Here is a 72,089-nt window from a genome sequence, read left to right as displayed (position 1 = left end):
AAATTTCTTTGTTCTTTCAGTCAGTGCTCTTTTGCTCCTGAGTCTCAGCTCCATAGTAACTCAATAATTACTTCATTACAGTGGTTACTATATAGTAACTATAGTGGCTATTATATATCAACTAGCTTCACCATACAGATAGACTCCAAAGACTGGCTTTGGAGCAATTTTTTTTAACAGATCATTCTGTGTAACTGTTTGTTCTGATATTCCATTTTGACAGCTTTATACAGTAAACAGAATTGAGTATGCATAAAAGAATGTTGGTTACTTATACAATTGATGGGGTGCACACCTAAAGCAATATGTGGCAAATCATTGGCTCTCTGAACTAAGTCTTCTAACTATTACCCAAGCTGATTCTAACACTTGAGCTTTCTAAAAAAAAATGTATTTAGAAGCAAAAAGATGTTATATTTAAATATTAATAAAATATCGATAAATTTCATCATAATAATAATGTAGTTCTTAAATGGAAAAATGCAAGATAATAACTTTACTAAATATGTGTGGATGATTATAACTGAGTTCAGGCTATATTTCTATATTTCTCTACAGTGCAGCAGAAAATAGCTGTTAAACAGACTATAAAGATGGTATTATCATATGGAGTGCACACAAGGCAAGTTACACTTATCCATCAAAGGACTAAATGCAAGAGGTATATGCCAAACCACCCTGTTTTATCCAATCGTCAGCATGTGTGCATGCATGGGTTCTCCTGACTGCTACTCTGTCTTAGTTTAAAGTCACCTCATGGCTCAGAATGTAATTGAATTTGTTAATAATGCAGCAGTGGATTCATACAAAGCTGCTTTCATGACCTTCTTTGTGCCCTTGCTCCCAAATAATGCCAAGAATGTTGGTAACAATAGATTTGAAAAGAGATTGTCCATTATGTCATGAAGGGAGTATGCAATTTTCTAACTGGCGGGTACTCACTTTCAATCTTGAAAGACTTCAATGAATTCATTAGCCAATTCTTAAGTATGGACTGTTTTCAAGCTTAAAAATGATAGTACACAGACATAACTTTCTGATTGAGATGGACTTCAGCACTTTTCTTTCAGTGTTTCCATGCACAAAAACTTCAAGAAGTGTTTGTACTTCGGGTGGAATGTCATTCCTGTCAGTGATGGGTAATATGAAGTCTTTACCTTGGCAATAGCTCACGGGACCTTAGGAACTGGCTGTACCTATCAAGCCAATATCAATGTCAGAATTATCTGGGTTTCAGGGCTGCTAGATATTAATCGTTGGAAGTTTTATGGCTTCATGATTATTTTTTTCATTCTATTTTCTGGAAATGTGTTCTTCTCATTGAAAGTTCTAGGAAACGAAGACACAAGAAAGAAAAACTTGCATTTCTGGAGCATCTTTCGTGACCACAGAATGTATCAAGGCATATTCCAGCCAATGAAGTTTTGAAGTGTAGTCACTATTGTAATAGGAAATGTGGTAGCTAATTTGCACACAGCAAGCTCCCACAAGCAGCAATGTGATAATGACCAGGTATTCTGTTTTTGTTATGTTGGCTGAGGGATAAATATTGGCCGTGACACCAGGGATAACTGCCTTGTCCTTCTTCAGATTAGTCCTATGGGATCTTTCATGTCTACCTAAGAGAGCAGATGGGGCCTCCGTTAATGCCTCATCTGGAAGAAGGCAACTCTGACAGTATGGCCCACCCTCAGTGCTGCACTGAGAATGTCGGCCTTTATTTTTATCTTCAAATCATGGAGTGGAACTTGATGCCACAACCATCTGAGTTAGAGGGAAAAGTGCTATCAACTGAGCCACATCTGACACTTAAGCCTGCATTTTCACTCCCCAGGCAGGTGTGCAGTCGGAAAATATCTTCTAATGACATCTTGGAGCTGTCAATCAAACTGTGAACTTATAGCCCCACCCCCCACTGTGATAACGATAGGTTGTGGAAGCAGTCAAGCAGAAATAATGCCATAATGACAGCATTTAGGGTCATGACAACAGCAGCAAGCACAACTTTTTTAGACAGGCAAGCTATTTTTTCAATCTTAAATAAATTAGCAACTTGACAGTTCCACACACCTTATCTGTCCTTTACAGCCATTTATGTCTACTCTAGAAATTCGTAAGTCACACAATGTGGAATAAGGCTCTCCAGTGAATAGGGGGTCTGTTTAAACTCAGCACTGAAGTCAAATGGCCCTGCTAAGTTTGGGTTTCCCTCATGTGTGAGTCTTGTCCCACCCCTGCTCCCCTACCAGCAAAAATAGGATCTTTTGGAAATTGGGGGCACGGACTTCTGAATCCAGGTACTCATGGCCATTTTGGATATGCCGCAGAGTCTCCATGACTCCACAAGAATCTAGGCATCAAAATCTTATGACTTTCCACTGTCTTTGTCTCATTGTATTCTTGCTATATTTGGATATTATTTTCTCCCCCACTAAAGGAAATAAAACTGACATTTTTATCTGGAGGAAGTGTCCTTCCTTCCCTCCTGCTTCACCAATAGATATGGTTCACGAATTGTGATTTTCTTTGTCTGATTTTTCTCCACACTGACTTATTTTCCTTTCTTGACTGAAAAGAAAAATCATAGTAAAATCAATCATAGAAAATTTACAGAAGGAGGACCAGTCAACCCAACATGTCTATACCAGCTGGAAAAGTGCAATCCAGCCTAATGCCACTTTCCAGTTCTTAATCCATAGCCCTGTATGTTATAGCATTTCAAATGCAGATTCAAGTAGTTTTTGTAAATGTGATGAGGATTTCTGCTTCTACCATCCTTTCAGGCAGTAAATTCCAAACCCCCACTACCCTCTGGGTGAAATTTTTCTCCTCAACTACCCTCTAATTCTTCTACTAATTACTTTAAATCTATATAGTTATTGGGAAGTGAGGGATAAGGGAAATCCACTCTATCTTTGCTTCTCATAGTTTTGTACACCTCAAATCTCCTTTCAGTCTCATTGATTCCAAAGGAAATGACCTCAAACTATGCTATCTGTACTCATAGTTAAAATTCTCCATTCCTGGAAACATCCTCGTAAATCTCTTTAGTGCAATCATATCTTTCCTGTGATGCACTGACCAGAACTGCAGGGAGTACTCTAGCTGTGGCCTAACTAGTGTTCGTACAGTTCATACACAGTTTCATTGCTTTTATATTCTACATCTTGCCTAATAAAGGAAAGCATTCCATATGCCATCTTAACCACCTTATGTACCTGTCCTGCTAACTACAAGAATCCATTACCCGACACCACTCAGTATCCTCCCACTTATTTTGTATTGTGCATTTATATAGCAGCTTTCATACTTTCAGGATGTCCCAAACTGCTTTACAACTTTTTAAAGTGTAGTTATCATTGTTATGAAACAATCACTGCTAGGAACTAAAGATAGAAAGTGAAATACATGACCAATCACTTTATGTTGGGTGTCTTGAGTGACTGTGGCCAGGACATAAGCGAGCTGCTCTGCAAGTCTTGAATAATATCAGAGGATCTTTTATGTCCACTTGAACAAATAATGAAGCCTTGGCAAAAAACATAATCTGAACGACAGTACCTCCAACAATTCTTTTAGTGCTACACTGAAGCATCACAGCAAATACTGTGCTGAAGTTCTGGAGCGGGGCTTGAAACATCAACATTCTCAAAAGCAAGAAGACTACAACAAAACTTGCATTCAAGTAGTGCATTTAATGCAGTAAAGTGCCCTAATGCACCTCAAAGGAGCCTAGGGAGACAAAAATTGATGCTGAGCCTAAAGAAAGAGATGTTAGGATAGCTGACCAAACACTTAGGGCAGAATTTTCTGCTTGACGGGCGGGCGGGGCGGGCGGGCCCCGCACATCCGTGCGTAAAATGACGCACGGTGACATCAGACGAGCGTCCCGGCAACACCGTGCGCCATCACAATATTTCGCTGGGCGAGCACGCGATGATGTCCGACGCGCACCCGCCATTAATTAACGGGCCAGTTAAGGCCCTTTAGTTTTCAATCAACGGAGATTTAGAGACGCCCATGCAATTTCCAGGTCGGCGCTCAGGCGCAATGGGCAGGCGGGTAAGAGACTTTTCTATGAATCTCATCCACGGGCAGGATAAGAGGGCTCAGTGAGGTTGTCAATCTGTTTTGCAAAATATTTATTGGAGAAAGTATCTTAAACTTGCTTGTGTGATCAGCAGTAGTTCAGAATGCAATCCAGCAGCTTTCTGTGTACTTTTAACCTTCAGGTCAGCACTCTGCAGTCAGGAATCTTTTGTGGGCCTGTAGCTTTCAGGAAGCTTCCCCTTAGCCTGGGAATGGGATCTGACATGATCCCTGGAGGCAGCTCCTCTGAGGAGGAAGGGAGGGCTAGAAGAAGGAGAAGGCCAGGAGTGCACATTCAGCATCCAGGGGAGTCACCTTTGGGAGTACAGGCGCAGGCACAAGGGGCACAGGGCCAACAGATAGTCCAAGGTGGAAAGGGTCACAGAAGACGCCACTATCCTGCTGCCAGGGTATACAGGCGGTGAAGCAGCTACCTCAATATGTCTGAGGTGCAATACCAAAGGAGGCTCCGACTGTCAAGGGGGACAGTGAACTATATCTGTCAGATGATTGACCCTGAGATCTCTCCTAACTGTGTGGGCGGACACCCCATGCCAGTGGCTCTGAAGGTTACAGTTAACCTCAACTTCTATGCCTTTGGCTCCTTCCAGGGCTCAGTGTGTGATCTTTGTGGTATCTCCCAATCAGCTGTCCACACTTGTGTCAAGCAGGTCACAGACGCTCTGTTTGGCCGTACATTGACCTTCATCCACTTCCACTGGCAAGCCAGGCACAGCAAGCCAGAGGCTTTGCAGCCATTGCTGGCTTCCCCCGCATCCAGGATGCAATCGACTGTACACATGTGGCCATCAAGGCGCCAGCGGGTGAGCCCAGTGCCTTCGTCAACAGGAAGGGCCTCCACTCCATGAATGTGCAGATAGTGTGTGATCACAGGATGCTGATTCTACAAATCTGTGCAAGGTACCCAGGCAGCTCCCACGATGCCTACATCCTCAGACACTCCCAGGGGCCCGGGCTCTTCAGTGCTCTGGCTCGGCTTGATGGATGGCTGCTAGGTGACAAGGGCTATCCCCTCAGAAGGTAGCTCATGACACCTCTCCGCCATCCAATATCAGAAGCTGAGCAGCGGTACAATAGGAGCCACGCCTCCACAAGGGCTGTGGTGGAGGGAGCCATTGGTCTTCTCAATATGCGCTTCCGATGCCTAGACTGCTCAGGGGGCGCACTCCAGTACCCCCCAGATCATGTCTCGGTGATAGTGGTTACATGCTGCGCTCTGCACAATCTTGCGCTGGAAAGGGGGGACGCAGTGGACAATGAAGCCATCGACACATTGTCTGCGGCTGCACATGATGAGTCCAGCAATGATTCCAAGGATGAGCATGCACAGGGGAATGTTGAGGGGGTAGACGCTGACCCGGGACTACACCAAGGAGGTAGGGACACCCGGGAGGCTTTAATCAACGAACCTTCAGCTAGCACAACACAAATGGATCAGCAGGACCAGCCTTGCCTGGCGCATCCATACTCGGCACCTAAGTGCAAAAGTCACCTATAGACATCAGCAGGAACTAAGGGCCTTATACATAAATTTGAATGCCCAAACAAACACTCATGACAGTTTTCTTAAACATACACATGCAGAACAAACAAGCCGCCCTTAGCCATCTGAATTTTAATTTTCAAATCAGATTTTCTCCCAATTATAAAACAATACTGTAAGCAAGAAAAAAGAAATTCTAAGGACCTAATCTCAGGCCAACACAAAAGCACCAGTGAGAAGCCCATGGTGTGCCTAATGTGACTTACGTTTCCGTTTGCAGGTGCTATGTCTTGGCACTGCCCCATCGCTTGAAGTGGCTTCTGAGACAGCCTGCTGACTCTGCTGATAAAAGCAAAAAACTGCAGATGCTGGAAATCCGAAACAAAAACAAAAATACCTGGAAAAACTCAGCAGGTCTGACAGCATCTGCGGAGAGGAACACAGTTAACGAGTTTTTCCAGGTATTTTTGTTTCTGTTGCTGACTCTGCTGTCCTGTTGGCCTCGATGCCCTTGGCAGTCATCCTCTGGCCCGTGGAGTCTGTGCTGGCCATGCCTGGGAGGGATCTGCCAGTTCCACAGCTGCCATCTACCCAGTCGTCGCAGCCTCACTGGATGATACGGTCACTGGGAGAGGAGCGGAGGAGCTGGTGCCCTCATCCGGAGAGCCGTGAGAGGAGCCCGCAGAGACGACAGGCAGCTGCTACGCCAACGTGAGGTCGCCCCGGACCTCTCTGCTCATTGTCAATGGATGGGCAACGAGCTGGTAGGACCGTGAGAAGTAACGAGGATCAGAGGGACCTTGGTGTGCATGTTGACTGGTCCCTTAAGTTAGTGGGACAGGTACATAAGGTGTTTAAGAAGGCATATGGCACACTTGCCTTTATTAGCCGAGGCATAGAATATAGGAGCAGGGAGGTAATGTTCGAACTGTAGAAAACGCTGCCTAGGCCACGGCTACAGTACTGCATGCAGTTCTGAAATGCACTTTATGGGAGGGATATGATTGGAGTGGAGAGAGTGAAGAAGACATTTACCAGGATGTTGCCTGGCCTGGAGAGTTTCAGTTATGAGGAGGGATAGCATAGACTGGGGTTATTTCCCCTGGAGCAGAGGAGATTGAAGGGGGACATGAATGTGGTGTATAAACTTATGAGGAGCATAGATAGGGTCAACAGAAAGGAACTTTTCCCCTTGGCGGAGGATCAGTAACCAGGTGGCATAGATTTAAGGTAAGAGGCAGAAGGTTTACACTGGATGTGATGAGTAACTTTTGCACACAGCGGGTGGTGGGAATGTGGAGCACACTGCTTGATAGGGTGATAGACGCAGAACCCTCCTAACATGTAGTAAGTATTTGGATGTGCACTTGCAATGCCATGGCATACAAGGCTATGGGCCTAGTACTGGAAATGGGATTAGAATAATTAGGTACATGGTTGACCCGTGCATCCTTGAAGGGCCGAAGGGCCTTTTTCTATGCTGCACACTTCTGACTCTATCACTCTGTGACCGAGCAATGTTGCAACAATAACAAATTTAATAATCATCAGTGCTACGGATGTTGGGAGGACATTGCGGATCTCACTGTTGTCCTCAAATACCTGGCCGTTCCACCCAGCCTCACCGACACCAGTTGACTTGGGCGCATGGCGCCTCTCCATTTCAAGGGCCTCCTGTTCAAAGCAGTTTAAGATGAGGAGGTGAGCCTGGCCGCCTCCAGTCCTCGCACGCTCCAACGCACTATGAGCATTCTTCTCCTGAGAAAGAGAGAGCACCATTCATTACGGCAAATTGCACATGGACTCTGCATGCGCACGCCGCACCCTAACAGTGGCCCATATCAGACCTCCAGTGCCGCCTCTCCCTGCTACTGCTGATCACTCACACAAAGATAGTATGCCTGCCCCGAAAGCCCCCATTGGACACATGCTGCGTACATCACTTTAGGAACCACACGGTATTTGCTCCCATAGCAAGGATGCGTAACTATGTGCAGCGTCGAGGGCAGCTGGTGGTTCTTGGCCACAACACCTTGAGGCTCCCCTTCCATAATCCCATCACTGTGAATAGGACATATGTTGGAGTTCTGAGTATGTGCCTAGCTGAATCTCTTGCAGGTTGCCCCCAGACTAGTCATGTATGACTAAGAGCAACACATTGTGCAGGAGAGAACTCATCTCCTCATGAACCGCTCAGGCTGATCTAAGCATGGGCACTATCTGCTTGCTCACCCAGTGAAGGAAAAATGCCCTACTTGATTCAATGCAGCCATGACAGTAAGACTTGTGGGTGTGTCCTCAAAGGCTAAGGCTACCTGCTGAGTTAAATGCCCAATGCCAACATGGTACTCACCCTTCCAGAGAGCAACACATCATTGAAGCGCTTGCGACACTGGATCCAGGTGCGCCGCACCACGTCGCAGGAGCTCACCACCTCCCCCACCTCCTCCCAGGCACGTTTGGTCATGTGGGGGGGACTCTTCCTCCTGTCCTGAGGTACGAGGACCTCCCGCCATGCTGCCACCTCCTTGAGGAGGGCATCAAGGCATTCATCTGAAAAACAAGGGGCGCCTTGGCCCCCTGCTGGCCTACCCTGCAGCCTGCCCTGATCCTGTGGCAGACCCTGCAGCCTGGCCTGCTCCTCTGCCCTTCCCCCCAGCCTGGCCTGCTCAGCTGACCCCCTGTGGTGTGACCTCAAACTGGCCATTGACAGCAGCCTACAGGAGGGTGCCAGGTCTTCCCTTAAACAGGCTGCCGGGTTGCCATTGGAAAAGTTAGCAGCAAAATCATGGCATAACCATGGCAGGGGTGGAAGCAGACAGCCCTGTAATGAAACACAGTTTAAAAAGATTGAATGTTTCTTCAGTCATTGAAATGGACACCTCATGAGAAATTGTAAAGATAGAATCAGGCAGACTTTCAGACAAAAGCAAAAATTCAATGAGATTAACAGTGTTGAAAAGCCTGAAGTATTAGGTGCTGATATATATCCGTGTATAATTTAAAGGTAGGGTAAATGGAACCTATCTATGTAACCAAGAGAATGAATGAGAAGCCTCTCAGAATGGAGGTGGATACAGGAGCAGCCACCACAGTGATTGATAAACATACTTTCAAATACCTGAATCATGGAGAATGGAAGTTGAATTTAGAAGAAACTGATGAAAAATTAAAAACTTACACAGGAGATGACATACAAGTCAAGGGCCTATGTAAAGCCATAGTAAACTATAAGGGTTAAACAGTGAGATTACCCTTGATGGTAGTAGCAGGCAAGGGACCCAGTCCCCTTGGACGAAACTGGCTGAAAGAAATTAAATTGGAATGGACTGAAATCTTCCAACTGAGAACTAATGGGCTATCACAGCCACTACAAAAATATGCCTCAGTTTTCAAGGAAGAGCTTGGAAAAATTGAAGGGCTACAATCAAAAATTCATGTAGGTCCAGAGGCAACATCAGGAGTCATGAGGGCAAAACCAGTACCTTACGCAATGCTGGAAAAGGTAGACGCAGAACGGGACATATTAGAAAAACTGAGAGTGATACAACCTGTGCAGTTTTCAGAGTGGGCAGCACCAATTGTACTTGTTCTCAAACCTGATTGAAGCATTAGAATATGTGGGGAATGTAAATTAACAATTAATAAAGTGGCAAAATTGGATAGAACCCCCATACCTAAAATTGAAGATTTATAAGCTAAATTGGCAGGTGGATAGGCCTACATGAAGTTAGATATGAGTCACGTCTACCAGCAATTGGAATTAGGGAAGGCATTCTGGAAGTTTGTCACCATAAATACACACAAGGGATTGTACCAATACACCCGTTTACCTTTTGGCATATCTTCAGCTTGCACCGTATTCCAAAGAACCATGGAAAGTTTACTACAGGGATGGCCCCTCGTTGTAGTTTATTTGGATGACATTCTCATGACTGGACTCACTGAAAAGAAACATTTGCTGAACTTGGGAGAAGTCCTGAAATGTTTTCCTCAGGTTGGAGTGAGATTCAAAAAGGAAAATTGTACATTCCAGGCAAAAGAGGTAACTTACCAAGGTCACAAGGTAGATTCACAAGGCCTACATGCAGTTGGAGAAAAAGTGAAAGCCATTGAAGAAGCCCCAGCACCAAACAATATATCCGAACTGAAATCATTCTTGGGGATGATCAATCACTATGGAAGCTTCTTGCCCAATTTGTCAACAGAACTGGCACCACTGTATTACTTGCCCAAGAAAAATCAGAGATGGTCTTGGCAACCACCACAAAAAGAAGCTTTCACAAAAGCGAAACACTTGCTAGTCATCTACACTGCTAGTACATTTTGATCCAAAGAAAGAGTTAACAGTGACGTGTGATGCATCACTTTATGGAATGGGAGCAGTGCTTTCCCATTGAATGGATGATGGGTCAGAACAACCTACAGGGTATGTGTCGAGAACATTTAGCACTGCAGAGAAAAAGTACTCAGAAATTGACAATCATTTTCGGTGTTAAGAAGTTTCATCAATATATACATGGTCGTCATTTTACTAATATAATGGACCACAAGCCATTATTAGGAATATTAAGACCATAAGACATAGGAGCAGAAATTAGGCCATTCGGCCCATCGAGTCTGCTCCGCCATTCAATCATGGCTGATAAGTTTCTCAACCCCATTCTCCCGCCTTCTCCCCGTAACCTTTGATCCCCTTACCAGTCAAGAATCTATCTATCTGTGAATACAGGGCTATACCCCCTATAGCCTCAGCAAGAGTACAAAAATGAGCATTGATCTTGGCAGCGTATGAGTATACTTCTATTCATAGACCCGGAAGTCAAATTGCAAACGCAGGTGCACTCAGTCATTTACCCTTGTAGGTAAAAGATGAGGATGTTCCAATTCCTCAGGGATTCATCTTGTTGTTTAACCCACTGGAATCATCACTGATATGTGCAAAACAAATTAAAGATTGGACAAACCGTGAACCAGTCTTATCCAAAGCGAGAAATCAGGTTCTTTATGGTTGGTCACAACCACAAGAGTCTGATGAAATGAAACCATATTTCCAGAGAAGATACAAGATAATCATCCAAGAAGATATTTTGTTGTGGGGAGCTTGAGTATTTGTTCCTTCAAAAGGACGAAAGCCATGGTTATCTGATCTTCACAGTGCACATCCCAGAATTTCCAAAATGAAGGCAAAAGCGCATGGCTATATGTGTTGGCCAGAAATGGATGGAGAAATAGAAAACTTAGTTAGAAGTTGTATGCAGTATCAACAAGTGTAAAAATTACCTGCAACAGCGCCATTACATCCCTGGAAGGCCATGGGTAAGAGTACACATTGACGATATGGGACCTTTTATTGGAAAAATGTTTCTCCTTATCATTGACGCTCATTCAAAATGGATGGATATATATCAAGTGAGGTCACCCACATCTTAAGAACATTAGAACTAGGAGCAAGAGTAGGCAATTCAACCCCTCGAGCCTGCCCCGCCATTCAATATGATCATGGGTGATCTCATTTCGGCCTCAACTCCAATTTCCCGCCCTCCTTCCATATCCTTTCAACCTATTACTAATTAAAAATCTGTCTAACTCCTCCTTAAATTTTTTCAGCGTCCCGGCATCCACTGCACTCTGAGGTAGTGAATTCCACAGATTCACGACCCTTTGAGAAAAGTAATTCCTCCTCATCTCTGATTTAAATCTAACCACCCCTTAGCCTAAAACTATTGCTTCTCGTTTTAGAATGCCCCACAATGGGAAACATCTGCTCCACATCTACTTTGTCTATCCCCTTTAGCATCTTATATACCTCAATTAGATCTCCTCTCATCCTTCTAAACTCTAGCAAGTATAGGCCTAAACTGCTCAATCTCTCCTCATAAGACAAGCTCCATATCTCTGGAATCAATCTAGTGAATCTCCTCTGAACCACCTCCAAGGCAACTACATCCTTCCTCAAATAAGGGGACCAAAACTGTGCACAGTACTCCAGGTGCGGTCTCACCAATGCCTTGTACAGTTACAACAACACTTCCCTATTTTTATACTATATTCCTTTAGCAATAAATGCCAAAATTCCATTTGCCTTCCTTATTACCTGCTGTACCTGCTTTCAGCGATTCATGCACGAGGACACCCGGATCCCTCTGCTCTGAAGCATTCTGAAGTTTCTCTCCATTTAAATAATAAGTCGCCTTTTTATTCTTCCAACCAAAATGGATAACCTCACACTTACCCACATTAAACTCCATTTGTCAAATTTTGGCCCATTCACCTAACCTGTCCACATCCATTTGTAAATTTCTTATTTCTTCATTGCAACTTACTTTCCCACCTATTTTGGTGTCATCTGCAAATTTAGCTATAGTACCTTCTAACCCTGAATCCAAGTCATTAATATAGATTGTAAATAGTTGGGGCCCAAGGACCGAACCCTGTGGCACCCCACTAGTTACAGCTTGCCATCCAGAAAAAGATCCATTTATCCCGACTTTCTGCTCTCTGTTGGTTAGCCAATCCTCTATCCAAGCTAAGAAATTATCCCTAACTCCGTGTGATCTTATCTTGTGTATTAATCTTTAGTGTGGCACCTTATCAAAGGCCTTCTGGAAGTCCAGATGTACTACATCTACATGATCCCCATTATCCTCTTCACTTGTCACATCTTCAAAGAACTCTAGCAAATTAGTCAAATACGATTTACTCTTCATAAAACCATGCTGACTCTCATGGATTGCATTTTGACTTTCCAAATGCCCATTACTACTTCCTTAATAATGGATTCCAACAATTTCCCAACAACAGATGTTAAACTAACTGATCTATAGCTTCCTACTTTCTGCCTCCCCCACCTTTTTGAATAAGGGCGTTATATTAGCATTTTTCCAATCCACTGGAACTTTTCCAGAATCCAGGGAATTTTGGAATATTATTACCAATGCATCCACTATCTCCGCTGCCATTTCCTTTAAGACCCTGGGATATGGGCCATCAGGGCCTGGGGACTTGTCACCCTTTAATCCCAATAGTTTGTTCAGTACATTTTCTCTAGTGACGGTGATTGTTCTACGTTCCTCCTTATCTATACCCTCTGCACTACCTGTTACTATTGGGGTGGTACTAGTGTCCTCCACCATGAAAACTGAGGCAAAATATTGATTAAGTGTCTTTGCCATTTCTGCATTCCCCACTATTAACTTCCCAGTCTCATCCTCCAAGGGACCAACATTCACTTTAGCTACTCTCTTTCCTTTTATATACTTGTAGAAGCTTTTGCTATCACTTTTTACATTTTGTGCTAGTTTTCTTTCATAATTTACTTTTGCTCTTTTTATTATTTTTTTTAGTAACCCTTTGTTGATCTTTAAAAGTTTCCCAATCTTCCAGCCTGCCACTGACCTTTGCAATTTGGTATGCCTTAGTTTTTGCTTTATGTTATCTTTAACTTGCTTGCTTAGCCACGGATGCTTTTTCCCCCTCTTACCATCTTTCTTCCTCTTTGGAATATATTTTACTTGGGAGGAATTGAATATCTCCTTAAATATCTGCCACTGTTCATCAAATGTTCTACCTTGTAGTCTTCCTGCCCAGTCCACTAGGGTCAAACCTGCCTTCATGCCTGTGTAGTTACCTTTGTTTAACTCCAGAACACTAGTGTGGGACTTGCTGTCAGACTGAACTTGAAGTTCTAGCATGCTATGATCACTCTTCCCTGGAGGATCCTTTGCTCTGAGACCATTAATTAATCCCATCCCATTACACAAAACCTAATACAAAATTGCCTGCTCCCTGGTTGGTTCCACAACATATTGCTCCAAGTAACAATCGCTAATACAGTCCATGAACTCCCCTCAAGGCTACCCTTGCCAATTTGATTAGTCTAGTCTATATGCATATTAAAATCATCCATGATTGTTGCCTTTCTTACATGCTCCCCATACTTCCTGGTTTATACTGTGCCATACTGCTGAACTACTGTTTGGGGACCTATACATTACTCCCACCAGGGATTTCTTTCCCTTGCTATTTCTTATTTCTACCCAGACTGACTCTACGTCTTGCTCTCCAGTGCCTATATCATTCCTCACTGTAGCACTGATCTCTTCCTTTACTAACAAAGCTACACCACCTCCTTTTCCTTCGGGCCTATCCTTCCAAAACAAAATGAGTACCCTTGAATATTCAACTCCCTAACCTGTTCTCCCTGTAACCACGTCTCAGTAATCGCCACCAAATCATACTATTTACCTCTATTTGCGCTGTTAACTCATTAGTTTTATTCCGAATGCTACGCGCATTCAGATACAAAGCCTTTAAGTTTGCCCTATTGTCAATTTTCCCTACTCTTATGTGATTTTTTGGTGCAATATGGCGTTCACACACTCTGTCCCTTCCTTTCACTTTTTGGTAACAATCAGCCTCGTTACTAACCTGCACCCTTACCCTCTCCTTAAACTTTGATTTTTTATATCTCCAAGCAACTGAACCCTCCCCCCCACTATTTAGTTTAAAGCCCTATCTACGACCCTAGTTATGCGATTCGCCAGGACACTGGTCCCAGCATGATTCAAGTGGAGCCCATCTAAACGGAATAGCTCCCTCTTTCCCAAGTACTGGTGCCAATGTCCCATGAATTCGACCCCATTTCTTCCACACCAATCTTTGAGTCACGCATTTACCTCTTTAATCTTATTGACCCTGTGCCAATTAGCTCATGGCTCAGGTAGCAATCCGGAGATTATTACCTTTTTGGTTCTGCTTTTTAATTTAGCCCCTAGCTGCTCGTATTCCCTCAGCAGAACATCTTTCCTCGTTCTATTTATATTGTTGGTACCTACGTGGACCACGACAACTGGATCCTTCCCCTCCCACTCTAAGTTCCTCTCTCACTCCAATCTTCAGCGATAATGGGCAAGCTATGACAAAGCTTCGCTATGAATGGACTACCTAAAGTGCTAGTATCAGAGAATAGAACAGTATTCACAAATGCTGAATTTAACCGGTTTATAAACCTCAGTGGTATTGTTCATGTGAATACACCTCCATACCACCATTCTTCGAATGGACTTGCCGAGAGTGCAGTTCAGACATTCAAATCTAGTATGAAGAAATTATCTGGAGATTTGTTAGTGACTAAATTGACACATTGTCTTTTCCATTATAGAACCACCCCTCATTCAACAACAGGTATCACACCTACGGAATTGTTGATGAATTGCCTCCGGTCGAGACTGAGCCTAATTATGCCAAACTTGGCGGAGAAGGTAGAAAGAAGGCAGGAAAGTCAGAAAATGGGACATGATTGTCACAGTCGGGACAGAACATTTAATGTAGGAGAGAAGGTATGCATGAAAAGTTTTAGAGAAGGACCAGCACAGTTGTTCGGTGAATTAAGTGCTGAAAATGGGATCTCTTTCCTACCACGTGAAAATCAGAGATGGAATAGTGAGGAGACATGTGGATAACATGTGAACTGGAGAAACCAAATATCCAGAGGTGAATCTACCAATGTTCGAGACTGAATCAACATTTTCTGTTGTAAGAACTCAACCGAGTACAAACATATTTGAAGGGCCGACTGTACCTGAAAGAGTCCAAGAAACAAGTTTACAGGTACCTGCTGTATAACCAGATTCTCAGACGACTTCAGCAAGGGAGACTCCAAAGCAAACTTCAGAAGCTGTAGAGTTGAGACGTTCTACACGAATAAGGAAACCCCCAAAGAGACTGGCTTTGTAAATAATTAATCTGTTTAAATAACTTGTTATATTGAAAAATTGTAAAATGCATTTTTCAGTAAAGGGGAGAGATGTAGTAATCTGATATGTAATATACTTTTAAGACAAGTATTGTAAAATAAGGTCACATGATCTTAATACTCAATAGCAGAGTAGCACGGGCTACTACTGTGAGAGGGTCTTGAGTTAGACACTGAAGAGTGAAGACAGAGACATTGTGAGCACACAAGTGTAGCTGCTGAGTTTAGTTTGTAAATAAACAGCATGTGTTTATTCTAACAACGATCTCCTGATGTTATCTGTCTTTGTACCAACTCGGTCACACCGAAACAAGCATGCAACCCAGATCCTTTAGCTCCTACAAGCCAAGGCTACTGGATCCAACGGGATCCCTCTTTCAGCCTCACTGTTTGACTGTGGGCATCTTGGGATGGTGGTGGAAGCTGGGTGTGATGGCAAATTGGACAAAGTATTCATTTGAAAATTACGGGCCATTATCAGACAGAATCTTGTCTGGGATGCCGTGGCTCGCAGTCATCTCTTTCAGCAACTTAATTACTGCCTCTGTTTTATCATATATAACTGCTTCACCTCAACACATCTGGAAAAGTAATCCACCGCTATAAGGAACAATTTGTTGTTGAAGACAAATAAATCGATGCCCAACCTCTCCCACGACCTGATGGGGAACTATGTGGGGATAAAGGGCTCCCTTTGGTCCTGCCTGTGCAGCACACATACCTGACAGTTCACTATCATGTCCTCAATTACCCTGGAAATGCCTGGCAAACAGACAGCAGATTGTGCCCTTGCCCTGCACTTGGTGATGCCCAGGTGGCCCTGGTGTATTTTTTGGAGGATCTCTGGCTGAAGGGAAACTGGGATAACTAGCCAATCATTGTCGACCAGGAGATTGTCAATGACAGTAAAGTGTTTTTGTTGTTTGAACCAAGCCTTCATAATACTACTGCTTGGTTTCTGTTGTGGCCACCCTTGTTGGCTGTAACAGAGGATGCAGGCACTTCTCATCTCACAATTGTTCCTGGTGAATCTGTTGGAGTTTATTTGCGGTAGCTGACAGGTATCTCCTTGTCAATTGGGAGTACGCTTCAAACTCCTCGATCAGATTGACATCCTGTTTTATCAGAAGGTCCACTGTGGCCCTGGAAAGTGTGTCTGCTGTTGTTTTTTACCCCTTCATGAACTTCATGAGGTGCAGGCGGAATCTCTGGATTCTGGGAGGCGCCTTTGCCAGCAGCTTCTCATCTAGCAATGAGAGCAGTGGCTTATGGTCAGTTTCAATTGTGACCCTTAGGCCAATGATGTAGTCCAAAAATTTCTTGAATGCCCAGATGATCTCGAAGGCTTCCTTTTCGATGATGGCGTGCATCATCTCTGTGTCTGACAGATCTCTGGAACTGTAGTACACTGGTCAACCTGTTGCTCCTGAAAGAGGACCATACCAAGGCCTGTGGATGAAGCATCCGAAGCTATGGTGATGGGCAGGGATGGGTCGTGGTGGGCCAGAATGTTGGTTGAGGGCAACACCACTTTGATGTGAGGGAATGCTTGCTCTTGATACATCTCTCAGCTCCAGGCCTGGTTTTTCTTAAGTAAATGCCTCAAAGATTCTGTGACCTGTACCAGACTTGGTAAGAATTTTGCCAACCCATCCCCAGGAATCTCTGGAGGTTGGAGGTCCAGAATCGAGGATGGGGTTGGGAACTCGCCAATAGTTTTTGTTTTCTGTGGGTCCACAGTGATGCCTTTATTGTTAACCATGGGCTGCATTTTCCGGTTGGCGAGGGGGGGAGGGGGCGAGGCCCGCTTGCCGACGTGTAAAATGACGTGGGGTGATGTCAGATGGGCGTCCTGACATCACCCCGCGTCATTTACATTTTCAGGCCGGCGGGCACTTAAGGTCATTAATAAAGTAATTGAACTAATTAATGAACCTGCTCGTCCGATCTTAAGGCTGGCGGGCTTCTGAAAAAACATGAAACCTCATCCATGGGCGGGATGGGGTTTCATGAGGGATTTAAAAATTTTAGAATATTTTAAAATAAAAGCTATGGACATGTCCCAACTCATGTGACAGTGTCACATGAGGAGACATGTTAGTAAAAGTTTTTCTATTCTTTAAACTGGTTTTCACATTTGAGCCAATCACCCTGAAGCAGCACTTTGCCTCAGGGAGACCTTTGCGCTCTTTCACGCATGATTGCGAAAGAGCACACTCCCGGCTCAGGGAATCTCCCCCCCTACTGCCCGCACAGCGAGCGCAAGGTGCTCCCTGGTGGACGTCACGTTGGGCAGGCCTTAATTGGCCCACCCACGGGTGCCGATTGGGAACCCGCCCGCTCACGCCCGCTCTCGCACAACCCCCCAACCCCCGACGGAGGGAAGATCCTGCCCTATGTGTCCCAGGAACTGACTTGATATCTTGGAGAACCTGCATTTCTCAATCAGCATCAGGCCTGCTTCCTGCAGGCATTCTAGGACTGCTGTGAGTCTTTTGTTATGTTCCTCCACTGATGTGCCGTGAACCAAAACATTCTCCACGTGACACCCTGTAGGCCATGAAAAATGGCCGACATTGTACGGTGATACATTTCCGGTGCTGAGGTGATTCTGAATGGCAGTCGGTTGAAGCAGAATCTGCCAAAGGAGGGAATGAATGTGATCAGCAACCTGGAATCTTTGGGCAGAATAGTCCCAGATTTGCACTAAGTGTGGTAGTGGGCGGGAAAAAGAACGTTTTACCTGCTGGATGCAATGGCGGCTTTTCACGCCCTATTATCCCAATCCTGCCACAATCTCATTCGCCCTCCAGGCCATCAACTTGCCGCTTCATCAGACCAGGTGCCATATTTAAAGTGCAGCGCATGCACATCTCTCAGTGCTTCCAGCCCACAATTGCTGCACAGAAGACATGGCCCCGAAAGGCAAGGAGACTGCAGGCCCTATGTTTAATGATGCATCCCTTGAGTGCCTTTTGAAAGCAGAGAAGGCCTAGCGCGATGTCCACTACCCTGCTCTGGCTGCAAGAGGGGCAGCAACATTATTAATCCAGCTTGGGAGGCAGAGGCAGTGGTGGTCAGAGCCAACGTCCTGCAAAAGAGGACAGCCACCCAGTGCTGCAAGAGGATGAATGATCTCCGTCCCACCAGGGTAAGTCACTCTTCCCATCACTCTCAACTCACACACTCACAAACCCATCACACATCCACAGGAATCTCATTCATTGCCAGTTCAAGGGACATCATCATTCATTCTCTCACACACAAGTCATTTTCCTCATCCCATCTCACCACCCACACATGCCAGGCATACTTATCATCTGGCCTGGCAGGCATTCTGCTTATACTTCATCTCTATTCATGCAGGACAAGCTGGCACACAACAAGAGGGAGAGGTCGCAGACCGATGGAGGAATGCCTGAAATCAAGGTCCTCACGGACTTTGAAAACAGAGCCATCCAGCTGGCCGCTGATGATCTGGACCGTTCCTGTGCTGACGGTGAGGATGACGCTGCTCTACCAAGTGAGGGTCCAGCAGTGCAACATACAACAGACAACCATGCTGTGAGTGATGTGTCCTGTTCCGCAATCCACTGCCATGCACTAATTATCTTTCCTTGCTTTCCCAGGCACATCTGGGAAACACGCAACGGAGTCCACGACCCAGGGCCTCCAATCAAGCTCTGAAGAAACCTCTGAAGAGGAATCTGAAGGCACCTTCCCTGAAGTCCCATCACAGCGCTCACCCATACCCTCCACCAGCGCAGAGACACACACGTCGGTGGGACCTAGCTTTAGAGTAGCCTCGGGATCACAACCTAGTGAGCACATCACACTTTCTGATCCACAGCAGGTGGAGGCAGGGACTTCCCAGTTCACTCGGAGGACTGCTGGAGGCCAGAACATTGCTGAGTCTCAGTCAGATGACAAGCCTCTGGACTCAGTCATGTCTCAGTCGCTGGAGCTGCAAAGGCAAGCTAGGGAAGAACAGGAAGAGATGTCCGCTGCACTCCTCAGATTGCAAGGAATGATGGAGGACTCCACCTGCCTTCAAGCTGAGGTGATAGTGCCGGCATGCCAAAGCACCAAGGTCAACACTGGTAGGGTGGCGGCCGCCATGGAGATCTGGGTCCAAGACATTAGTCCTGCACTGCTGTGGGGACCTCCAATACTGTGTACACAACAGGGATGTGGGGCAGCTCAATCTCACTCCAGCTACCCTTTCTCCACAAGGAGTGAGCCAGGGGCCCTCAGGCACCCATAGGAAGGAGGATCAGCAGGTGCACACGGTGGGGCCATCCACCCAGGAGTCTCTGGCTCATCTGAATCCCCTCTTCCTGTGGCCCCAGCAGCACCAGCTCCACGGGCCGGGGCAGTGGGGGGGGGGGAGTCACACTGCCACACAACAGGACTCCGAAAGCAGGCTGGGGCCCTCCAGGTCTTGGCCCTCCAGAGGACGCCCGTCAAGGTCACTACAGACAGTGTATAGCAGTCAGCAGACTGCCTCCACCTCTGCTGTGGATGTCCGGGGAGCACCAAGGCGTAGCAGCAGGGTTAGGAAGGTTAAGAAGATGTAGTTGCACAGCCTGGGCACAGGTGTCAATCACTTGTACATACTGTTCACTATTATAAATAAACTCCCAAGAATGTCTCCCTGCCAATGGCTCCTTGTTCTGATGAGCAATGTTCAAGTCACTCAGGTGTGAAACCTTGGTTCCTGCGCAAGATAAAGGCAGGTGGCTTAGTCCGAGGCCTCTTCCCTGTGCAGTGTGTAACCTTCAGACCACAGTGATGGTCTGGCCTCACACTCATTGGACACGTTAGTGATGCCTGCACCTCAGTGGTGCTTGTTATTATTGGCAGAATTTCGTGGGCAAGTGTCACAGAGTTGTGACATTTTCCCTGTGTGCTCTCAGCTGGGCTGGCCCCCATCTGGTCAGCATCTGTGATCGGTGACGCTGTGCTCCTGAATGGGTCAGGTGCTGAAGGCTGACAAAGGATTAGGTGCATTTAAAATTTTATGGCTGTGCCTCCATGATATGACCCTGATCGCAGAGCACAAACGAACTGCCCTTGGCTGGACAGGAGTCAGACATTCACAGAGGCGATGTGAAGATCTATGGAGTGTCCTCACTGCGTGTCGTCATCACCCTCCTGGAATCGAATGACTATTAGACCCTTCGCTGTGTTTCCATGACAGGAGCCTTATCACAGTGGGTATGTCCTCTGCCATCAGCCAGACTGGATCCAAACGTTCACAGATGCAACGTGAGAGTCTATTGTGTCTCCTCACAGCATGTTGTCATCATCCTCCACAAATCTAGCAGTTTTGAGGGACTCCTGGGAGCACCTGCCTCGTCTGACCGGTGCAATGGCCTCATCGCCATCATTGTCGCCTTCAAGGGTCTCCTCAGCCTCATCGTGTCGCCTGCAGAGCACCTTTCACTGGGAGTTTGATGCCTCCTGTTCTGTTCCAGGACATTGTGTGTCGCCTTAATCGCTAGGTCACCAGCCATGGTTCTTTGTCCGATCGGACTGTAACATTGGCTCCCGTGTCCAACTTAAAGTTTGTGAGATGACCATTTAACCGTTATGTCTACATTCCAGAACGAAAATCCAGGATCTTTGACGTCACCCAAAAAGCATGGTTGTGTGTTCTCTTGGTGTACAGTCTTAACCCCATGAACCCTCTTGGGATCTTCTGAGTATTTTGATGTTTTCGCTTTGCACAGCTTCCCAAAGTGTCCTATTCAGTTACATTGAAAGCATTGGGCTGAAATTACTGGGCATTGATCACACCTTTGGGGGCACTTTGCCCCACAGCGCTGGCATGGTTGCTTACTGGTCATTAAGGTATTACTTCCCTTGGCCTGAAGTGTCCCTCCTTCTGTGCTGTTTCACTAACTAGACAGCGGGGTTTACTTTTGTACCACAGTTTGCTTTCTCCCTTTAATATGGATCTGTGCACAAACGGATTTCAAATTGCCTACCAATCTGAATGGCTTTCTCAAGAGTTAGATCTTCCTTCGCTTGAAGCCTGTCTGAGAGTGTGTCGTCTGCCACTCCTACAACTATTCTATCCCTGATTAGCTCAGCCGTAACCACAGCCTTTGTCCATTCTGTACAGCTCATTATTGAAGGAGTCGACTGGTTCTCCTGGCTGCCGGACATCTTTATTCCATTTAATCCTTTCAAGGATTTTGTTACTTCTGAGATTAAAATAAGTGTCAACCGAAAGCTTCATCAAATTTTGCAGGTGAATCATTGATTCCTTGACTGGCTCTTATATTGTCAGCTATCGGGGCCGCCGAATAAAGCTATGTGTTAACTTGTTCAGCTTCTGTCTTTTTATTGACCTGAAGCAATCACGCATCCAAGTAATCTCTTTCTCTAAAGTCCCCAATTTTGAGATTGAACTGGATGTTGGATGTGTCCAAATTGATCTGGAAGAGTGGATCCATAATTACAATTTTTAAATTGCAGGTACAGCTTTAAGAGGTTTCTGAAAATCCATGATGGCGCGTTGCCCACTTCTGCACAAAGAGTTTTGCCATACTTGCTGGTTTTGGCCCTTTCCCACAATAATGGCATTCGCAATCACAGTGTTTAAGTTTTTTCAACAATGGCTGCCTAGAATGATTGGTTAGAGACTTCCCCGATTTAGCACAAAGTTCTTGGGTCTTGGCAACATTGAATCCCGGCTTTTGTTGGCTTCTTAAAGCTGCCTACCCAGTTACGATTAATTTTTTTCCTTTGTTTGGAGCGAGTTCAGCCGCAACGTCTTCAGGCGCCAACTTGAGAATCAGATTTCTCAGAATGCGATCTATATGGCAACTTCTGACCACTGCAGTATTTGACTTTTTTTCAGGACTTGTGTTGTCCAGGAATTTTAAATTCTTAGCTTACCCCTGCTAGGCCTGCTGACTCTGTACAATCAGGGTATTGAAGCTGGGCTTCCATGGGATTCAGTGGAGTCTTCAGCCACAGTGAGGAATTTAAATTCTGCCTTCAACTTCCAAACCTTTCTTTGAAGCTTTTCTCTGGCGATTTCCTTCTGCATCTTCACTTCTTGAGCTTTTCTTGAAGTCAGAATGCTGCTTTGATTTTTCCTTCAGTTTTACAGAATTTCAATTCTCTTCTGCAGTCTCTACGAGGTTTTGAGTTGTTCCATTAGCTGTCACCATGTTGTAAGGTATTGGGCATTGTTTGGTAGGTTTTATTAAGGCATTCGCAGTCTCAGGTAGTTCAACAGTAAGCATTTAATAACTACTAGAAACTGCATACATAGGTACAGTAAAAGTCCAAGCTAGGAGCTGACTCCATTCTTGCTTCTACACATGGCTCTGTCAAACACTACAATGGTCCCTAGGTGCAGGCCATGTGTTCTCTTACATCATTGTGTGGGAGGTACAGAACTCAGTCTCACATTAACCTTATATGTACCAGTCCCTTACACTACAACTATGGGGAGGGACTTTCCAGCCCCACTCGCTGCTGGGATTTTCCAGTCCCGCCAAAAGTTAATGGACTTTTAGCTGGGCTGCCGAATCTCCTGTGTTGGGTCCCGCGATGATGGAGCTGGAAAATCCTGGCCCTGCTGTCAGTAGCTCAGCTACCAAGCAGTCACTTACCTATTTATCGCAAATGTAACTCAGATAGCTGTAGAAATTTTCTCATCCCAACCAGTGCTATGGCCAGAATTTTACGTGCCATGGGCTGGTGCGTGCCCGACCTGAACAGACATGACACCGTGCGAGACAACGTTGGGCAGGTGTCCCGACATCATTGTGCACTAGCGCGATATTTCGCTTGGTGGGCGTGTGCAAAGTCGGAAGAGCACCCGCTGACAATTAAGTAGGCACTAAGCCCATTAACGTCTCAATTGTCAATGATTTTTCGAAGTCCATCCAACCTTGCGGTTAACGAATGGGCCAGTCGGCCAGGCAGGCTTTGCATTTTTGATGAAACCTCATCCAAGGGTGGGATGAAATCTTCATTAGGATTTAAAATAAGAAGAAATATCTGGAGCAGTATCAGGAAAATATAATAATTTTCCTAATGTTATTGGAATTTACTGTAAAGTAGAGTAATAGTGGGGTCTGTGTCTATGTGTGTGTGTGTGTGTGTATAAGACTTAATTGAAGACTGGTCTGAAGACTTTGATGTAACAGAAGATAAACTAGGTTTGAAATGTTAAGTAGGTAAACATAGGTGTAAAAGGAACATTTGCATTTTTAAATAAACCAGACTAGCTTGAATTCAAAACGGGGGATGAACGTTTCATCTAGGCAGAAGTTAAAAAACAGTGTATTTATTTTTCCCAAAGGTTACTGGTAGAATTGGCGCTTTGATGGATTTTTATTATTAGAGATGTAAAAGTCCAAAGACATAGTGAAACAATGGGAATTTGCATCCAAAGGGGAAAATATATATAAAGGAAAGAAGGCTGTGTGCAAGTTTTATGTTTTTGGCTATTGGGTTCACTTTGTCTGGCGAACTCTGGCTGAACCCTTGATATGAACACATTAGTTGGTCCTTGAAACAATACAGGCAGAGAGATCAATTAGCTGAACAAACACTGGTGGTTTATTGGAACTAAGAACAGAGCACTAACACCATGTGTGCTTCTTCAATCACCTCCAGCTCTAGACTTAAAGTTATCCAAGAAGCCCCTGCTGTACAGCGATTGATCAATACAGTCACATGGTCAACTAATTACATTCTCTTAAAGGTACATAGCACTCCACTTTACCACATCCCTCCCCTTTTACTTGAAAGTACAATTGACAAGCTTCACAGCATCCCAATTATTTATAATGAAGAACTATTTACAAGTCAAGTCTCTCAGGAGGCTTCCTTGGACGTGTCGAGCATTGTAGCTCAACAGCCTCTGCTGGTTTTTCCAAGACTCCCTTCTTAGGGGTCAACTGTCCACCAGGCTCTTCAGTGGAAGTGGGCAAGTTTGTGTATTCGACACTCTCGGGTCCAACATGCCCCACCGGTACTTCCAAATTGTGTGATATTTCTTCCACGTGTGGTGCAGACCCAAACGCAAATGATGACAGCATTCCTTCTTGTGGGACTCTCTCTCTACTCCAGAGATGATCCATGTGTCATCTAATTATTCGGACATTTACCGACACATTACAGGAGAGAGGTCCTGTCACAGCACTCACTTTGTCAAATAGCCAAATGGGCCCATCTCCAAATTTCTACACAAGAACTGTGTCTCTCACTGTGAAATTTCTTTCATGATTATGGCCATCATGTCTAGCCTTCTGGGCCTCTTGGCTTCTCTCCGCAATCCCCACTAAATTTGGCCTGATAAGAGTTAGATGGATGTGGAGACGTCTCTTCATTAGCAATTAAGCAGGGGCAATTCCGGTGGTCGTGTGTGGCATCGTCCGGTATGTGAACAGGAACCGTGACAATCTGGTGCTGATGGAATCCCCATCCAGCTTTTTCATCCCGGACTTAAAAGTTTGGACCGGTAGCTCAGCCAAACCATTAGAGGTGAGTATTAAGGTGAGGTTTTGATATGAGCTTTTCCATTGAGGGTTGTTAACCTGTGGAACTCTCCACTGGTAAATGCAGTCCAATTATCTGATACAAGCACCTCCGGTAACCCGTGCACTGCAAAACTCTATCGCAAATGGTCTATGGTGGCAGCAGACGTGGGTGACTAGACTTTGTAGACATCCATCCACTTGGAGTGGGCGTCTATGAGTAAAAGGAACTTTGTGCCCAAGAAGGGCCCCATGTAGTTGATGTAGAGGCGCACCCAAGGCCACCCCGGCCATTCCCAGGGGTGCAATGGAGCTAAGGGGGGGTAGCTTTTGTACCTGCTGGCATTGAAGGCAACTTTTGACTAGTGTTTCTATGTCCACGTCCAAACCTGTTCACCACACTGGCACACGAGCATCTTCATCCTGCTAATGCCGGGGTGAGCGCCATGTAATTCGGCCAGTAATGGCCTTTGCCCTCTCGGGGGCATGATAACCCTTGCTCCCCAGAGCAATAGGCCGTCCTGGCAAGTGAGCTCATATCTGTGATTGAAATAAGGCTTCATGTCATCAGACTTTGGCTCTCCTGACCGTTCATTCAAAACCTGCTCCCGGACATGAGATAAAAGTGGATCTCGGCTTGTTCACTCGCGGATTTGTGTGGCCTGGACAGGGGAGGAATCCAAAAAATTTAGTACCAAGACAAGTTCCTGCGGAATTGGAACCTTAATATTGTTATCTGACAGGGGGAGACGGCTCAGCACATCAGCATGTGCAATCTGGCTTCCCGATCAGTGAATAAAAGTGTACTCATAAACAGTCAATATCAGTGCCCACCTCTGGATGTGAGCAGATGCAAAGTGGGGTATCACCTTATCCTCCCCAAATAACACCAGCAGAAGCTTGTGGTCGGATATAATGTGAAAATGGCGACCGTGGAAGTATTGATGGAATTTCTGAACATCAAACACAACAGACAAGCCCTCCTTCTCAATTTGAGAATATTGTCGCCCTGTAACACTGAGTGTGCGAGACGTATAACCAATGGGTCGCTTGAAGTCATATGCCATCCGATGTGAAAGTACAGCCCCTACCCATAAGTTAAAATCATTTTTTTCTTTAGGTTAAAATGGACCAGTAGGGCCGAAGATCTTAATAATTGCTTTACCTTCAGAAACGCATCCTGGTCCAGAGCTTGCCAAATCCATTTATGGTTTTTCCTTAAGCAATGTGTATAAAGGAACCAGCACGGTTGATAGATTTGGGAGAAATTTCCCATAATAGTTATCATGCTGAAGAAGGCTTTTAGTTCTGTAGTGTTTCTCAGTGCTGGTGCCTAGCAAATAGCAGGATGCAGGCCCTGTGCGTCAACCTTATGGCCCAAGTAAACTACCTATTTGGTTTGGAAAATAAATTTTTCTCATTTCAAACATACCTCCGCTTGTAAGAAGTGTTTCAGCACTTCCTCCAAATTAGCTAGGTGCTCTTCATCAGTTAATCCAGTGACTAAGACATCATCCAGATAAACAACAACATGGGGCAGTCCCTGAAGCAGATTTTCCATGGTATGTTGGAAAATAGCACATGCCAATCAGACCCCAAAGGGTAGTCGAGTATATTGATACAATCCTGAAGTATATTGATGGTCACAAATTCCCTAGAGCCTTCTTCCAACTCTACCCGCTGGTAGGCATGGCTCATGTTGAGTTTTGAATATGTGATGCCCCCTGTCAATTTCAAATATAATTCGTCAATCTTCGGTGTCAGGTGTCTATCAAGTTTGGCTACTCTGTTTACAGTTAACTTATAGTCACCGCATAAGCGAACACTTTGGTCTGGCTTCAGTACGGGTACTATGGGTGCCACCCACTCAGGTAATTGCACCAGTTGTAAGATACCCGAATTTTCCAGCCTGTTTATCTCGGTCTCAACCTTGTCCCATAGAGTATTAGGGACTGGTCTGACTCTGATAAATCTAAAGGTTGTGTTAGTGTCTAAGTGGATTTTGTCTTGTAGTCCATGAATCCTTCCTAGCTCATCACTGAAAATGGAAGCATACTTTTATAACAATTCCTGTAAGCTTCTCATTCTGATTTGAAAATTCTCGACCCATTGCAATTTAATCTTTTTGAGCCAGTTGCGACCAATTAAACTGGGGCCCACCCCAGCTACTACTATAAGGGGTAAATTTCCAGATTAATCCCCATACTGCACCAGGACTTGACATATTGCTTTCATTCTTATTTCTTCGCCCGTATATGTTTTTAATTTAGTGTCTGGTTGTTCCAAACTTAAAGGATGGACTCCTTTATTCAAGTGTCTGAATGTATGTTCTCCTATGACAGACATTGATGCTCCAGTGTCGACCTCCATCTTGATGGGTTGTTCACTGACTCCAATGACTACCTGGATTTGCTCAGTTCTACCCACTTGCAGGCTGTATAATGAATCAATATCAGATTCTGCTTCCTCTGGTTATTCAACGGGACAGATTTTGTGATTCCTACCTGTGTTTTTAAAATGCTTTCTCAGCCGATCTTTACAATGCCGCATAATGTGACCATTGCGGTGGCAGAAAAAGTATTAGATATTTCTGAACTGTCGATCGCCTGCAGGCCGCCTGGATGCATTTCACTCATTAATGTCATAGGTTTTAACTGTACTACTGTTGTTCTTCAAAGGTCTGTACATAGTTGGTGTTTCTGCAGAGTCTGACATTTTTGCGCCTTTTATTACCAGCCCTTCCCGCCCTACGAGATGGATGGCGCCATTTTGTGTATCTTTTATTGCTCCCGAGTCTCTAACTGCACTCTCCATGGCTGTTGCCAATTCTACTGCCTTACTGAAGTCTAGATTACTTTCAGATAGCAATCGCTTTTGAATAGCATCGTCCCTGATTCCACATATCAATCGGTCCCTTAAGATGTCAGTAATTGAAATTCTGAACTCACACTATTCTGCTAATTCCCTTAAAGCAACTACATAGCCAGCGATTGTCTCTCCTGGAAGCATATTCCTCAAATTGAATTTACAACGCTGCATAGTGACTGAAGGCTTTGGCTTTACAATGTTTACTAACTCTTTGAAAGTCTTTGCATGGGGTGGGGGTGTGAGGTGACATTATGCTGCTGATTAGCCCATATGTTTTGTTCCCCCATGTGAACCAAAGAATCACCCTCTTCTTGTCCTCCCCCGTAATGTCGTTAGCAGTAAAGAAGAACACTAGGCATTCGACGTAATGAGACCAGTCATCGGAAACAGGGTCGAATGGTTTATGATGCCCAAACCTCAGCTTTCAAGGTAATGGTGAAGTAATGTAGCTTACCATGACCTTCTTGATTGCCATCAATTGATCCGGTTTATCCTCGTCGCCAGTTTTACGTTTTTGGTTATCAGGTCGTTTTGTCCAGCAAACACTAGCTGCTCCCTTAATATTAACACTCTAGTTGGTGCTTGAAACAATACAGGCAGATTAACTGAACAAACACTGGTAGTTTATTGGAATTAAGAACAGAGCACTAACACCATGTGTGCTTCTTCAATCATCTCCAGCTCTAGATTTCCAGTTACCCAAGAAGCCCGCACTGTGTAACTATTGGTCAATATAGTCACATGGTCAACTAACTACATTCTCTTAAAGGTTCATAGCACTCCACTTTACTACAAGGGAAGGAATTCTAAGATCTAACAAGTGTGAAAAGCTTCCAACACCTAAGCCTCAAGCCGCTGTCTACAAGGAACTGAAGCTGAGAAATACTCACTTCAATTCGACTGTTCAGGGTATTGTGTGTTACTGGGAGTTAGGTTAATTAGGGGATTTAGAAGTTATCATAGTAGTAATTTGTAGATTTATGTACGTGCTTAAAATCATTTCATCTATTAAAAGGTTTAATTTAATTTTGTAAGAAACCTATAAGATTTGGTGGCCTTTTTGTTGAATTCAAAGCCTGCATCTCGAAATAAATACAAATTGCAAATAATTGTGGCAACTGCTTCAAATTTCCCTCTGGGATTTGGGCAGCTTGGCTATCTGCCTGCCATAACAGGCAGAATTTTATGCCTCATGGGTGGGCGCACGCCCGACCTGATTAGGCGTAAAATAGTGCAAGAAGACGTTGTCCCGACATCATCCCACATACGCGCACCCTTCAGGTTGGCGGGCACACGCGGGTGTCGGAGCCATGCCCGCCATCAATTAAAAGGTCACTTAAGGCCATTAAAAAGTCCCGATTTTACGTTCCCGGTGTGATTTTGCACTCGTCGCAAGGGCAAAATGGACAGGTGGGCAGCCCAGATTTTGCAAAACCTCAACCAAGGGCAGGATAAAAAGGGTCACCAGCATTGCCAGTGTGAGTAGACAGGAGTTTAGGAAATAGTTTGCTGCTGGTTGCTTATTTGAACTTGACGACTTCATCTCTGTTCTGAGCTTCATTCTTAGCATTTCTAGGTTTCGTTTCAGGACTCACTGGTGCCTCCAAGGCCCCCGGTGTATTTTGACCATGTGGATCCTTCCAGGTATCAGACAGCCATCTGCTACCCTGGTAATGGGGATTGTGGTCTCCACTGGTGGCACCTCCGAGGAGGAGGAAGAGAGGGGCAAAAGGGAGAGGAAGCCAGGTGTCCCAATGCAGCTTCCAGGGGAGCAACCTGTAGGAGGAGTGGCACAGAGCCAGCAGGTAGTCCAAGGTGGAATGGGCCACAGAAGATGCAATTTTCCTGCTGCCAGCGTTTACAGGCAATGATGCAGCTACCTCAATATGTCCGAGGTACGATGCCGAAGGAGGCTCCGCCTCTCCAGGAAGACATTGACCTCCATTTGTCATATGGTTGGGCCTGAGATCACCTCCAACTGTGTTGATGGACACCCCATGCCAGTGCTCTGAAGGTCACAGCTCCCCTCAACTTCTATGCCTCCGGCTCTTTCCAGGGGTCAGTGGGGGATCTTTGTGGAGCCTCCCAATCAGCTGTCCACAGTTGCATCAAGCTGGTGACAGAAGCTCTGTTCAGGCGGGTAATAACATTTATTCATTTCCATGCGGATGAAGCCAGCCAGGCTGAGCGAGTCAGAGGCTTTGCAGGGATTGCTGGGTTACCCCGCATCCAGGGTGCAATCGACTGCAAAGATTTGGCTATCAAGGCACCAGTGGGTGAGCCGGGTCATCAACAGGAAGGGCTTCCACTCCATGAACGTGCAGATGGTGTGTGATCACAGCAAGCAGACTCTACAAGTCTGTACCCAGGCAGCACCCATGATGCTTACATCCTCAGACACTCCCAGACGCTGAGGGTCTTCAGTGCTCCAGCCCGACTGGGTGGATGGCTGCTAATAGAGAAGACCATTGGTCACCAGAATCCAGTAGTGAGTCAGAAGAGGAGCATTGGGGGGGAGGCCTACACTGCGCCAAAAAAATCAAAAGGTGAAGCATACTCAGGCCATTACGAGAAAAACAAAATTTATGTCATTTTCACAATCCAAACAAATTAACATAACTTTCTCTGGTCCTCATTCCCAGACCAATAAACATAAACAAAACATTACAGAACAGAAGATCACCCGTGACCAGTCCCTCTTGTGCTTATGGTGCCTTAAACTTAGGTTTATGAGTGCTATGTCTTGATGCCGCCACCATCCCCTACCCACACACCATCCCCCCCCCACCCCACTCCCGCCAGCAACAGCATTGGAGGCAGCCCACTGACTCTGGTGTCTTGTTAGCCCTGATGACCTTGGTAATCGTCCTCTGGTCAGTGGAGCTTGTGCTGGGCCCACCCGGAAGGAAGCAGCCAGTGCCACGGCTGGCATCTCCCCAGTCATCGCAGCCTCATCAGATGCCATGGTCGCTGGCAGATGGGCGGAGGAGCTGCTGCCGTCATCCAGAGCACCCTGAGAGGAGCCCGCAGAGATGATGAGTAGCTCATGTACCACTCTAGTTCACTCTGGACCTTCCTGCTCACCATTGATGGAAGGCACCTGGCTGGGATACTGGGTGCCTCATCCATCTCCCAAACTGGCACTGAGCACCTGAGGCCATTGCCTGTGTATGGGCTTGCAGGTCTGAGTGCAACCCCAGGAACCCCTGATTCTGCCCCTAGGGTTGCTTCTCCATCAGAGTTGCCACTCTCTCAATGAAGGAGACAGTGCACTCGGCCTTAAGGGTCAACACAGTGCTTATGCTCTGCATGGCCTCCTCCACAACAGAGACCATTGCACACATACCCTCATGGATCTCTGCCAGATCCTCCCACACAGCCCGCTGGACATCCAGCATCTGCTGCCTAATGGACGACTCCAGAGGCTCATCAACTGCCTTCGACTCAGCATTGTCCTGGTCTCCAGCAGCCCTCCAACTGCCTGCACCCTGGGCACTCTCTGCCTCTGCCTGCACCTCAAGCAAGTGTGAAGTGCCCTCACCGCTGTGCTCTGACATCCTAGCCAAAGATCTAATGCCCACTGAGGTGCTGGTATCTGCGTTGGTGCCTGTTTCAGAGAGCGGGTGTGACGCAGGTACAGCTGAAGTCCGGCAGTCCTCTGGTGTCAGGGGTGTCTCTTCAGGGTCCTGCGAATGAGTGCCTGCTGGTGAATCTAAGGGAGAACAACAACATGTTATTAGTTTAAGTCATCACACTGTCACTGTGCATGCCAGGCACCTTGGTGAGACAATAGAGATCTGATCATGGTGCCATCCAGTTTTGAGGCTCCCATCAATGAAGAGACTACACAAGAATGTTTGCACCATCCGAAACTCTCACCTCTGTGCGTTGTACTCTTACCTTCACCTGACACCCCAGCTTCTCCTCGGCTGTCTGACTGATGTGCGTGGTGCCCCTCTAGCTCCAATGCATACTGCTCAAATCTTGTAAGGATTATGAGATTTGGGGGGCCTCCACCATGACCTCTCTATGGTGTTAAGGGTCGTCTTCTCCTGAAAGGACAGAGGAGCATTGATGAGTCCACTCTGTCCCTGCAGCGCCATTGCAGCCTGGCCAACCCCACCTGAGGAACACCTTGCAGGGCACATTCCAGTCGTGGCCCTCAAGCTGCAAGGCACTCAGTCCAAGCAGCCAAGGTTCACCCACTTGGCCAACTCTGGCGCCATTGACAGTTGGCACTCAGACTCTAATACCCCTGAGCTCCACGGGGGGATGGCCAGACCTTAACACTTCAACACACTGATCCATGCCAACACGGTACTCACCCTCCCAGAGCGCAGCAGGTCATTGAATCTTTAGCGGCACTGCACCAATGTGCGCCGCACAACATCACGGCTGCTGACCAGCGCTGCCACCTCCTCCCAAGCTTTTTTTGTCAGGTGCGATAGCCTCCTCCTTCCATTTCTGAGGACGGTGGTGTCCCTCATAGCAGCCACGTCCTCCAGGAGGATAGCGAGGCACTCATCCAAAATCCAGGGAGCCGACTGCCCACCTGACCTGCCCTCCCACCTGGCGTCTGCAGCCGCAGTTGAGGCCATAGCTTTGGTCTTCAGCACGCAGTAGATATGCTCTTCCCTGGCAGTCATCAAGGAGCTGTCTGTGCTGTTTTTAAACTGCCCGCCAGGCCACCATTGGACCCGACACCTGACAGGCCCTCGGCCCCACCCGGCCCTTCCCGGCCATTGGGAAGACACGTTCCATGCTGGACGGGCCTTAATTGGCCAGCCAGCATGAAATCGCAGTTGGGGCCAATAGTGGGCGGGGGCCCGTTTTCCGACTGGTCGAGGACCCACGAATCACTCGCGCCCGGCAAAGGTAAAATCCAGGCCTTGGGAACTGTTTTTTTATGAGGTCTGCTTTCATGTGCTTGATTGTGCTGCATGGGCATTTTTTGCAGTGTTTTTGGACTTAATTTCCTTATTTGGAAGTCTGCAGCTCCCTGAGGCAGGTGTCCAGCTTCGGGGAGCTCTCTAGAAGTGCTCACCCGCGGTGGTGTTGGCACCTGCCCTCTTCCCCCACCCCCAACGACTGTACTGAGCCTTTCTCTGGGCGTGTTTCACACTGGCTTGCCGTTAATTGGCCAGCCAGTGTAAGTTCGCGGTCAGGGGCTGATCGCAGGCAGAAATGCATTTCGCGTTCACTTCTGAGCCCGCCAATTGTACACGCCCCATGAGCGCAAAATTCAGGCCTATAAGTTGTTTTATTTGGTCTGTTGCTGCTAAAGAGGATCTTCCAGACCCAGTTTCATGTAAGTGATTCCAATTCTTAAGCTCTCTGGAGATTTATCACTGTTCAGTGAAAATTACTGTCTTAGGTTTTAAGTTTTCACTTTCTTATTGGTCCTGACATGTCACTATGTTTACCGAAAATCACTTTCATTGTAATTTTATGGTTTTGTTATGAGGGAATGTTTTCCACGATTCATTTATTTTATCAAATACAAATCGACAAACTTCTAACATTTTTTAAACTGAGGTAAATGGAGAATCTCTGGTAGATTTTCTAACCACTGTTAACAGAATGTCAGACAGCGAGAAATAATATATTCATTTACACATCCCTAATTAGCAAGTGACACTTTATATGTCCTGATTTATGCATACATATCAAAGGGACATGAACAGCTTTAAAATCTATGTGTAAAAATTGTGACATGGCAGTGATTATAAATGAGAAGCTAATTGAATGACTCCATTTATCGTTATTTGTGGAGAAAGAGCATCTTAAGAGCAACTGTCTGCAAAGAAACCAATCTTCTTCCCTTCTGTAAGACAAAGGATCAGGCTTCCCCATTGTTGCAGTGTGGCCTTGTTGCCTATTTGTAATAGAGTTGATCTACAGACAACTTTCTAAGTGGAAACATTAAGTTTATTTACAATATACTCAGCAGCAATTACACGTGTGCTTTCAACTTCAAGTCTATCTCCACACTGACTGCTGAGGTAGCACATGCTACTCTCCAATTAGTTACTACAGATCATGTGATCTTTCCTAACAAGTATTATTCTTAAAGGTACATTACACACTAAATAAAACCATAATTACTACATTCTTCCCCCTTTAACTCGGCTATATATATTATATTTACAAGTACATATTTTTCAAGACAACTTAAACTTACACTGGGTAAGGAATTTACAAATTCAGTCTTTCAGGTGGCTTCCTGGTACGTGTGGAATGTTGCAGCTCCACAACTTCAGATTCTTTGTCAGGAACCTCCTTTTCCAGAGTTGCCTGAACATCAGGTGCTACGGTGGGCAATTGCAGTTCTGTATCCTCAACTCTTACAGGAACATCAGACATGTCTATCCTAGGTTGAGCATCTTCAACAGGAAATGCAGACCCAGTCATGGTCACTGGTGGAACCAAATCTTGGTAATTTGTCTCTCTCTTCCTTAAATGGTCCACATGCTTATGAATGATCTGGCCTTCCACCTCCACATGGTAAGATAGAGGTCCAGTCACCACACTTATTTCACCGGATAACCACTTTGGTCCTTCCCTGAAGTTTTTCACGTATCAGCTCTCCCACGGTAAATTTCCTCTCGCGACTATGCCAGTTGTGTCCAGTTTTCTGGCTTGCCTGGTTCTTGTCCAACTCCCCCTCTAAATTCGGCACTATTAAGCTCAATCTCATCCTGAAAAGACATCAAGAGTAACTCTGCAGGTGTGACATCTGGGGCAGAATTTTCTGCCTGCCGGGCGGGCGGGCTCGACTCAATCTCCAGTGGGTGGGGAGCTGATCCCCGCCGGAGAAGCGGGCCTCGCTGCCATTTTACGTGGGCGGGCCAATTAAGGCCCGTCCAGTGTGACGTCCGGTGGGAAGTGCTATGCGCTTCCTGTGCGGGCGAGGGGGGGGAGATTCCCCAAAAGCGAGAGTGTGCTCTTTCGCGCATGTGCACGAAAGAGCGCACATATCCCTGAGGCTAAGTACTGCCTCAGGGAGATCGCTGACAGTTCTAAAAACATTAAAAATAGGAAAAAAAACCCTTAACATGTCCCCCTCATGTGACAAGGTCACATGAGATGAGACATGTTCATAAATTACAGTAAACCTTTATTAAACTGTTTAAAACCCTGCATGAAACCTCATCCCGCCAGTGGATGAGGTTTCATGTTTTTTCTATTCCCCACCAGGACTCCTGGCCTGCCCACCAATCTTAAGGTTGGATGGGCAGGTCCTTTAATTGTTTAATTGATCCTGTCAATGGCCTCAATTGGCCATTGACAGGTCGGCGGGCGCACAGCTGATTTTGCTGCGACCCCACCTTCCTGAAGATTTAAATGGGGCGGGATGACGTCGGGGGTTTCCCCTGATGTAATCCCGCATCATTTTACGCGTCGGCGAGCGGGCCCCGCCCCCTGCTCGCCGATGGCAAAATTCTGCCCCTGTTGTTGTGTGAGGGGTAGTCCTGCAATGAAAAAGAAAGTGTGCTAGCTTGGTTGCCAAGGAATCATCAGTTAGCTTTATCATGCCTGCCTTGGACGTTTGAACCATCCTTTCAGCCAGTCTGTTTGAGGAAGGGTGGTACAGTGCAGGTTTCATATGACCGGCACCGTTGAGGCTAATAAACCATTGAAACTCAGCACTCGTAAATGCCATGCCATTATCGGAAACGACTACTTCCGGTAGTCCATGAATGGCAACATTCCAGTGTGGCTTCTCAATTGTAGCACCAGACGTTGGTGACTTCACCTCATATACATCCAACCATTTTGAATGGGCATCGACAATGAGCAGAAACATTGTTCCCAGGAAATGTTCAACATAGTCAATATGTAACCGCACCAAGTGTCGACCTGGCCAGTCCCATGGGTGTAATGGAGCAACTTTTGCAGTTGCTGACATTGTACACAATGCTTTAATATACTCTTTATTTTACCATCCATCCCTGGCCACCATAAATAGTTGCGTGCTATGGCCTTTATTCAGGAAATTCCTGGATGGGAACTGTGTAGTTCAACTAAAAGAGGCTCCCTTCCATTTGGAGGAACTATCGCTCATGCACCTCACAATAAGATGTCATCCTGACTGGTTATTTCATGTCTTCTGTTGAAGGTTTCATTTCATCAGATACAGGCTCCTGTGACCAACATGTAGCACTTGTTCTCGTACTTGAGATAGGACTGGGTCTCGATTTGTCCAGTCTCTGGTCTGTCGAGCACATACCGGCGAAGAATCTAAGAAATTTAACAGCAAAACAAGTTCCTGTGGAACTGGGACATGCTCATCATTTTCTTGTAAAGGCAAATGACTAAGGGCATCGGCATTTGCAAATTGATTGCCAGGCCTATGTACGAAAGTGTATTTGTATGCTGCCTGAATTAAGGCCCTATTAGTATTTCTGTATCTTCTTTCTACGTGCCTTCTTCTTTCTAGCGCAGGCTTTAATCTCGGCCTTCATTTTGATTGATCAGACTTCTCTTATTTGCAAGCTCAACTTGTCTGAGCTCAGTGGCTACGTCTCTCAAAATTTCATTATCTGTCTGCTTCTTGGAAAAATTCTGTGACTTTTGCTTCCAAAGCCTCTTTGGCTTCATTTAGCTGATTCTTCAGTTCTTCTGTCTCTTTTTTGGAATTTGTTTGCTGCCTCCTAGAAAATTGAACATTGTTGTGTCTTCTCTGCCAACTCATTCTTCAGTTTGTTCAGAGAAGTGCTGAATTCTTTCTGTTTCTCTTCATATTTTTCCAGAGGTACAATCTCTTACTTGAGAGAATCTTGTAGTGTGTGAAGGTCTTTCAACAGGTTTTCTTTTTCCCTGCGAAGGTTGCTCACCTCATCTTGAACTTTGTCATCAAGCAGGGTCTCTTCGAGTTTCTTCTGCTGTTCTTCCAGGTTTTGGCTTAAGACAGCCTGCATTTCTTCAGGTTGTTGAGTCCTAACACATTCCTTTTTCAAAAGAGGAATGCTTCCAGCTTGCTTTTGGGATCTCAGTGGCCAATCAAGGTTGATTTCCCTTAGCCAATTTCACCCTAGAAGCCTTGATCCTCTGCGTCTGAATACCAACACTGTTAGCTTTGCCAATTGGCTTCCATAATGGACAATTGCTCTGCTTATGCCTTTTACTTGAATGTCTTCACCCAAAAATATTTTTACCTGTTCCTTCTAAACTTAATTAATGTTCATCATTATTCAAATATCTGTAAGTATATTCCCCAATTACAGCAGTGGAAATTCCCATGTCTACTTCCATTTTAACAGGTTTGCCATTTACTTTCATTATGACAAATATTGGTTCTGTCTTTCAACCTTTCAGATTAAACAATGAGTAAGTGTCAGCATTTGTTGTTTCAAGCTCTTCTACATTGTAGATTTCATTGGGCTTCTTCTTTTGTTTACAAGCCGGCCTGAATCTTTCCCTGCACTGCCTCATTATATGTCCATTTCTGTGGCAATAGTAGCATTTGATTTTTTTAAACTGCCAATTGCTAAAAGACTAATTGTTCCCACTTCTATTAAAATTGTTCTTCAATCTCGCTGCTAAATTATTTTTCTTTTTTTCCTTCGGCTAGCGGGGGATGTTTCCCACTTCTTAGCAAAGTCTCACTTTTGCACTTCACTTTTGCTTGAGGTTTCCCGCCCGATGTGGAGGACAGCGCCATTTTGCGTACCCTATACTGCTTGTGAATCGCTCACTGCGCTTTCCATGACCAGCGCTATCTCTAGTGCCTTCTTGAAATCCAGATTCACTTCAGACATGAATCTTTTCGGAATAGCGCCCTCTTTCACACAATACAATAAATGATCTCTAAGCATGTCGTTCAGAGTCGGACCGAACTCTCAATATTCCACCAGCTACTTCAAGTTTCCCATGTAGCATGCAGTTGTCTCACCCAGAGCTCCAATTCACAAATTAAACCTGAACCTCTGCATTGTGACAGAGGTCTTGGGTTGAAAGTGACTCTTCATGATGCCCATCAATTCATGAAAATTCTTAAAATCTGGGGCACTGGGTGCCATCAAACTTCGAATCAAACCATAGGTTTTGCTCCCGCAAGCAGTCAAGAGTGTCGATTGCCTCTTCTCTTCCCCTGTAATCTTGTTCACTTGACAAAAGAATGTGAGGCGTTCTATGTATTGAGACCAGTCATTTGTGGCTAGTTCAAAAGGATCAATTCTCCCAAATTGTGGCATTTTGAGAGGAGGTAACTTCTTTAATTCTAATGGAGCTTGTTACTTACAATCGCTGGGCGAGGTATAGTGGCGATTTCTTTTTAACTTGATTTCTTCTGTTTTATCCTGTTTTATCCTCATTGCCAGTTTGTTGTAGGGTGGCCAAGTTGTACTGTTAGTAATAGAGTCATTCTGCAAATAACTTTCTAAGTGGGCTTGCTTGGGGAAGGGGGAGATGTGACCTTAGGCAAGGGAAGAGGCTGCAGGATGAGGGAAGGGGTTATCCCAGTGTATGTGTGGGGGCACATGTTGATCTGTGCAAGTGGCCTCAAGATCGTGAGGACTGAGGAAGCAGTCTCCAGATGAGATGAGGACAGATGAGGTGTGAGGGTATGTGTGAGAAATTGAGTGGTGATGTCCCTTGAGTTGGCAGAGTAAATGCCAGTGAGTGTGTGATGGCCTTGTGAGTGTGTGAGTTTAGAGTGATGAGATGGTTGTCTTACCCTGACAGCATGAATGAAATCATTCATCCGTTTTCTGAACTGGATGGCCATCCTCTTGTGTGCAGCATTGACAATGGCCACCTCTGTCACCGCCTTCCAAGCTGGAGTGGTGAGACTGATGGGCCTCCTGTACCCAGAGCAGGGATAGAGGACATCGCATCGGTCCTCCAGGGTGTCCAGAAGGCATCCCAGGGATGTGTCACTGAAGCGGGGGGCTGCAGTCTTCTTGGCATTTAGGGGTGATGTCTCTCCAGTACACCCCTGGGCTGCAAGCATTGAGAAGTGTGCACACGGCTGCAGTTTATATATGGTGCCCTGTGAGAGGAAGCGGTGGGGTAGCATCATTGTTGGTAAATCAGAGGCCACTCGCCTGTGAGGCAGCAAGTTTCCTGTGGTGGCATAATAATAAGACAGGAATTGGATGATACAGCAAAAACCCGCCATTGCTCATGGGTAAAACAACATTTTTCCCACCCTCTACTGCGCTTTGCGCAAATCTGGGATGATTCTGCCGAAAAGCTCATAAGAAATAGGAGCAGGAGTATGCCATTCAGTTCTTCAAGCCTGCTCCACCGTCCAATGAAATCATGGCTGATCTTCTACTTCAGCCATTTTCCTGCACCAGCCCCATATCCCTTGATGTTTCTAATATGTAGAAACCTTTCATTCTCAGTCTTGAACATACTTAATGACTGAGCCTCCACACCCCTCTGAGGCAGAGAATTCTAAAGATTCACCACCCTCTGAGTGAAGAAATTCCTCCTCAGCCTAGTCCTAAATGGCCTGCCCCTTATTCTGAGGCTGTGTCCTCTGGTTCTAGAATCTCCAGTCAGGGGAAACATCCTTCCTGCATCTTTACTCTGTTACAACCAGGTGAGGTGTTTGAGCTGGCTCCCTTTTTATTCCGCTCCCTCGGTTGGTCACAACAAAGGTTTTAAAAATTATTTTCCCTGTAGATACATTTTCCAGTCAAAATATATTTACTTTTTAACAAGAAGCCAATCAAACAGATTTTCTTGAGTCAAAGAAAGAGTAAGTTTATTAGTTACTAAAACCCAAGAAAAATAATAAGAGATGTGATGACACGCACAAGGGTCAAAAGTATGAAAGTTAGAGTTCAAATGAATGTTAAAGGAATAGATCAGTATTTTGCTTGTCTGTGAGGTGTAGATAGTGGAACATTGCGACTGTTGAAGTTAGGTGGCTTCTGGTAGAATCCTGGAGCTGAATTGGTTCAGGTCTGCACTCTGCTGAAGGCACATTTTTTGCTTCCAGAGAGAGAGAGAGAGAGAGATCTTACTGTTGCCTTCCAGCAGTCTTTTCAGAGGACAGTCCTGTTTCCTTTCCTCCTGCTTGTTCTCCTTTCTCTGTTTATCAGAGCCATTTCTAAACTTATTTCTGTATATTTCCAGAAGGGAGTTCAATTAGTCAAGTGAAGCAGCATTTCACTTGCATTTCCCCTAACTTAGTCTACTGCATTCGTTGCTCCCAATGCGGTCTCCTCTACATTGGAGAGACCAAACGCAAACTGGGCGACCGCTTTGCAGAACACCTGCGGTCTGTCCACAAGAAAGAACCAAACCTCCCTGTCGCTTGCCATTTTAACACTCCACCCTGTTCTCTTGCCCACATGTCTGTCCTTGGCTTGCTGCATTGTTCCAGTGAAGCCCAATGCAAACTGGAGGAACAGCACCTCATCTTCCGACTAGGCACTTTACAGCCTTCTGGGCTGAATATTGAATTCAACAACTTTAGATCTTAAACTCCCCCTCCCCCCATCCCCACCCCGTTTCTCCCCCCTCCCTTTTTTTTTCAATAATTTATATAGATTCTTCTTTTCCCACCTATTTCCATTATTTTTAAATCTAAAACTAAAACTTTGTTAGTCTTTCGACCTCACCCCCATTAGAGCTGTACCTTGAGTATCCTGTCTTCCATTCTTAATTAGCACTTTTCTTAGACAATATCACCACCTTCAACACCTCTTTGATCCTTTTGTCTGTGACATCTTTTGATTATCTGCTCCTATCACTGCTTGCATATCTCCACAATCACCACACCCTCAACTTCTCTCTCCCCCCGCCCCCCCCCCACCCCCCCACCTTAGACCAGCTTATATTTCACCTTTCTCCTAACTATACTCAGTTCTGCCGAAGGGTCGTGAAGACTCGAAACGTTAACTGATTTCTTCTCCACCGATGCTGCCAGACCTGCTGAGTTTTTCCAGGTAATTCTGCTTTTGTTTTGGATTTCCAGCATCTGCAGTAGCTTTTTGTTTTTAGTTCAATTAGTATGTCTTGCATCCCTTGTAGTAATAATCCCAGTTTTTTTATCTTTCATCTCAGGAATCTTTTGACACATATTTGAGATATAAATCAAAAGGAGATGGAGTTGTTTTGTTCTTCACAAGGGTTTTAAGTTCCTGGTGGGGTGTAACTGGCGGGGTTACAAGTCCCATTGTCTTCATAGGATTACAGTGCATTAAAAGTTCAGCACTTTGCATTGTTAATGCCCTCCTTTCAAGAATCCCTGTTTAAAGTGGGCCATGACACCTCCTCATCAAGTGTGAAATTCCATGTAGCAGGTCTGCAATGCAATTCATATAGACTTTCCAGAGAAGTGATCAACTTTACAGTATCAGCCATCAGGTGACTCATGGCAGCCATCTTTTGATCAGTATCTTTATCTGTATTTTTAAAAATGGTCTTCTTTAAACAGTTCAATATGTATCTCGTTGGCTGGTAAAGTTATGGGTAGATCTCAGTCAGTCATCATATCCGTCGAGAGAAAGGAGAACAAGCAGGAGAAAAAGAAACAGGACTGTCCTCTGAAAAGACTGCTGGAAGATAGAGGTAAGATCTCTCTCTCTCTCTCTCTCTGAAAGCAAAAAATGTGCATTCAGCAGAATGCAGACCTGAACCAACCCAGCTCCAGGATTCTACCAGAAACCACCTAACTTCAACAGCTCCAATGTTCCACTATCTACACCTCACAGACAAGCAAAATACTTACTCATATGTTCTTTTAACCTTTTTTTGCGTTCTAGCTTTCTAACTTTTGATCTTTGTGTGTATCATCACATCTCTTATTATTTTTTCTCAGGTTTTAGTAACTAATAAACTTAGGCCAGGATTTTCCTCTCGGTAATTTAGGGGCGGGGCCTGCTTGCTGAGGGGAAAATGATGCGGGATGACGTCAGGAGGAATCCCCGACGACATCCCGTTCCCTTTAAAGTTTTAGGAAGGCGGGTGGACAGTGCAATCAGCTGTCCGCCCGCCGACCTGTCAATGGCCAACTGAGGCCTAGGCCATTGACAGGCTCATTAAGATAATTAAAGACCTGCCCATCCAACCCTAAGGCTGGCGGGCAGGCCAGGAGCCCCAGCGGGCTCCAGATTATACACAAAACCTCACCCACTGGCGGGATGAAGTTTCATGTCCATTCTTTAAAAATATAATAAATTTTAAGTGTTTATTATTAACATGTCCCATCTTGTGTGACATTGTCACATGAGGGGGACATGTTAATAATTTTAAGATTTTTCTATTTTTAGACTTTACTTACCTTTCACGAATCTCCCTGAGACAGGACTTTGCCTCGTCCGTCCAACCTTACAGCTGGCGAGAAGGCGTAAAACCCAAGCCTTTGCATTTTTTGCGAAACCTCATCTGCAGGCTGGATGAGCTTTTGATCCGTCACTGAAAAAAAAAATTCATCCTAATTTCTAACATGTCCCTGCTCATGTGATGAAGTCACATATATGTCTTTGTGGCCAGGATTTTTCCCTCATTGGACGGGCTCGACGGGGGCAGATGGGAGCAGTCGGGAAGCTGATCGCCACCCGCGATCGGGGTTGGACCGCAATTTCAGGCTGGTGGGCCAACTAAGGCCCGCCCAGCATGAAACACTTGCTTCAGCGCTCAGCGCTGCCTATGTGGGGGCGGGGGAGGAGGCCAAGGGCAAACTTCGCACATGCATGCAGGTGTGCGCTGGAAAAGCTCCCTGAGACACAGAACTGCCTCACGGAGATAAAAAGCTTGGACAATTAAAAATAAAGATTTTTGAAATGTTAAAAAAACATGTCCCCCTCATGTGACACGTCCCCTCATGGCCCTTAGTTGGCCCGCCAGCCTGAAATTGCGGTCCAGCCCAGATCGCGGGTGGCAGTCGGCTTCCTGATTGCTCCCGCCTGCCCCCGTCGAGCCCGTCCAATGAGGGAAAAATCCTGGCCACAAAGACATATATGTGACTTCGTCACACGAGCAGGGACATGTTAGAAATTAGGATGAGTTTTTTTTTTCAGTGACGGATCAAAAGCTCAACCAGCCCGTTCACAAAAAATGCAAAGGTTCGGCCTTTACGCCTTCTCGCCAGCTGTAAGGTTGGACGGACAGCAAAGAATGTAATTACAGTTACATTGTTAATGGCCTTAATAGGCCTTTTAATTGTCAGTGGGTGCGCTGCTGATTCATGCATGCGCCCGCCAACTGAATTATCGCATGAGTGCGCAATGACATCAGGATACTCACCCGACGTCATCGCACGTCATTTTACGCTCGAGCAGGTTGAGCGCGTGCCCGTCTACTCAGCAAAAAATCCTGCCCTGTGTGTGAGGGTGAGACATAATTGAATTAGAGGCAGCTAGTCTGGGTGCTTTGATGTAAGAAGAAAAGTTAGGTTTGAAATGTTAATTAGGTAAACAGAGGGAAGTTTAGAAACATAGTTGTCAAGGGAACATTTGCATTTTTAAATAAACCAGGCTAGACTGTTTTCAAAGGAGTGGTGAAATATGTCACCAGGCCAGGTGAAGTTTAGAAACAGTGGGCAGAATTTTGCCCTTGATGGGGCGGGCGGGCAGCTGATCGCCGCTGCCGAAACAGGCCCTGCCGCCATTTTACGTGCACTTTCTGTGCGGGCAGAGGGGATTCCCCAACTGTGAGAGTGCGCTCCTTCACGCATGCGCGTGAAAGAGCGCACATCTCCCTGAGGTAAAGTGCTGCCTCAGGGAGATTGCTGAAAGGCAGTGCAACATTAAAAATAGAACAATAAAAAAATCATTAACATGTCCCCCTCATGTGAAAATGTCACATGAGATGGGACATGTTAATGAAATACACAAAAACTTTTTTCCAAATTTTTAATTCCGACATCAAACCTCATCCTGACACTGGATGAGGTTTGTAAAAAAATCACTTACCCACCTGCCCGTTGGGCCCATGCGCCAAGCTGAAGTTCGCACGGGCCCCTCAAAATCCTGGTCGATTGGAGAGTTAATGGCCTTAATAAGGCCTTTAATTAATGGCGGGCGCGCGTCCCACTGCAAAGCGCGCCTGCCAACCAAAATATCGTGATGCCATGCGCTGACGTCGGGATGCTCAGTGATGTCAGTGCACGACATTTTAAACACTGGCGTGCGTACTCCGCCACCAGCACGCCAGCCAGAAGATTCAGCCCAGTGTGTTTATTTTTCCCAACAATTACTGGTAAAACTTAGTGCTATGAGAGGTTTTTATTATCAGGGAGCTAAAGTCCAAAGACATAGTGAAACAATGGGTATTTGCATTCAAAGAGGAAGATATGTATAAAGGAAGACTGTTTGTAAGGGAAGGCATTTTTAAGATCTTACTAGTGTGAAAAGTCCTTCAGCATCTATACCTCAAGTAACTGTCTCCAGGACTGAAGTGAAGAGCACTCACTTTGAATTCAACTTGCTCAGGGTGTCATGTTTCTTTGCCTGTGTCTTTTAAAATCTATGTTTCTTACTGTTGCTTTAACAAAAGTGTAACTGGGAATTAGATTGATTAGGGGATTTAGAAGTTATCGTAGTAGTAATTTGTAGATCTATATATGTGTTTAAAATCATTTCTCTTATTAATAAATGTTCAATATAGTTTTGTAAAAACCTATAAGACTTGGTGGTCTTATTACTACTGAATTCAAGGCACGCATCACAAAATTTATACAAATTGAAAACAAGTTGTGGCAGTCGTTTCAAGTTTACCTTTGAGATTTGAACAACTAAGCATTTAATGTTGGCTCTGTCATAACAGAATAAAAAGGGAGCCAGCTCACACCTCCCCACCTGGTTGTAACAGGAAGCAGGAAGGATGTTTCCCTTGGCTGGGGAGTCTAAAACCAGAGGACACAGCCTCAGAATAAGGGGCAGGCCATTTAGGACTAGGCTGAGGAGGAATTTCTTCACTCAGAGGGTGGTGAATCTTTGGAATTCCCTGCCCCAGAGGGGTGTGGAGGCTCAGTCATTAAGTATGTTCAAGGCTGAGAATGAAAGATTTCTACATATTAGAAACGTTAAAGTATATGGGGCTGGTGCAGGAAAATGGCTGAAGTGAAAGATCAGCCATGATTTCATTGAACAGTGGAGCAGGCTCGAAGAACTGAATGGCATACTCCTGCTCCTATTTCTTATTAGCTTTTGGGCGGAATCGTCCCAGATTTGCACAAAGTGCAGGAGCGGGCAGGAAAAAAGTCATTTTACCCGCCGGCTGCAATGGCAGGTTTTGGCTGTATCATCCCATTCCCACCTTATCAATTATGCAGCCACAGGAAACATGGCGTCTGACAGGTGAGTGGCCTCTGATTTACCTGCCAAGCTGTTACCTTGCCGCTTCCTCACACAGGGTGCCATATACTCAAATCCTCTTGTTATAAAGGCCAACATACCATTTGCCTTCTTAGAATGGCTCATCAGGTTTAGTGTCTAACAAGAAAGCTTTGAGCTTCCTCCTTGTGTACAACACAGAATTTAGGCCTGAAAATGAACCCAAACTCTTATTGTTACACCCAAGTTGTCTCCAAATATCATTAGAATATGGCCCAAAAAAAAGGGCATAAATCAGATTAAACAATTGGGGCCCAAGGAAATGTCAAACCCATGGAGTATATCTCTTCTCTTGTGACTTTAAGTTTACCCTTCGATTCCTTGCACATCAAGCCTGGAAACTGCAGATGGGATAGCTTTCCAATTTTTAACGTGACTTATCCTGAAGCCTCGACAATGCAATAAAAGGGATAATACTGAATAGGTCGCATGAGGATATATTTTCTTTAAAACAGCTCAATAAATTTCAATTAAAAGGCCAGAAGAATAATTCTAATTCCTGTGCTGGTTGAAAACCTGAACACAACATTGAGAGAAATCCCTAAAAAGCAGCTCCATTAGAGGAGACTCGTACTTGAGAGTTGGGCTGGTTTTGCAGGTGGAGATTTGTTCAGCCAGAGGGTTTGGTGAACGGCTGCAAAAGATTGATTAGCCTTGGAGGTTTTTTTTGTTACAGCCATAACTCAATTACACCCAAAAAATCCACAACTTTTTAAGCCATCTAATTGATGTGTTGTCAGAATGCAAATGTATCTGAACACAAATGTAAAGGAAGCCAAGAAAGGGAATCAGCAAGAGTTGCATCCTGAGGTGCATTTTAAATACACAGCAACAATGGCATAAGTTAAATTTTTCATTGCCCATTTATCCACCCTCTTTGCAATTATCTTTGGGCTGCAGCTTGTGAGAAAATAAATATAAAATACACACATTTATATGTGTTGCAATGGCTGACCCACACATCCTACTCATTTTAACCATTATACTATGGGCTGACAACATATCATGTTCAGCGGCTTTTATTATCTGATTACTTAGGGATAAACTGTCTAGAAAACAGAACACATTTGCATTTCACCTGCCAGGCGGAACAGTTATTGTCTGTAAAAGGAGTGGGGAGAAACATAATATGGAGATTTTCGTCTAGAGGAGATCTTCTTAAAGCATTAGTCTCTGGCTCCTTGTCTGCAAAATGAAGCATGAAAAATTATTAATTTGAGACTACAGAAAAGTCGTGAGGAAATTATTCATGGGGTGAAGGGGTAGGTTGGGACTGTAGATAAATCCATGGTGAGAAAGAACATTAAGGTAACCTGTGAATGAGAATAAGAGAGACAAACTTGACAAGAAAGAATACTTATGTCTGCTGTTTCTGGATATATTTTATGTTAGAAATTTCCTCCTAAAATTAAACAAATAAAAATAAAATATGGCCAGAATCTTCAGGTCAGCGAGCGAGGGCTCACCGTCGCATAAAATGATGCTCGGTGACGTCGGGCGTGCGTCCCAACATCACCGCGCATCACTCAGATCTTCAGTTCGGCGGGCGCACACCGGAGTCAGCTGTGCCCCCGCTGAACTGTCAAAGACCTATTAAGGCCGTGTAAATATCAATTTAAATAATTAACTGAGCTGCCCGTCCAACCTTAAAGCTGGCAGGCAGGCGAAGGGCCCAGGCAGCCTTCGTGTTTATCATGAAACCTCATCCACGGGTGGGACGAGGTTTCATGAAGGTTTGAAAACATTAATAAAAATTTTTAATAAAATTCATAGACATGTCCCAGCTCATGTGACATTGTCACATGAGGGGACATGTCTTTAATTTTTTTTTCCTTTATTAAAATTTTTAAAAATCAAAGTAATCTCCCTGAGGCAGCTCTGTGTGTCATGCTGGGCGGGCCAATGTTAAATGGTGGCGCGCAGCCGATCGCAAGGGGTGGTCAGCTGCATGCCTGCCCGCGCCCACCCCAGCCCAACCCCCCCAACTGGAAGAAAATTCTCCCCTATAATACTTCAATGTCTTTGGTACAGTAATATTAAATATCTTAATGGTTAATTATCATTCACAATACTGACTAAAACAGTTTGCTGACTGATGAAGCAAGCTCTTTGAAATAGCACAGTGATTAAAAACTACCAGTGAAGGTAGGTGCTTTAAAGGCTCACTTCCAGTAACCCATGTCACTTTCATCTGGAAGTACTGCACTCGGCTTTGTGTAACAATTCCTTTTCTGGAGACCACTGTTGCCCAAGAGTTAGGTAAACTGAGGAGGTGAATTTTCTGAATTGCTCAGAAAGATAAGGCTCAATAGATTGTTGAACCCTTGAGAGTTCTGGCTGTGTCACTGTTACACCGCTGTTTTGAGTCACCATATAGGTTTACTCAGGGTAGAAACCTGCGAGCTGCGTCAGCTTTGTTTTATAATCTATTAAACATGCAGGAGATATGAATGCTAATACAAATATTAAAAACAGCACCCTGCCCAGAATATGCGTAGAGGAAGTCAGATTACATCAGAACAGGAGTAAACATTCAATCCCTCCAGCCTGTTCTGCCATTCAAGGGGACAGATAGTTGAATTCTACCATGACACCTGTCAGCTCTGCCCATTGATAAAGGTATGACCAGTCATTCAGGGTCCACTGCATGTTACTCCTAAAACCTGGCCACTAATTTTCATAGAGACATGAAGATCATGAATGTTGGTATCACGCTGTTACGACCAGGTTAGGAGGGGCAAACCGACTCCTTGATTTGTCTCACTCTTGGGGAAGAATTTTTTTCTCATTGGGCAGGCACGTGCCCAACCCAAACAGGAGAAAATTAGTGTGCGATGATGTTGGGCGAGTGGCCCAATGTCATCACACACTGTCACAATACTTCCCTCGGTAGGTACACGTGAGAGGTGGCAGTACACCCACCGACAATTTAGAGGCCTATTAAGGCCCTTAATCAATTAGTTAAATATAATTTTTCGCTGTCCGTCCAACTGTTTGGTTGGTGGGTGAGCGAATAGGTCAAGCAGCCTTTTGCATTTTTTGCAAAACCTCATCCACAGGTGGGTGAAGTTTAGACTAGTGTTTAAAAAAAAATAAAAACTTTTAAAACTCATTCTTAACATGTCCCTGCTCATGTGACAGAGTCACATGAGGGGACATGTCGTAAACATCTTTAAATTCTTTATTTATGTTTCTAAAATTCTTCAGCTCCCTGAGTCAGCTCTGTGTCTTCAGGGAGCTTTCAGTGCACGCACCCCCGCACATGTGCAAACTTCTGCGCTCGCCCTTCTCCCTCCCCCACCCTGGCAGCGCTGAGGCCCTGAGGGTACCTTTCTTGCTGGCTGGCCATTAATTGGCCAACCAACATGAAACCGCAATCCGGGTCTGACTGCAGGCAGCAGTAGGTTTCATGGACGCTCCTGAGCCCGCCCGCCGCACCCGTCCAACAAGGTAAAAATTCTGCCCCTGGGCTGGTTATAACAGAGTTTGAATTTAAAAAGGTGATATTGCCAATTAACTGTGTGTAGCTTGGCGTAAGAAATAAAACAGTCAGGTTCCTTAAGTTAACAAGTAAAGAGTTAGTTTTATTTCTAAAACTCACTCAGGTAAAGATGCAGAAAATATTAACAAAAGGTTTAAAATGTACAAATATATCCAACTACCCACTAATGCAAAAATAACACACACACAACCACCACCTCCTGCGCCCCACCCCCCACCCAAAGCATGCATTAAATAAATAAAATTCTGCAGAGTATCAGATCTTAAAACCTGGCCAAGTAGACAGTAAAGTAAAAAATAATTATTCACAGATTTTCTGGATGCTTATTTAAAGTTGAAGGGTCACTTTCCACAGTAGCTGCTGGTACATGGGTCTCTCACTGAGCAGTTAAAGCTGGTTGTTTATTTTTTCTCTTGGAAACAGTAGTGTTGATTCAGAATCCTCCTTTGAGAACACTTGGTTTGCAGCAATGAGGTCTTCTGGTGGGTTTTCAAATCATAAACTGTTCAGCTTTGAGGAGAGAGGTTTCAGAGAAAGAGAGAAGGAGTCAGGATATTGCCCCTGTGGCAGTCTCCTTGGCTGTTAGTTCAAAGCCAGTATCTTTTTACACCCAAGAGTTGAATCACATGACCTCTCTCTGGTGTCAATCTGGGTTTAGCTTAGCCACAGTCTCAGAGAGCTCCCTAAAGTCTGTGTCTCCATAAAGTAGCTGGTGTCCTTCATAAATGCAACACTGTTGCTGTTGTCGACCAGTGTCCTTTGCTTAGCAAAAGCGTTTTTTTTCAAAAAGTTCTGTGTGTATATATATATATATTTTAATATTTAACTCCCAGCTTGGCTTTGCAGAGGAGCTGCCAGATTCTCTAGCAGTTTGATGATCTAGTTCAAAAAGAGGTCTGAACATGAAAATGGTTGAGGTTTATCACAAGTATGATTGGGCAAATAATGCGATTGCTCCACCAACCTAATGTGTACTTTAACTAGGGTCTTTGTGCCCTTTAATTGATCTACAGGGCTATCAGAAAACAACTCTTTGCTAGGTAAAAGGCAAGTAGCTGTAATTAATTCAAGGTTTCCAAAAATAGATCTGCAATGTTCTATAGACCATAGGCATTAACTTGTCTACGCCTCCCTGGTGGTAAGTCATTTAATAGAGCTGGCAGTATCTGATTGGTGGGCAGCTCTCAGTGGTTTGGAATTCTGCCCCCAAGGTCCTTCGTTCTGGGGAAGGCTCACTGCTGTCCAGTTAAGTGCCTGAGTGGCATTTAATGCAGTGGCCTTCCCCAAAGGAGACAATGCAGGGCTCCCACTGGCTCTCCAGCCAGCGGATGAGAGCCCTATTGCCAAATTCAGCCCCCTGTGTCTACAACATCACCCATTCACACTAGAACCGTGACTTGCTTTTAACAGTTGTAGAATACTGTTTATATAATCCTAGTACTACAGCATATCAATAGTATCAACATGATTTAGTGGCATACACCGTTGCCAAGTTTCAAATGATCCAGCAATATTACACCAATGATAAAATGATCTATGAGGAGAGATGGAGTAGGATGGGCCCGTATTCTCCGGAGTTTACAGGAATGAGATGTCACCTCAGTCAAACATATAAAATTCTTACAGGGCTTGACAGGGTAAGTGCTAAGACTCTGGTTCCCCTGGCTGGTGAGTCTAGAAGTAGGGGTCAGAATCTCAAGATAAGGGGTTGGCCATTTAGGGCTGAGATGAGGAGAAACTTCTTCTCTCAGAGGGTTGTAAATCTTTGGAACTCCCACTCCAAAGGGCTGTTGATGCTCAGTCGGAGAGTTTATTCCAGCCTGAAATTTGTAGATTTTGTACACTGACAGAATCAAGGGAGATGGGAAGTGGAGTTGATGTAGAAGATCGGCCACGATCTCATTGAATGGCGGAGCAGGTTTGAGGGGCTGTTTGCCCTACTCCTGGTCCTATTTCTTATGTTCATAAATAAAGAATAAATGTTAGGGATCCATTGAATATGATGTTTGCCTAAAAAGCAATGTGTAGATGTCACGCATTGGACAAATACTGTAGGCAAGCACTCTTTGTTTCCATAAGAATAAACAGAAATAAACGTTAAAATAGTACATCTAAGTATTAAGAAATGTTGATAATGTGTAATATAAATGCATTTATTATAGATTCAGATGGTGCAGAACCCAGTGATGTTATGCCATGGGAAAAATTACATATTTCAAAGTAGCCAAATATATAGATGGCTGTACAGTTGTTGTTGTTGTTTTAGTTGTGAGCACAAGAACTGCTCTATTTGGTTAACTTAAGCTTCCTGTCTATTGGCTATATTGTGGTTGCTAGGGAAATGGTCTTTGAGCAGTGATTGAGTTTCAACAATGAGTCTTCTGTTGCACAGATAAATGGAGAGATAAAATAAAGACTCCTGTGAAAATACCTCCTGAATGTGGTGGCTCAAGAAATCAATCTTATAGAGTGTTTCACAATGATCTGAGTGAATCCTCTCTTATTTATAAGTAACTGAAAAAAAAGAAAACTGATCTAGATGAGTGTGGACTTCTGTCATCTGTCCCTGTGTCTTCGAGACTCACTTTTCTGTTTCTTTATCTGCTCATTTCTGGAAATTGTCCCCACCTTTTCCTACCAGGTGCCCTGTTATTTAATCTCTTTGAAATCTCCCACATTCATAAATTCCTTGAAGTCTGCCAAATCTCATTGACTCCTCCACATTTGTCATGTCTCTGGGATCACCCATCCTTCAACTCAAATTCAGGATTTACCAGACACAACATATCTCCAGATAAAGGCAAAATATTGCAGATGCTGGAAACCTGAAACAAAAACAGAAAATGCTGGAAAAACTCAGCAGGTCTGACAGTATCTGTGGAGAGAAAGACAGGGCTAATGTTTCGAGTCCGTATGACTCTTCTCCAGGGCCGTGTTGGTACATCACATCTTCATGTAGATTCTGGATTTTTGTCCAGCAAAGTTGTAAGCAGCACTTTGACTTCGCTGGAGTGATTGCTCAGAATGTCAACTTAAATGGACATAAGGAGTATGAGCAGCAGTTGGCTACACAGCCCCTCAAACCTGCTCCATCATTCAATAAAATCATGATCTTCTACCTCAGCTCCATTTTCCTGCTACTTATTAAATTAATGGATTGGATCTTCCCCTCAGCAGTGGGAACTGCAAGTTGTGCCATATTCTGACTTGGCAATCGTGACCCCATCATTTCTTCCCACTCCTACAGTACTTTTGTCTCTGTGAGACATGGTCAGGTAATGATTAGGTCTATCACCTCCCGTGGCTGGCCCAAGGCAGTGACAAAGGCGCGCGAGTGATGAGGCGGGCTGGTTAGAAGGTCTGCTTATGTTTACTGGCACACCAGTCCAGTTCAATTCAGGGTTGTTAGGCTCTCTAGTCCTCACGTCTCAACACCCTCCTCATCACCCTCACCCACCCCTCCTATGCCCCATCCATGCCCCCCATTCCCACCTCTTCAGTTGGAAACATAGGCAGGTTCATGATGCCAATCGTTGAGTGTGTGCTAAGATTACACCTGAATGAAGAGCCAGCACCATAATCGACCCCACTGAATTAAATTCAGAAATAGATAATGTGGGACCATAATATCAGACCACAAAATATGCAAAATGGTGGACACACACAATCCCAAAATGTCAAGGTTTTTAAAAAAAAATGACTGCCCATGCCAAAACACTAATTAACTCATTAAAGTAATGTACTGGATTCAGTATTAATTCATAACAGCATTTCCAAATGAGAGAGATTATGTAACAGATTCTTCAGTGTATACTCTGGTCTTCCCAGCTTCAGTATATAAGCGGTACATTCAATGCAGCAATGTCAATACAGTTACTGCTATTGTCATATTAAAAATCAGGGTGAGATTCAGATAACAGCTGTATTATCAGATAAAAGTCAATACAGTCAACTATGTTGCCTCATTCTCATCATTTAAATCATTTGCATTTAATTCTTCTATTTCATCAGCCAGTGCAAATAGTAAAAACTATTCTTTTTGCTGTAGTGGTTAATTTCTGTACACCTTCATCACTTGAAAGCTACCCAATGAGCTGAAAGATCAACAGGTGAAAAATCCTTTTGATTTTGCCTTAGAAATAGCTTTGAATAATATTAATGTCCTACACGGGCAAAGATGCAACACCACAGCAATAAAGCTGTCATTCAGATTTACACAAAGTTCTGAACTTCAGACTGGTTTAGATTGGTGAGTAGTAATATATTGTAAGTGGCTGTTGGTGCAGTCTGAAAGCGCTGGAAAAGTTCCAGTCAGGTTGATCAGATGCAGCGATATTAAGTTACAAGTTCCTTTAGAAGCTGTATATCTACTTTAAAGAAATACAGCACTATAAAGAGGAAGCTTTATATATATGTCCATTTCTTATAGCTTCGTGGACGAGGATTTATTACCGCACTCTCAAACGCAAACTCCAAAGTCCAATCCATGGGGTTTTAAAGAGTGGAGTGATGTCAATGTGATTCTACACAGTAAGTAGAGATTGATTGTGGTTGTGAGTTATGGTGACTTAGTATGTTTCAGAGTATATCATGAGTTTTGAAGGTGTTGAGATACTTTTTTGTAATTTGCTTGCTGCCAGCTCTGGCATGAAAGCAAGTATGTGAACTCATTTTTTACAAAGATTTTGTACTCCAAATTGCAACAGGATTAGAAGCAATGTCTATATATAAAATAACCTTGGTGTCTACCATTAATTTGTTAAATTTCTTATGAGCAATCTCTAGTAAATATCCTGCTCACATCTAAAATCTATAAAGGTACGTGGGGTGTGGGGTAGAATCAATTGAGGCATCTTTCCAACACTAATCTTGCTGGATGAAGGTAGATTCACAAACAGCAAGACACCCACAGTGAAAACTGTAAAGAATCCAGAGTTGTGTATCTTGAAATACATAAACTATTCTTTTGTAAAGACACTCAATCTTGCTTTCAATTTTCTGAACAAGTACCTTTTTTTAATCTCAGAGTTTGTTTTAAATCTCCATTTTAATAGGTTCCTTACACAAGGATTCGATAACCCAGAAATTGACATCAGTGAAGTAATCAATTATGGCACAAGTATTTCTGGAAAGCATTTGCTGAAGCTTGCCTAAGAGATTGAGGCAGGAATGAGATGAAGATCTCCTCTTACCAATCCCTAATAGCATTCATGAGTGCATTGATTTCTGTCATTCTTTACATTGTTCCCATTGGGCACCAGCCTACAAGATACACTACCTCCCCTCCTGACTCCTCATCAGCGATAGTAACTCTAGACTCCAGTTTAAGATTACAGAACAGAGAAGGGCATATCATATTCTTTGGTGCCAAAATTTTATTATATTTACTGACTCACAATATTAATCATCTTTCCCTGCTCATTTCTCTCTTTCTCCAGCTCTAAGGGTTTGAGGATTCTTAAAGGGGTATTGCAACACTGCCACGGACGATGGCAAGCTCAGTTATTATGATAGCAGCTTAGAACAGTCAATGCTGTTACCAATAGCAACAGGCTATCTAACATGGTGGTGAACAATGAGTCTACTGAGATCTTTTCAATAGTGCTATTTTTGAAAAAGATTAAATTGTTCAAAACGAATCAAGCGGCTTAAAGATTTCACTTTATAAACAATTGAACAGGCTGCAGCACAGTGGCTGTGCCCTATTACGTTGAACACTGCTGAGAAGGCAGTTTATTTCTATTTGTGCGTTTTGATCGAACAAAAATCAGATATTTCTAGAAGTAGATAAACTATTCTGGGGAGAGTTTCCCCCTGCCCCCGCACCCCCATCACTCTCCATTTAAATTCTTTCTGCCAAGCAAACAGAGCTATTGGGTGCAACAATTAAGCAAATAAAATGCAATGCAATTACTGTTAACTTTGCAGTCTTAGCATACTGACATACTGTCCTGACATCCAAAATCTGGAGAACAAACTGGTACATTGGTACTTATCTGATATTGGGACTGAGCTGTATTGCCATGGCAATGTAGAGGCAGTCCAGTACTGTGGCTAACCTGCAGTCATGTCTGTACCGCCCACATTGTCAACAAATACACTCTATTCCATCTCTCACTTTAATGAGCTTCAAAGCTACAGAAAAATCAAGCATTGCAGTGCTGTACATTTTATCAAGCCAGGTAGCGTAAACATATCCAACAACAGCTCCACCTGAGATGGCATTAGCAGTCATAAATTGCAGAACTAGAGATCCAGTTTATCTGCACAGATGATGTTAACCTTGAATAGGAATTTATAATAGCTGAATCAGACAATAACTCTTTAGTTCAACGGCTTCTTTCCCGGGGTCAATGCACAAGTATCATTCAAAAAATAGTCCTTAACTTCCAGGGCTACAGTATAATTATTTGCATAAGCCCAAAGCTGCCTTATTGCAGCTCTGCATAATTAACAAATCTGTTCTAATCAGTTTTATTTCTAAACCAATTACTGCAATATTGTCGACTTTTTTCCCAAGAATGGTAAAAATTGTAAAACCTTACTATGATGCTAGTCAAGTGTGAGGCTAGTTTTGAAATACTGAGGGCAGAATCATCCCAAATTTGCACAAAGTGCAGCCGCGGGCAGGAAAGAGGACGTCTTACCCACCGGTCGCAATGGTGGGTTTTTACATTGTACCATCCCTTCCTGGCACGTTCCGCCTCATTAACAATGCATACACAGGAAACACGCCGAATCACTGGCAGACGGGCTCAGGTTTGCCCACCCCACCGTAACCTCAGCGCTTCCTCATGCTGGGCACCATTTTAAAGTGCACCAGAGCACATGCCTACTTCATGGCTACAGACCAGGACTGCTCCAGTCGACAGAGGTCCCGAAGGCAAAGAAGACGCAGTGGAAGGCCGCTGTGATGTCCTCAACCCTAGCTCTGGCTGCAGGAGGTCCACCAGCGTTACCAATCTAACCTGGGAGGTGGTAGCAGTCACCGTGGCTCAGAGGAGGTCAGCCATCCAGTGTAGGAAGAGGATGAATGCCCTCATCCGTTCCACCAGGGTAAATCAACCTCCTCATCACTCTCAAAATACACTGCCAAACTCATCACACCTTCACAGGGATTTCACACCTCAAGAGACAACACCACTAACTCTCACTCACATCTTCACATCTTCATCAGACTTATATCCTCTCGAGCTCTCGCCTTCATCCCGTCCGTGTCTCTGCTCACCACACAAACATTCCATGCAGTGCCATGTGTCCTGCTCACACTCTCTCCATCTGCTTTCATGTAGTAGAAGCTGGCTCACCAAAGCAGGGAGCAATCCCAGGCCGGGGGCTGAGTGGCCCACGTTAGGCCCCTCACTCACTTTGAGGACTGTGCCATTACACTGACTGGTGAGGGCGTGAACTGTGCCTGCAGTGACAGTGAGGTCGGCAGTGAACGCCCACCTGAGGATCCTGCACCACATCATCCCTCCTTCAACGCTCTCTCCTGCTTTTGACTCTGCTGCCATGCACTAATTATCTCTGGTTCACAAGGAGCTCCGTCAATCGACTAACACCCTCAGCCAGCCAGTCCCTCAGCTCCATCCATGTGCTCACCTCTAGCCAAGAGGACACCACCTCCTTTGAAGAGCTGGAAATAAGCAGCCTGGAAGGCCCGTTACAGCGCTTACCCACACTCTGCACCAGCGCAGAGACACACACCTCGGTGGGACATAGATCTAGAGCAGGCTCGGGTTCACAATCTGGTGGTCACTGCACGGACACATGTCTGCAGCAGGAGGACGCAGGTTCAGCCGAGCTCCCCGGCACTTGGAGGACTGCTGGGGAAGAGATATGTGTGAGGCCTTATTCAGATGGCGAGCCTCTGGATTTGGCCTTCCAACTCATTGCGGTGAGTCAGCAGAAGGCAGGGGAACATCACTCAGTGCTGTTGGAAGCCCTCAACAGAGTGACACATGAGTCAGAGGAGTGCATCTGCCTGCTCTCTGATGAAGTGGTGCCCACATGCGCATGTATGGAGGTCTTCATAGGAAGGATGGCAGATGCCATGGAAACCCCAGTCCAGCAGAAAGCAGAGATACGCGCAGGCTTGCACTCCATCGTGGTAGACATGGGGTGAATTCCTGCAGTGGCAACGCCAGGGGGAAACGTGGCATATCAACATCCCTCCAGGTGTTTCTACCCCTCAAGGAGTCAAGCCGGGGCCCTCAAGCACCGAGGGGAGGAGGAGCAGAAGCTGGACACTCCTGGCTCATCCAGTCAGGAATCTCAGAGGCTGTCCTCTCCCTCTGAGTCCCCTTTGCCTGTGACCCCCTCAACCTCTTTCTCTGTCACCGCTGAGGGAACAGCTGGCCCACAGGAGGACAGCCAAAGCAAGCTGGGGCCCTCAAGACCTCAGCTCTCCAGAGGACACATGCCTAAGTCATCAGGGGCAACAGGGCCAACCACTGCACAGGCTGTCTCCATCTCTGCTGCAGATGTCAGGGCAGCACTAAGAAGGAGTGGTAGGCCTAGAAAAGTTAAGAAATTCTGATCACAAGTGGTCCAACTGGTGAACACATTTTGTCACTTTATAATCTGAAAATATATTCATTTTCACCGAATAATGTGTAATGTTGTCTTTTACCTTCATTTACAGGCTTCGCGAGTCCCCTCACTGCATCCTCCCCCCACCGACCCTTCACCTCTCCCCCATTCCCAAGAAGTGTGTATGTGGCAAGGCATTTTGGAGCCTCATGCAGGCATTCTCCCATGCAGGCGAACCCGTCACCCAACACAGTCATCTGACTATTCTGAGCATTTTCAATGCTGCCTGCTGTGGTTCTCTTTCAGTTGTCCATCTGAGCTGACCTGCATCTCCGCCCACCCACTGATCACACTCCCATGCAGCACCTATGCCTGTCCAACACAAGACTTTCGATTTTGACAACGATGGTTGTAGTCAGATTTTTGCTCATCTCCCCTGCCCTTTCCTCTCCTCCAGTCACCCACGTCCTTTCCCTCCCTACTATCACCTACTAATCCGAACCTTTTCTTTTCCACAATGTTCAGGTGAACGTGCACGTTCCCTAACTTGCGGAGAATCCCACCCCTATCCACATTGACCTCCCCGAACTCCTCCTTTCCACCCCCAGGGTCCGTGTCTGCCTCCAAGTCTCCACCAACCATCCTCACCGTCACTTCTACCACTACCAATGCACCCTCACCCTGCCACCCTTCCGGCTCCCTCTGCCCCCTCTCATACTCACCATTCCCTCCTACCAAGCTCACCCTCAGTTCACGTTCCAGGAGGCAGTCATTGACTTCACAGACCCCTCCCTTGCACGTTCAACTGGACATATCCCCACACTTAATCCCTCCTCCACGCTTATTCCCTGCTCCCCTGGACACCTTCATCCACCTGGACTCATTTCCCCATCCGGACTACTTTCTCCCCATGGAACCCTTCACCCCTCAGTACTCCTTCCTCCCTCCGAACTCCCTCTCACACCATCCTCCCCCCCTTACACCTACCTCCCCACTTGCCACATTCTTCCCCATTACACCCTTCTCCCCAGTGCTCTCTCCTGCCCTCTCCCAACCTCACCCCCCGCCCGGCACCTTCGGCCCTCCCACAACCTCGACACATTTGCCATCCCCTCACAAATTTCACCCCCCACCCACCCCCCCACCCCAGTACACCTTCTGTCCCAGTCAAACCTAGGCCTGCCTCTCCCACCTCCATCCCCGGTACACCGTCCTCTCCCACTCCCAGCTGTACCTTCCTCTCCCCCACCCCCTGCCGATCATCCAGAGAAGCTCATGGCCAAGACAGTGATGTTCCGAAGCAGACGAGCTGCTTCATGGCGGAGCCATGTTCATGAAAATCTACCCAGCATGCGATGCATGTGCTCCTCCAGGGTATGGCATCTGTAGGGCTCCAACATCTTCTGCTCCTCAATGTGCGTGATGTGAGCAAGGCCATAACGGTGAGTCCTGGCTTCTCCAGACGTGTTTGGGGTTGGCATGTTTTCCCGCCAGCGTAACGGTAAATCTGGTGTGGGGGGACGATTCCGGTCGGGCCTTACTTTGCAACTCATTAGCAGGATGCAAATCAGGTTCACACCAGCCTCCAGTGGGATTGGCATTCCGCCATGGCACACACCATCGTATGATCCCGCTGTGCTTTCACACCAGCGTGAAATCGATTTTTGGCCATCTCGCCATATTGTCTGCTCGCCCTGTCTATCATGATGCCTAGCACCAATGGAGCACGAAAATTTTGGCCTGAGATTTTTTTTTTAAGGCATACATTTCCTTTAATGTATTGCATAAGTTAGCACTGAAGTATGATTTCGTTTTACATATGAATTAGGTAATAGTATTTATTATCTTTTTTTTATTCATCCAGGGCATATGAGCTTCACTGGCTAGGCCAGCATTTATTGCCCACCCTTAGTTGCCCTTGAGAAGGTGGTGGTGAGCCGCCTTCATGAGCTGCTGAAGCCCATGTGGTGTAGGTACACCCGCAGTGTTGTTAGGAAGGAAGTTCCAGGATTTTGACCCAACGACAGTGAAGGAACAGCGATATATTTCCAAGTCAGGATGGTGAGTGACTTGGAGGGGAATTTCCAGGTGGTGGTGTTCCCATATATCTGCTGCCCTTGTCCTTCCAGATGGTAGTGGTCATGGGTTTGGAAGGTGCTGTCTAAGGAGCCTTGGCGAATTCCTGCAGTGCATCTTGTAGATGGTACACACTGCTGCTACTGTGCGTCAGTGGTGGAGGGAGTGAATGCTTATGAATGTGGTGCCAATCAAGCTGGCTGCTTTGCCCTGGACGGTGTCAAGCTTCTTGAGTGTTGTGGGAGCTGCACTCATCCAGGCAAGTGGAGAGTATTCCATCACACTCCTGACTTCTGCCTTGTAGATAGTGGATAGACTTTGGGGAGTCAGGAGGTGAGTTTCTCGTCACAGGATTCCTAGCCTCTGACCTACTCTTGTAGCCACAGTATTTATATGGCTAGTCCAGTTCAGTTTCTGGTCAATGTTAAGCTCCAGGATGTTGATAATGGGGGATTCAGTGATGGTAATGCCAGTGAATGTCAAGGGGCAATGGTTAGATTCTGTCTTGTTGGAGATGGTGATTGCCTGACACTTATGTCGCGTGAATGTTACTTGCAACTTGTCAGTCCAAGCCTAGATATTGTCCAGGTCTCACTGCATTTGGACATGGACTGCTTCAGTATCTGAGGAGTTGGGAATGGGAATATTGTGTAATCATCAGCAAAAATCCCCACTGCTAACCTTATGATGGAAGGAAGGTCATTGGTGAAACAACTGAAGATGGTTGGGCCTAGAACACTACCCTGAGTGATGTCCTGGACCTGAGATGACTGACGTCCAACAACCACAACCATCTTCCTTTGTGCTAAGCATGACTCCAACCAGTGGAGAGTTTTCCCCCTGATTCCCATTGACTCCAGTTTCGCCAGGGCTCCTTGACAGATGCATCTGCGGCAGGCAGGTTGCTGAGGATGTTTTTCCCTCTTGTTGGTTCCTCACCACCTGCCGCAGACCCAGTCTAGCAGCAATGTCATTTAGGACTCGGCCAGTAGTGGTGCTACTGAGCCACCCTTGGTGATGGACATTGAAGTCCCCCACCCAGAGTATATTCTTGCCACTGTCTGTGCTTCCTCCAAGTAGTGTTCAACATGGAGGAGCACTGATTCATCAGCTGAGGGAGGGTGGTACATGATATTCAGCAGGAGGTTTCCTAGCCCATGTTTGACCTGATGCCATGAGACTTCATGGGGTCCGGAGTCGATGTTGAGAACTCCCAGGGCAACTCCATCCCAACTGTATAACACTGTGTCACCACCTCTGCTGGGTCTGTCCTGTTGGTGGGACAGGGAGAGGACATACCCAGGGATGGTGATGGTGATATCTCCGACATTATCTGTAAAGTACGATTCTGTGAGGATGACTATGTCAGGCTGCTGCTTGACTAGCCTGTGAGACAGCTCTCCCAATTTTGGCACTAGCCCCCAGATGTTAGTAAGGAGGATTTTGCAGGGTTGATGGAGCTGAGTTTGCTATTGTTGTTTCCGGTGCCTAGGTCAGTGCTGGGTGGTCCATCCAGTTTCATTCCTTTTCTGTGATTTTGTAGCAGTTTCTTACAACTGAGTGGCTTGCTAGGCCATTTCAGAGGGCATATAAGAGTCAACCTTATTGCTGTGGGTCTGGAGTCACATGTAGGCCAGACTAGGTAAGGATGGCAGATTTAAGGATGGCAGATTTCCTTCCCTAAAGGGCATTAGTGAACCAGATGAGTTTTTATGACAATCGACAATGGTTTCATGGTCATCATTAGACTTTTAATTCTAGATTTTTATTGAATTCGAACCCGGGTCCCCAGAGCATCACCCTGGATCTCTGGATTACTACTCCAGCAACAATACCACTACGCCATCGCCTCCCCCTTTGCTTTCTTCCCTTCTGCAATCCGCAATGCACTGAGTTAGAAGCTTTATCTATGGAAGGAGTAGATTTTCCACTTGGCATTGATAGTTCTTTACGTGCTGCTGTCAGTGAAGAAATATTACACTTACAGGTAGTGATATCATTGGTGTGTTAGCCAGAAGTTTATATTTCTCACTTTGTTCGGTACTCTAGCCACAACTCAAGTTGCCAGTACGATTAAACAATGCTATTAATGAAGGACTGTAATGCTGGAAAAGTCACTTTTGTGTTATTACCCTGGCATGACCTGCATTAATCAGTGCCAGTTTTTAGACCAAATTGAAACTGATCTAAGTAGCATGAGAAGACTGTAAAAATGCTCATAAAAATGTATCAGAATCACTGGGCTGCAATTTAAACACTTCGTAAAATCATTTCTGTTCTTTGTAGCAAAGCAGAACATGACTTGATCAGATCATGACTGCTGGTTCATTATGTTTGTACTGACCACTAATATTGTGAATAAACATTTTGAACTAAACCAAAGATGTACAACCAATTCCCACAAGAAGTCTTGTAATCTCTAACAGTTATACAGCAAACAATTCTACTGCAAGTGTGAAATATTACCATAAATATATATCTAGTTAAAGCTCCTGCTATTCAAACTATTATCAAGTCTATTTAAAATGAAATCTTCCTGCGCTCAATCTCTGCTTTTTCATAGTCGCTATTTTGATTATCCATCTGACAGCCCCATGATTCACCTTATAATTCAACAACTGAGTACCTGGATTCTTCTTAGCAGGCTTGACCTGCATCTCTTGCAGCTACAGTTTTTCATTAAGTCCAAAATATTGTCTTCAAACCTGTTGAACATTCAAAACATTGATATAATAGTGGAATAATTAGATGCATTAAAGTACACTTACCTTCCTTTTATGCATTGCACATCTTTTACCAGAAACACCTAGCATCTTACGTAGCATTATTCCTTCTAAAGATTGACTATATTGCACGTAATATAAGGCATTATAGTTAGTTTCCTCCCAACTTTTATGATTTTCATTAAGAAATCAAATAAAATTGGACTTATTTATTAAGGTCAAGAGGCTCTTTAGTTTTGTTGCTCAGCTGAGATTCAAAATCATGTATTGTCAAAGTCCTGTAGGTAGAAAAGCCCAGTAATTGGTTTTAGCAATGGAGTACTATGTAGCATTTGTCAACAATTCCACTTTCATATATGTCAAACACCATTGAAAATGCATCTCTGTTCTGTTCTGATCAGTGAGTTCAACATCCACCAAAATAATGATCAAAGACAATAAAACTCTTATGCTGTCATTTGTAACCTCACCAGCTTGCCAAGGTAATGCATAGTTAAATCTAGTATTACATGACTACTTACTTGAAAACTCAGCAGTGTACCTGTACCAGTTGGTATGTCCAAAGCAAGTGTGGTTTAGTTATATCTTGAAAAGAACATTGAGCACAAGGTTTGGTTGCATGACAGGGACAAATAGAATGTTTTTAGATTAAGCAGTTGCTACCTTAGACTAGTGTAAAGAACCTATATTTTTATTTCTTGGACTGTGACTTTAAGATTGGACTGTGGCTTTGAAAAGCTACAGTGGCTGCAATTTTAAAAAATGGTCTCTGAAGCAGGAAGAAAAGATCTACAAAGTTGCCACTTCTTTCAACAAGGTGTGCCAGGTGGAAGTTGGTACCAGAAAGGACATGCCTAAGAGAGAGCTGCCTAGCCACGGCATTTGATTGGCTTCTGACCAGGTGATCATTTGTGATAGCAGTAGCCAGAGGAAAGATCTAAAAGCCTCTTTCTCTCCTATGTTTTTGGTAAAGCTCCACTAACTCTGGCATAGTAATTATCTGGCCAACCCTCACATCTCCGTATCCTATTTTTTGTGAAATCACTAGTAGAGATGTTAAAAGCAGGTTTTGAGCTAGTAAACTACAGACTGGAAGTGCTGGAAGATCATCTCATGTCAGCAGTGCAGATCTGCACAGAACGTAGAAGACTTCAAGCAAAATCAACTCATCTAACCCTATACTCCGGATTGGTGCTATCGAACTGTTTTTTTCCTCACCCTTAAAATCCTTGTCTTGTGTGTTTTATGTGTGTGTGTTTGTGTGTGTGTGTGTGTGTGTGTGTTTGTGTATGGGGGTTAAAAAGAGTTAGAGTGTGTTATAGAGATAAGAGTTAACAGTTCATATTTCTTTCTTTTGTTATTGGTTAAAAACAATTTGTTTAATAAACAGTTATCTACTTGTTAAGTTTACAAGCCTTAGGCTTGTATTCTGTTAATCTAAATTAAATTATACAGTAAGGTAAAATTGGGGCAATGTGATGGTCTGATTAAACTTTTCACATTTGCTCGAGGAACAGTGGGGCGTGATATTACAGGGCACTATCCCCAGTGAGTCGTGACACTAGCCTCCCATAAAATGGTCAAAACACCCAGATTTCACCTGAGTTAAAGCCAAATAGATCATGGTTAGTACAGCAAAATAGCACAAGCTATCTTTAGCAGCTGAATTCTTAGTAGACTTACAGAGCTGATTTAATGAAAAACGTGCTGTTGTAGTAATCAAAAGTTCAGAATACTTTGACATGTGGGGAACATTAGGTAAACTAAAGGACAAGGAAGCATATCTCCTTCTGAAGTTCCAGCTTCTAATCAGAAGTTCAAGATTTTAGTATTGAAAACAAAACATTATTTTTCATTAGACATTTGCCCAGATGATGAGTTATGACTTCTGAAATTACACTCTGCCTTGTGCTAGCAAGCAAGTGTAGTTAACACCAATGTTAACACTTTTGGCAGCATATATACTTGCTCCATAATGATAGAATGGAATCAGAGGATGGTTTTCCATAGAATCAGGGGTAGTGTCAGAGGACTGGAGAATTACAAATGTTAAATCTTGATTCAAAAAAGAGTGTAAAGATAAGCTCAACTGTCATGTATTTTATAATGATATAAAGGCACCAATCACTCATAAGAGATTGTGCAAACACATACTGGGCAGAATTTTCTGCCTACCGGGAGGGCAGGCCCGAACCAATCTCCGGCGGGTGGGGAGCCGATCCCTGCCGGAGAAGCGGGCCCCGCCGCCATTTTAAGTGGTTGGGCTAATTAAGGCCCGCCCAGCATGACACCCGGCGGGAAGCGCTACGTGTTCCCTGTGTGGGCGGAGTGGGGGGGAGGGGATTCCCCAAATGCGAGGGTGTCACTCTCAGATGTAACATTGCATTGTGCAGATTTTGCTTGGTCTGTCTCCATTTGAGAATTAGGTATTTCACCATGTGAACTACTCGTTTAGCTAGGCCATTAGGTCTCGGTAATGAGGAGGAGAAGTAGTAATGTGATTGGTATTCCACTTCTCACACATATCCTGAAATGGCTTGCCAAAAAGTTGTGGACTGTCATCCATGATGATCTCTTTAGGCACACCAAATAAACTGAAGATAGCACTTAGAGTGTGCATGACAGTTGCGCTTGACATATTGTGCAATTGTCGAATAATGAGGTTCTTGGTAAAGTAATTGACGATGATGTTGAAGTCAGTGCCATGGACATGAAAGAGGTCGGATGTGATTTTGGACAAAGGATGGGTGGGAATTAGTGGTTCTTTGTGCTGACTTGGCATATGCTCTTGACATGCCCACGCTTCTTGATGATGACTTCAGTGTCATTGTTCATACCCAGCCAACAGACTGTCTCTCTTGCAAGTCTTCTCATCCAATTCATGTCCATGCGTGAATGATGAAGTTGTTGAAGAATATCAGGTCACAAAGATTCAAGTAATATGACCTGTCTGCCTTTAAAAATGACTCCCTGGGAGATGCCTAGCTCACCCCAGTAAGGCCAATATAGTCTCATGTCTTTGTGGACATACTGAATTGAATTAGACCATCCTTCAATGATTGTTTTCCACAGTTTCTGTAGTGTGGAATCTTTTGTTGTTTCTTCTTGTAGCTGCTGGAATTTGCATTGCACAAAATATACCCTATCAGTTGATGGACTTTCATTCTCCTGCAAGTGTAATGTTGCAGCTCCCTTGAAACTGCCAATTTTGTCAAAACATTCTGAATATTTCAAGGTTAGGTCATAAACTGAGGCAATAGGAACAGCTTCGGAAGTTGATCTGCATGTGATGTCTGACTGATTCCATGGCCTTAATTTGTAGCTTGACAGGCGGGCGTGATCGGCAGGCTTGGGAATATTCGGGAAACAGACCGCCGACTGCGATCAGCCCCCGACCACAATTTCATGCTGGCTGGCCAATTAACGGCCAGCCAACGTGAAGTGTGTGCTGGGTTGGGGACAGGAGGAGGGAGAGCGCTGAATTCAGCACGGGCGCAAGACAGCACTGAATGAAAGCTCCCAAAAGGCAGAGAGCTGCCGCAGGGAGCTGAAGAATTCAAATTGAATAAAAACCAGATTTTAAAAACCAGGAAAAAATGCCCATGCATCAGAAACAGTCACCTCAACATATACAACATGAAAATTCTGTCCAAATGTTCTTTTTTAATTTATTGATTGAAACCTCATCCCGCCCTTGGATGAGGTTTCCTGAAAAATGCAAAGGCTGCCTGGCCGATTTGCCTCCCCCCCCCGCCAGCCATAAGGTTGGACAGGCAGTGAAAAATCCCAGTTAATTGCGCGGTTAATGTGCCTAACAGCCCTCTTAATTGTCAGTGGGCATGCTTCCGACTTTAGCGCATGCCTGCCGACTGAAATATCGCATGCATGCGCAATGACGCCAAGACATCATCATGTGCTATGTTATGCTCGAGCGTGACGGGCGCCCATATGGATTGTTAAACGTTTGAGGTCACGGCTTTCTGGTAGACCTGCGATCATTAGCCTTTAGCCTCCATGACGTAGAACATCTGTGGCACCCAGGAGGATTGATTGTACTTGCACTCCAGGCCTATAGAAGCTGTACATGGAATTAGTGAACTGTTGTATGCTGAAAGATTCACAGCAGTAGGTTTCACCATGGCCTTCCATGTCTGTAGATGCATGTCTTTTAGAATTTGCGGGAGTAGCATGTTGGCACTTGCCCTGTGTCAATCTTGGTCAATAATGAGGAGTTACCAACTTTCTTTGGGCAGATAGTTTGAATCGTGGCAAACACTTCAGATGGTGTGAAGGTATCTATGTTTTCCATGAGATTGACGGTATGAAACATATTCAGGTTCATTGCTCTTCGTCTCAGCATGCCCATCATCGTATTTTCACCTCAGGTAAATATTTTGTATGGGATACCAGATGGTCATTTTTACTGCTTGATGGCACCATTGTGTGTGGTCCATTTGGATCAGTGCAAGGCTCTTTGTAGCTGCATCAGCCTTTGCTCTAGTGCACTGCCGCTGCCAATGGCCCTTTCTGCAACATTCCTTACAGAATGGCTAGAAAGCTGGGCATTTCCTTGGTGCATGCATAAGGTCACACCTTCCACATGTCTTTTTGGCTTTCGATGATCTAATAAGTGCGTCAACAATTCGGTTTATACTTAAGACTTGGAAGTTTTGTCGACCTGCGTACTTACATTAATCCTGGAGTTGTTCTTCAATGCTATACATTTTGGGCTTGTCTACCAGATCTTTCTGGAATGCTTCCATAGCAGTGGATGTGATCACCAATTCAACAGTTCGCTAGTTCTACATCTGTAAAATTACAGTACGTACCCTTTTCTCTGCACCTGCTGATGAAGTGGTCTCTGGATTCTGTAAGCTGTAGACCATAACTTTTGGGGATCCTTCAGCTCTTCTGCTGTTAATCCTGGTGTGTTCAGCCTGTGTAAACCTTCATTACCGATTGCTTGGCAAATTTTTATAGCTTGCTTAACTGATCCAGATACACCTGAGTCAAGAAGCTATAGCTCTGTATGCTGTGTAAACATTTTGAATTCGGATAGTAGGTCAGATGCATCCCAATTTAGACTGGGGAATTTTGTGGTCATTTTGACCATATCCCATTGACCTTCTGTTGTAATTGTAGATTTGATAAACGTAGGAACGTAGCTTTAAGAATAATCCTGTGTGGTAAGATCACATGATCTGTGTAAACCAATGAGTTAGCAGCACGGGGAACCTCGAGGAGAGAGTTCTTCTTTAGTTATAGAGTTTGATGCACACATCTTGTTGCTGCTGTCTTGTAAATAAAGTTCAATGTTTCCACCAAGAAAACTTGCCTGGAAAATCAACTCTATAACAACCTGATGATGAGGATAAATCAGATCCAGTAGTGTCCCTCACCCAGTGATTGTGAGTATCTAAGATAATTAAAAAGAAATGAAGATATACTCACCTGAGATGCCACAGATGGCAGAATCGATCCCTTTGAGCCAGCCACAGATGACTGGTCTCAATATATAGAATGTCTTGTGCTCTATTTTCAGGCCAACAAAATTATGGGGCAGGAAAAGCCATCTTCTTGAGTATTTGTGGGAGCAAAACCTACAGTTCAATTCAAAGATTGATGGCCCCCAGTACCCCAGATTTGAAGACCTTCAGTGAATGAATAGACTTCATTAAGGGACATTTCCAACCCAAGCCCTCAGTCACAATACAGATTTTCAGGTTCAATTCACGGAATAGAGCCCCAGGAGAGACCATTGCTACCTACGTTGAAAAATTAAAACAATTATTGCAACATTGTGATTTTGGTGAAACCCTGAATAATATGCTAAGGGATCGTTTGGTATGTGGCGTGCAGGAGGATGCTATTCAGCAAGGATTACTGGCTGAAGTGGATCTTGATTTTAAGAAAGTATTCAAAATAGCGCTTGCGATGGAAAGGGCTGTAAGGGATTCACAAACGATTCAAGATGCGCAAAATGCCGCCATTTTCCTAGTTGGGTGGGAACGTTCAGCCGAAAGTGGTATGAAAAGCCGGGACTCCACCGCAAAGCCGGAAACAGCCCCCGCTAACCGCAAATTTAGAGGAAACAGCTTAGCAGCAAATTTGAAAACTAATTTTTAACGACGTGGAAACAATCATACTCCTAATGATTGGCAATTTAAAAAGGTGGAGTGTTATTTTTGTCACAAAACTGGGCATTTATTGAAACATTGCAAAGCGAGATTTAAACATGCAACAAAGTCCAATGAAGTATATAGTGTGGAAAAGCCAGAAACAACCAATTCTGACATTTATTCTTTAATCAACATGAAAGTTGGGAAGTCAGAGCCAATTACTGTCACATTGCAAATGAATGGTGAACCCTTACAAATGGAAGTAGACACTGGTCCTTCTAACACTGCAGTAGGAGATAGGAGAACATACTTTCAGATATTTAAATAAAGGTGCTCAACAATTGAATTTGGAACAAACCTCTGCCAAGTTGAAAACATACGCAGGTGAAGAAAGGTGTAGAAGGTATCACCAGAGTACATGCTCATTATAGACAGCACACAGCACAATTACTTGTGATGGTGGTAGAAGATGAAGGGCCAAGCCTTCTAGGTCTTGATTGGTTGAGAGCTTAAATTTAACTGGTCCGAAATCTTCCAGTTGCAAGCTGGAGGACTGCCAGAGCTGCTGAAAAAAATGACACCGTCTTCAAGGATGAACTGGGAAAAACCCAAGGTCTACAGGCCAAGATTTATGTGGACCCAGAAGCAACTCCTCACTTCTTGAAAGCAAGGCCGGTGCCATACACCCTGAGAGAGAAAGCTGACACTGAGTTGAACCGGCTGGAGAGGCTGGGTGTCATAAAAGCGGTTCAGCTGTCAGAGCAGACAGCACTCATAGTCCCTGTCCTTAAACCAGTCAAGCCATCCGGATCTGTGGGGACTATAATCTAATGGTCAGCAAGGCAGCCAAACTGGACAGGTAGCCTATTCCCAAGATTGAAGATCTCTGTGCCAAACTAGCAGAAGGGACAACATATACAAAGCTTAACATAAGTCATGCATATCAGCAGGGGAACTGGATGACGCTTCCCGAGAATTTGTGACCTTAAACACCCAGAAAGGATTATATCAATGCACATGCCTGCCCTTCCATGTTTCTTTAGTCTGTGCCATTTTTCAGAGGACAATGCAAAGCTTGCTACAAGGACGACCTGAAGTTGTGATCTACCTGGATAATGTACTAGTAACTGGATTCATGGGAAAGGAACACTTGGCTAATATAAAGGAAGTCCTGAAATGATTTTTAGAAGCAGGAGTGCACCTAAGGAAGGAAAAATGCAGTTTTCAGGAAAATGAAGTCATTTATTTGGGACACAGGGTAGATGCCCAAGGTTGAAGAGAAGGTTAAAGCAATCAAAGAGGTGCCTGCACTAAGAACGTCTCTGAACTTAAATCATTTTTAGAGATGATAAATTATTATGAGCTATTTCTACCAAATTTATCGATGGTTCTAGCCCCTCTACATTCACTACTAAAGAAAAGCCAGCGTTGGGTTTGGAAGTCACCCCAAGAAGAAGACTTCATGAAAGTAAAAAAGCTCTTGCACTCTTCAAATTTGTTAGTGCACTGCGACCTGACAAAGGAATTGGTGCGAACTTACGATGCGTCCCACACTGGGAACAGCTACTTGTGGGGAAATCTACAGAGGAGCAGTGGGGGGGTGTTCAAAAAGGAAATGGGGAGGGTACAGGCTCAACATGTACTATCTCACAAAATAGACGACAGTACAGAGAGGCCAATAGGCTATGCATCGAATGAAGCTTTGTGTGTAAAGCTTAGGAATAAAAAAGGGGCAGCCACATTGCTAGGTGTTTATTATAGACCCCCAGATAGTGGGAAATTGAGGAGCAAATATGTGCACAATTTGCAGAGGTGTGTAAAAACAATAACAATAGGGTAATTATATTAGGTGATTTCAACTTTCCCAAAATTAATTGGGATAGACATAGTGTTAAGGGCTTGGATGGAGAAGATTTCTTGAAATGTGTACAGGAGAACTTTTTAGGTCAATATATATATAGGGTCCAACAAGGGATGGCGCAGTGCTGGACCTAATTCTGGGGAATGAAGCCGGACAGGTGGCTGAGGTGGTGGTGGGGGAGCATTTTAGTGATAGCGACCACAACGTGGTACAATTTAAACTTGTTATGGACAAAGAAATAAACAAGTTGCATAAAAATGTTTTGGATTGTAGGAGAGCGGATTTTAGTAAAATAAGGCAGGATCTGGCCAAGGTAGACTGGGAACAGCTACTTGTGGGGAAATCTACAGAGGAGCAGTGGGGGGTGTTCAAAAAGGAAATGGGGAGGGTAGAGGCTCAACATGTTCCCTCTAGGGTGATAGGAAGGAGTAACAAGCCCAGAGAACCATGGATGACCAGAGATATTCAGGATACGATGAGAAGGAAAAGAGAGGCTTTTAGCAGGTACAAGGGAAGCAAATCAGTGAAGGCATCAGTGGAGTGCAGAAAGTGCAGGGTGGAGCTATTAGGAGAGCAAAGAGTGGGTATGAGAAAACTCTGGCTGGTAAAAGTAGGGAAAACCCCAAGATATTCTATAAGTATATCGATGGGAAGAGGATAACCAGGGAAAGAGTAGGGCCCATTAGGGAAAAGGGGGCAATCTATGGGTGGAGCCAGAGGACATCGGTAGAGTGTTGAACGAATACTTCTCCTTCATCTTCACCCAAGAGAATGAGGATGAAGGTATCGAACTCGAGGATAGAGACTGCAATATTCTTGAGCAAATTGATATAGGGAGTGACAAGGTATTGGAGGTGTTGGCAGGCTTAAAAGTGGACAAATCTCCAGGTCCGGATGATTTGAGTCCCAGGCTGCTGAGGGAGGCAAGGGAGGAGATTACAGGGGTTGACCCAAATTTTTAATTCCTCTCTGGCCATGGGGGAGGTGCCAGAGGACTGGAGAACAGCTAATGTGGTTCCACTATTTAAGAAGGGTTGTAGAGATAAGCCAGGGAACTACAGGCCAGTGAGCCTCACATCAGTGGTAGGGAAACTATTGGAGAAAATTCTGAAGGAGAGAATCTATCTCCACTTGGAGAGGCAAGGTTTGATCAGGGATAGTCAGCATGGCTTTGTCAGAGGGAGGTCATGCCTAACAAATTTGATTTGAGGAGGTGACGAGGTGTAGATGAGGGTAGTGCAGTTGATGTAGTTTATATGGATTTCAGCGAAGCCTTTGACAAGGTCCCACATGGGAGACTTATAAAGAAGGCAAATGCACATGGGATACAAGGTAATTTGATAAGGTGGATTCAAAATTGGCTTAGTTTTAGGAGACAGAGGATGATGACAGAAGGATGCTTTAGTGACTGGAAGCCAGTGTCCAGTGGCGTACCACAGGGATCTGCTGGGTCCCCTATTATTTGTCATTTATATAACATTATGTTATATAGATGACTATGTGGGGGTAGGATTAGTAAGTTTGCGGATGACACAAAGATTGGCCAGGTGGTTAACAGTGAGGTTGAGTGTCTTGGGCTGCAGGAAGATAAAGATGGGATGGTCAAATGGGCAGATAAGTGACAGATGGAATTTAACCCTGAAAAGTGTGAGGTGATACACTTTGGAAGGAGTAATTTGACAAGGAAGTATTCAATGAACGGCATGACACTGGGAAGTTCTGAGGAACAAAGGGACCTTGGCGTGTGTGTCCATAGATCTCTGAAAGTGGAGGGGCATGTTAATGGGGTGGTGAAAAAGGCATATGGGACACTTGCTTTTATCAATCAAGGCATAGATTACAAAAGTAGGGAGGTCATGTTGGAGTTGTATAGAACCGTGGTGAGGCCACAGCTGGAGTACTGTGTGCAGTTCTGGTCGCTACATTATAGGAAGGATGTGATTGCACTGGAGGGACTGCACAGGAGATTGACCAGAATGTTGTCTGGGATGAAACATTTAAGTTATGAAGAGAGATTAGATAGACTTGGGTTGTTTTCGTTGGAGCAGAGAAGACTGGGGGGCGACCTGATCGAGGTGTACAAGATTATGAGGGGCATGGACAGGAAGGATAAGGAGCAGCTGTTCCCCTTAGTTGAAGGGTCAGCACGAGGGGACATAAGTTCAAGGTGAGGGGCAGGAGGTTTTGGGGGGATGTGAGGAAAAACTTTTTTACCCAGAGGGTGGTGACGGCCTGGAATGCACTGCCTGGGAGAG

The sequence above is a fragment of the Cetorhinus maximus genome, chromosome 10 (assembly GCF_964194155.1).
Source record: "Cetorhinus maximus chromosome 10, sCetMax3.hap1.1, whole genome shotgun sequence".
Taxonomy (NCBI): Eukaryota; Metazoa; Chordata; class Chondrichthyes; order Lamniformes; family Cetorhinidae; genus Cetorhinus; species Cetorhinus maximus.
Note: the sequence above shows the minus strand (reverse complement) of the source record.